The sequence below is a fragment of the Diaphorina citri genome, unplaced genomic scaffold (genome assembly GCF_000475195.1).
Source record: "Diaphorina citri unplaced genomic scaffold, Diaci psyllid genome assembly version 1.1 scaffold104, whole genome shotgun sequence".
NCBI classification, from domain to species: domain Eukaryota; kingdom Metazoa; phylum Arthropoda; class Insecta; order Hemiptera; family Psyllidae; genus Diaphorina; species Diaphorina citri.
The window spans coordinates 204,855-276,943 of NW_007377541.1; the positions used below are offsets into that span (position 1 = coordinate 204,855).

Here is a 72,089-nt window from a genome sequence, read left to right on the forward strand (position 1 = left end):
ATGTTGAGATCAAGATTTTAGAATCGTTTCTTGTTGAAACAGTTGGAGCATCAGCAGCACATGTTTATAGAACCATTTCTCTATTCATTCAATTGCTCTTGTTATAATCAATTTCTAATTCAATAGTATGCGCTTCTATCAAGCTTGCTCTGATTTTATCACTGGATCGTTCAAATAATATGTCTTGTTAAAAAAGATCAAACTGCTTGTGAAATTATCAGTATGGGAAGATAAAATGGTCGTATACAATGATAATTCAGAAAAATTAGCATACCTGTCTGCTTTATAGACTTGTAGAGTATAGGGTTTTGTTTACAGAGCCCACGAGCGATTGGCAACCCTAGAACTATTCAAGATGGTTTAGAATGTTGAGATGGTCTACTTTCAATCATCTTGGGAGATAAATGTCCATGTTTTCAATAATGTTGCAGGAAATTAGGTACAGTTCTCTTTCATTGGATAAAGTCATTGTGAACATCCAGCAAATAAAGATGGTTGCCAGTTCCGTCAGCATTTGTACCAACAAGTTCTGAGATTGCTGAGTAAGTTCAGAGATTGCTGAGTATTTCAACAAAAAGATTTAGACCCCTTTCTACAAAGGGAGACCCCTTTCTACATACTGCCTACCTATTTGTGCTCATATTCATCACTCAATCTTGTAAAAGTAGATGTACTTTTTTTTTCCATTAGGCGCTTTAACTCTGATAGACAGGTCGTTCGCGCCATATGATGTACTTTTTGAAACCTAACCTAACCTAACAATAAGATACTATCAATGATAGCTGATATACTTAACATAATCCGAAACATCTTGTTGTCTGTGTGTGGCTGAATACAAATTATTTTCTAGATTGATCTCCGAGATTTCAAGATATAAATCGAACGTATTTATTTACATAGCCCAACATGTTTGAACATTAAACTTATAGATCTATCGTTGCTAAAGGCAAATGCAATCATATGTGCATACAGTAGTACCCTTACCATTGCCAGAAGTACCAATAACAACTCTAGTTATGACTGTTATTAAGAATCAGGCAAATACTTTTTTTGCCAGAGGAAGACATACGTATGATAGCCATATAGAATGCTGCATAATATAAACATACAAAAAGTTAAGTATAATCTATACCTATTTAATTGAATACCTACCTACAACCTGTATTTGGTCAATGGTAAAAATGCATTCCAAAACCCTTAGCATCTCATGGTTGGCTTTCATTATGTTTTCTCTGGACGATTGTAAACAAAAACTAGTTAGGTGAATGGTAATATTGTTGATATCTTTGAGTGTCTAACTTATAAGTTATCAATAATACTCTCTGGACGATTGTAAACAAAAACTAGTTAGGTGAATGGTAATATTGTTGATATCTTTGAGTGTCTAACTTATAAGTTATCAATCACTGTCAATGTGGTACTTTGTCTGTTGATCCACCTCAATTCAGTCCTGAAAATCCAGGGGCTTGTGATGCTATCTGATTTGGTTGCATTGTAATATTGTGTAGAATATCAATAATGTAGGTAGGTACTTACAACTAATCGTTCAAAGTTAATGCTAGTTGCTAGTATGCATACTAATTTCAATAACACTTGAACTAAGTAAAATAGCAATACTTTACCTGTGGTTACACTTTAAGTACCTGCAATTTTCATGTATGACATTTAGCTATTCTATTAACTAATCGTTCAAAGTTAATGCTAGTTAGTTGCTAGTATGCATACTAATTTCAATAACATTTGAACTAAGTAAAATAGCAATACTTTACCTGTGGTTACACTTTAAGTACCTGCTCGTTCAAAGTTAATGCTAGTTGCTAGTATGCATACTAATTTCAATAACATTTGAACTAAGTAAAATAGCAATACTTTACCTGTGGTTACACTTTAAGTACCTGCAATTTTCATGTATGACATTTAGCTATTCTATTAACATGAATATAAATGTAATATAATTTCGTTTGAACTGGTTGTTTTTCTTTTCCAATGTTGTTTAACATGACTCGAACATGTTTTCGTGGGACATTAGCAACTGGTTTATTTACTCATGAACTTATGATTACCAGGGACGTAAGCCTTCAACGTTGAATGATTTAATGCCTCCTTTTAATTTATTATGCTTGATTCTATTTTATGACTTTTAAGATAGGTGTAAATAGAGCAAGATCCAAGCCAACAGTCTGAGCTGGTTCTGCACACATTGATTAAATTGTTATATTTAATGATTTTTATGAGTACTTAACTGTTTATTTAAATACCGACACAGGTAACGCAGGCTAGAAAGTGGACTTTAATGTAAATAGTTCTAGATATGTTTTACTTGCAATGGCCAAATAGCTATTTGAAATCTATCGTGGTTGGTTAGGTACATTATGTACCTACCTACTGGGGAGAGTCTTTAATTAAGGTTTGTAGGTTTTTACTTATTTTATTTTACGATAACAAGGTGTTTGTATAAAATCACATTTCAGTATTTCTCCAATGAGTGGAGGTCACCTTCTTTTGACAGTAATAGGTCTTCAATAAATACTCGTAGCTAGGTATGATCAAGGTAAGGTAAATATGTAGGTACCTTCCTCTTTTTATTTCTCAAAATCTTGTTTTGCGCTATTCATCTAGAAGGTTTGAACCACATTTCACACAAAACTTTGAGATATCGTAGCTAGGTATGATCAAGGTAAGGTAAATATGTACCTTCCTCTTTTTATTTCTCAAAATCTTGTTTTGCGCTATTCATCTAGAAGGTTTGAACCACATTTCACACAAAACTTTGAGATACTACTCGTAGCTAGGTATGATCAAGGTAAGGTAAATAGGTACCTTCCTCTTTTTATTTCTCAAAATCTTGTTTTGCGCAATTCATCTAGAAGGTTTGAACCACATTTCACACAAAACTTAGAGATAGGAGATTACTGATTTAAATAAAATAATATGCGTACCTGTAACACAATCCAAAAGCTGTTGAAAAATATTTATCCATCGAAAGTGTCGATACAGAACACTCATACCTACAGCATTAGTCAAAAATCTAGACTTTCATCCATCTCAGTGGAGCCTTACGTCCGATATTATGGGCTCTGGGTGATATTAGGGGCTCTGGGTCCCTCTAAATATGGCCCTGGTAAGTACATTATTATGATTTGTAGGTATAGGAAGTATTCAGCTTCATCCAAAAAATAATATTATAAATTGCTCGATGTTGAACGATTTGTAACTTTGAATTCAACCATTTAGGTACCTACCGCACCACCTCTAATGACTTACATTTCCATTCATTCCTACTCAGACATCATGGCAGTTTAGTTCCACATTCAGTTACATTCTTGTGATATGCTTTTGTCATCTCACACTTATTGGACAATAATCTGGTTGGCACAAGTCCCACTTTGGTATTTCCTTTAGTCCTTTGAGATAGGAGATTACTGATTTAAATAAAATAATATGCGTACCTGTAACACAATCCAAAAGCTGTTGAAAAATATTTATCCATCGAAAGAAACTACAAGTTTAGGTGTGACTCGCTGATATTTTGCCCAAGTCCTTACACCAACCTGACACATACACCTTGAACAAATGGCAGGTTCTCTATAATCTGTTACAGGTAGCTAAGTTAGCTAGACATTTAAGGTGTACCTACCTATAATAGATCTAGACACATTATAATAAACAGATATAAAGTTTAAACATTATGATCTAGTTTTTATTAGGTGGCAATCAATTGATTACGAGGTATAAAATAATATATTATGTATACCTACCATGTTTTATAATAATTGAGATTTTATCAGCTTTTTTTACGATATAAATCTCTATCCGTACCAAAGTACTAAGGTGAAATATAAATTAAGATTTCTGATTCTGCTCAGATCAACATTGTTGTAATCGGATTTCTCCCAGATGAGATGTTGAGCTTTGGCGCTTTCGTTTTGGACATTCAAAAATCTAAATTGGTACCTAGATTCCTGTTAATATTTTATGCCAAGGAGGGTGAGGAATTCTTTTTCTCAATGTCTTTATTCATATACAACGCACCTAGATTACAACAAGTTTATTTGATTATTCTTAAAATATAAATTCCATACAATTGAATTTTATTATCAATCTCCAGAATACAATGCTATTCCTCTCCGCTGTTACAGTTAACACAGTGTACAACATAAGTTAGCTTTAGAGGATGTACAGAGATGTTCTGCACTAGCAAAGTGTGAATAGACTTTGAACTTGCCATGCTCTCCGAGTGAACTTTCAGACTTTTGCTATCTTATTTTTAGAATTCAATAATGATTATGTGTGTGTTCTAGTTCGAAATATTTAATTATTTTTTTTTGTACGTTTTGTCTGAAATCTGAATCACAAAGGAGCTTTTGAATAGGTAGGTACTTGTTGCAGTAGTTTAGTTAGTCGAATACAGATGTTAAAGGTAGACGTACCACAGATAAATAATTACGAAACTATTCGAATCCTTGATTTATAAGGATTGATTTCAAAGGTTTCTAAGCTTATTTCGGTTGTTAGGGTAGTGGCGGGAAATAAAAGATAAGATTGCATTGACATTAGCAATACCATAGATTGGATTCGAACCTGGAATTTTTGCTTGATTGGACAACCTTGGTGTTCCAAGTCGCCGAAGGGCTTTCATGGAATCCCGAGAGAGGAGTGGTCGCTCCGGGAAGGGTCAAGATCAGAAGCATCACTGCATGCTGCATCAAGTTGGCTGCTGGCTACTAGCGTGCATGCGATACAAACGATTGATTTTCGGATTCACGGTGTATCCGGTTTGGTTATTTGTAATTTGTAGAGACGAGTTCTTACACCAATATGAAGGTTCCTAGTACAAGTGCACAGTAGATCATAAATCATAACAGGAGTGAAATGCTGCATTGTTTTCTCGATATATTTATCTTTCATAAAAATACAATGCTATTCCTCTCCGCTGTTACAGTTAACAAAGTGTAACATAAGTTAGCTTTAGAGGATGTACAGAGATGTTCTGCACTACCAAAGTGTGAATAGACTTTGAACTTGCCATGCTCTCCGAGTGAACTTTCAGACTTTTGCTATCTTATTTTTAGAATTCAATAATGATTATGTGTGTGTTCTAGTTCGAAATATTTAATTATTTTTTTTTGTACGTTTTGTCTGAAATCTGAATCACAAAGGAGCTTTTGAATAGGTAGGTACTTGTTGCAGTAGTTTAGTTAGTCGAATACAGATGTTAAAGGTAGACGTACCACAGATAAATAATTACGAAACTATTCGAATCCTTGATTTATAAGGATTGATTTCAAAGGTTTCTAAGCTTATTTCGGTTGTTAGGGTAGTGGCAAGAAATAAAAGATAAGAGTGCATTGACATTAGCAATACCACAGATTGGATTCGAACCTGGAATTTCCTTGCTTGATTGGACAACCTTGGTGTTCCAAGTCGCCGAAGGGCTTTCATGGAATCCCGAGAGAGGAGTGGTCGCTCCGGGAAGGGTCAAGATCAGAAGCATCACTGCATGCTGCATCAAGTTGGCTGCTGGCTACTAGCGTGCATGCGATACAAACGATTGATTTTCGGATTCACGGTGTATCCGGTTTGGTTATTTGTAATTTGTAGAGACGAGTGCTCTGTGTGCGAGATGGTTTGTGTTAACTTCGTCAATATTGTTGATACAGAACACTCATACCTACAGCATTAGTCAAAAATATAGACCTTCATCCATCTCAGTGGAGCCTTACCTCCGATATTATGGGCTCTGGGTGATATTAGGGGCTCTGGGTCCCTCTAAATATGACCCTGGTAAGTACATTATTACGATTTGTAGGTATATGAAGTAGGTATTCAGCTTCATCCAAAAAATAATATTATAAATTGCTCGATGTTGAACGATTTGTAACTTTGAATTCAACCATTTAGGTACCCAATATCAATATCAATTAAACTTTGTGTTTCATTAAATATTTCTTCATTTGTTCAACAGTGTTCTGTAGGTAACACCTGAAAAATTAATTATTTTCAATAACACTTGTAGTTTTGTTTTATTTTCTCTAGACTGTGGTCACATCGTCACCATTGGTTGAAGAAACGGGACGTTCGTTTCTATTGTGTTTCGGGTCTTTCTCTTCAGCACTTCAGCTTTGAATGTTAATAGACCTTGGACAGGAGGAAAACTGCCGATTTTCCCCCCTAAAACAATGAAAAAGCAAGAAAAACCGAGAAATTTACTAATCAATGTTTTTGGTTCATCCCTAAAAGTTAATTTGATTTAGGTGTTTATCCATCTTGAATAATTAGTTATTTACTGTTGTGTTCTTAAACTGTTGAAATACGAGCTATTATTTCCTCCTTAGAGGGGATGTTCATTCTTTTGCAAGTTTACTTATTTTTGTTTCTCTTTTTATCTGTTTCAGGTAAGTCAAGTTTCAGTATTTGGTTCATCTCCATATTCCTAGTTCATATTCCAGAATGTAAGTATTTATTATTATGTTAAGGCGGTCTCTTCCTGATCCTTATAAAACGGGACGTTCGTTTCTATTGTGTTTTGGGTCTTTCTCTTTAGCTTTAAATGTTAATTAGACCTTGGACAGGAGGAAAACTTCCGATTTTTCTTCCTAAAACAATGAAAAGGCAAGAAAAACCGAGAAATTTACTGATCAATGTTTTTGGCTCATCCCTAAAAGTAAATTTGATTTAGGTGTTTATCCATCTTGAATAATTAGTTATTTACTATTGTGTTCTTAAACTGCTGAAATACGAGCTATTATTTCCTCCTTAGAGGGGATGTTCATTCTTTTGCAAGTTTAGACTTATTTTTGTTCCTCTTTTTATCTGTTTCAGGTAAGTCAAGTTTCAGTAGGTATTTGGTTCATCTCCATATTCCTAGTTCATATTCCAGAATGTAAGTATTTATTATTATGTTAAGGCGGTCTCTTCCTGATCCTTATGTGCCGCGTCCATTTTAATTTAGGACTATTGCACTGTAAGTAAGTATTCAAAGTAAGTAAGTATTCAAAGAAATAACTATTGAACCCATCACATGTTGCTTCATAATATCCCCTACCTTATTAGCGATCTTCACCATACGTGATTCCAAATACGAATAGGTATCATTGTTTTTACAAAATGTGAGAAACTCTAATCATTACCGTGTGTTCCTTGACCACACAAAACTTGCCAAAATCGTGATCCAAAGTACGAAACTACTTCTGAGCTGATTGTAACATAATTTATTGAGGGGCAGTTGCTTGAGCTGTGGCCGCTCACGCCATCACAAAAGGAATTGATAATAATGATACCTATTATTAATTTATGTTATTAATAGGTATAACCTCTCATAAATATTACATTTTGTAGATGATTGAAATTGATACTCTGCTTTTTTCTAAACAGTTAAACTTAAACAGTGAAAAATTAAATATTTGATAATCACGCGGGTTTTGGAAAAAATTCTAACAAATGAGAGGAGATCCTCTCAGAAGATAATTCAATAACTAATTTATTTCATTTTAATGTTGTTCTTTATACATAACTTTCAAAGTCCCCTTTAGCATAAATATGTGAAATTTATTTACTCACCTTCCTAAGCAATGCTTCATTTCTTAACTGATCTCATTAATAGATCACCAAAAATATGAGTACCTCATAAAATTGTTTATAATTCATAGTGGTTAGTGGTACACCATTTTTATTCCACAATTCTTTACTAATTTATCCAGCGTACATTTCATCCCTTCCTTCATCTGCTACAATCTTAACTGAACTCTTTATTGCTTGACAAATACTTATCTCTCATGTCTCAAGTTTACCTTGTCATTGTCTCCCCTAACCTTTCTACTTACTTCTGAAGCAAAGTCCCTGACCATTGCCCTATAACTGCCCAATGACCAGATTAAGATAATCTACATATGTACTCGAGTATCTGTGCGTTCTATGGTTCTGTTGGAGTCCCGACCATTTCACAATGTAATTTCTCCAAGTGTTGGGTCTGCTTTGGAGAAATGTAATCTATGACTAGGTATGTTATTAAACTATTACTGCCATTATTATTTTACAACTGAAAGTTTAAAAAGTCAGGCCTCATATTTTGGAATTATGAAAGCTGTAACAATTGCATTAATCTACAGTAATTTGTTTGTTTCTCCAAGTACTCAACTATCATTCTAAATAATGGTAGAAGGAACGGACCAATAACAATGGTAGGTATGTAAATAATTCCCTTCTCCTAATCCTTTGCTTATTCAGCTTCTGCACAATTTTCAGACTAGCCGTTTGTCTTTTTATGTTTTCGAACGGACTAATAACAATGGTATGTAAATAATTCCCTTCTCCTAATCCTTTGCTTATTCAGCTTCTGCACAATTTTCAGACTAGCCGTTTGTCTTTTTATGTTTTCGAATCTTAACTGATTCTTTACTGCTTGACAAATACTTATCTCTCATGTCTCAAGTTTACCTTGTCATTGTCTCCCCTAACCTTTCTACTTACTTCTGAACCAAAGTCCCTGACCATTGCCCTATGACTAATTTATCTATTTATGGTAGTAGGTTGTACTAATTATTGAATATTTTTGAACTTATGAGTGCCTATCTACACAGCTAAACCACATTTTGGACTACCCACCAAGTTCTTTATAGACAACAGAGATGCCTATAAGATTTTTTATTGCAAAAAAATGATACATAATATCAAATATCAGAAATCACGAAATAGTGTAGTATACTAATTTATCTATTTATGGTAGTAGGTTGTACTAATTATTGAATATTTTTCAACTTATGGGTGCCTATCTACACGGCTAAACCACATTTTGGACTACCCACCAAGTTGTTTATAGACAACAGAGATGCCTATAAGATTTTTTATTGCAAAAAATGATACATAGTATCAAATATCAGAATCACGAAATAGTGTAGTAACAGAACTAGGTATTAGTGCAGAAATATCATAACTTATTCTTCTGGAAATATTTGGAACTTTTGGGTTGTGCAGAATACCTACCAACCTCAAGCACCTATTATTATGTATTTCGAAATACACGAAAAACACGTTTTGAGGTCCCTAGAGCCTAAATCCAAAGTTTCAGCCAATGGTCCGTGTGTCTGTCCTTCCTTCTGTCTGTCTGTAAACAAAATATCTCGAGAACGGTAAGAGCTAGAGACTTGAAATTTGGTGTGCAGCTGTCAAATGTGACAAGGATGCAAAACGAAACTTTTCGTTAAGATCGGTGCAACGGTTGGCGGAATTTTACCGCTTTTTGGTGGTTTTAGGTGTAATTCAATAATATCCCGGGAACGATATGAGCTAGTGACTTGAAATTTGGTATGTAGTTCATAAATGTGATAAGGATATAATACAAAACTTTTGGTTAAGATAGGTGCTGCGGTAGGCGGTATTTTGACCGCTTTTTGGTGGTTTTCAGCTATACCGACTAAACGGTTAGAGATATTGTAAAAGTTACAATAGATGAACACCCAAATAAGCATCATTCATTAGGATAAAAAGATGCCAGATTACAAGCCAGGATGCCAGGGTTTGTTTTAGTTTTTAAAACAGAACTTCGTATTAGTAATTCACTTGTACTCCTAGTCCTAGAGGGTAGCGCGGCACGGCCACTGCATCTATGTCTATAACATGATCTAAAGATGTACCTAGAGTTTTGCTCTTTTAAAAACTGGATTTAGCACATTTCAGATTCGTAATTTTTCGAAAATAGGCTAAAGGATTGTCTGCCATTTAACCATTGTACACTTTGTGCTGATCTTGTGTCCCAAATACCAAAATACGAAAAAGTGAGCGAAGCCCCCGGGTACAAACCTTGCTCAATAATGTCCAACAGTCAGCACTTCATTCTTATTCTGAAGACTGTCATCTTTGGTTGAACATGGTATACTCTTCTCCATCCTCTGGTATATTTTCGAAACATTATCATTTATTAACCATTGTGCACTTGAGGCTGATCTTGGGTCAAAAAGGAACATGGTTGAGCAAAACAACAGGGGACAACCCTTGCTCAATAATTTCCAAGAGTCAACACTACATTTTTATTTTCATTTTCAAGACTGTCATCTTTTGCTACACATGGTATACTCTTCTCCATCCTCTGGTATATTTTTGAAACATTATCATTATTTAAATTTATCGGTGTATTCAGTTTTAGTATGCTTTTATAAGTTTTGCCCCGAGCTTTTGTGGATGCAACCTCTACGGCCGGGGTTTCCAGTTGGATGAGGGGTTTCATTATTGTTAACTTATAATAACACAAAGAAACTACATTTTACATTACAATACTACTTCATGAAGAGAAGAAATCATCGTATTACTTTATTCAACTATCCAACTGTACCATTCCTGCTCCGTCCTCACACTCAATCGGTCTCAACTTCTTCCTCGAACCTCTCACTCCCATTGAAATCGCCCGCACCACCACAATCTCAATACTACTTCATTGCCCTAAGATTAGTGGAGATGTCGTTTTCACCAACTTCAATATTACCTCTTCATTGCAACAGTTTGAGAAGATGACTTCACTAACAGAGAATTCTTTGAAAGTCGAATACAATACCTACCATCACTAAGTACTCGTACCTACCTTGTGATTGTGAGTTTCCGTTCGATAAATCACCACCAATGAGATAATGTGGATTGTAGCATATACCTAGGTAGGTACATATAAAATCAGAATTTCCTGGAACTCGAATCACAAATTAACATGTCCAAGAGGGAAGACTCAGAAGTTTAGATTTGATGGATGCAGGAGACTCATTAAGAACATCAATGTTGAAGGGAGGATTAGCCAGGAGATAATGTGGATTGTAGCATATACCTAGGTAGGTACATATAAAATCAGAATTTCCTGGAACTCGAATCACAAATTAACATGTCCAAGAATGACAATATTTCATCTTTTTGTCGCATGACAGTGTTTCATCATGACAGTGTTATTATTATTATTATTTTAGGTTGCTGGTAAACAACCACGCTGGTAAACAACCTGATCAACGATCAAAACGGCACAAACAAGTGGATGAAGATAAAATCAAAGCATCTGTTGAAGCGCATAGCAAAGGAATGACCCTTCGGAGAGCACCTTTCAACTGATTGAAATATTGTTCAATGAGATCATTTACTATTTGGATTGCAATCAATTAAATGGTCTTTACCTATAGCATAATTAGAAGGAACGGACTAATAACAATGGTATGTAAATAATTCCCTTCTCCTAATCCTTTGCTTTTTCAGCTTCTGCACAATTTTCAGACTAGCCGTTTGTCTTTTTATGTTTTCAAGGACATGGAGAAAGGTGTTTCAGACTTTTCTCCTAAATCTACAGAGCTTTCAGTCACTAGGACAAATGTACCGTGTACCTAATTATTATAGGCGGGAAACCACAGCATTAGAACAAGAGGATATTCCATATAAAACAGTCAACAACATTGTAACCAGAGAGATATTCGATATAAAAACGATCACAGGTTTTATCGGAGAGGAGCGCGGGGTATCCGATGAGATCGTGGAGGAATGTCTGAAGCTTCCAGACAGAAGCGGGCACCAATTATTATGAAAGACGCATCGGGTCATAGGAAAGGTGGAAGCCTCCACATGACTAAACAAATATTTCAAGGTCAACCGTTTCGAATATAATGAAATGAAGAGGAGAATAAGAACTCCGCCAGTGTCAAGGTAAGAGAAGAACTCGGTAATTATCCAGAGAGACAATGGTAGCCCGAAGTGGTTATTACCAACCTTTAAACCAGATATGGGGTCAAATAGGTCGGTATGGCTACGCGAGGGGAGTGTCTGATGTACCCTAGAGCTACTGCCTACTCTCCGCATGCGGCTCTTCTCTATACTCTTTCCAACATGGGATGCCAGATTACAAGCCAGGATGCCAGGGTTTGTTTTAGTTTTCAAAACAGAACTTGTTGGTAGTAATTCACTTGTACACCTAGAGTGTCCTACCTGATGTACCCTAGAGCTACTGCCTACTCTCCGCATGCGGCTCTTCTCTATACTCTTTCCAACATGGGATTCTAGATTACAAGCCAGGATGCCAGGGTTTGTTTTAGTTTTCAAAACAGAACTTGTTGGTAGTAATTCACTTGTACACCTAGAGTGTCCTAGAGGACGGCTTGGTGACTGCATTTATGTCTGCGTGATCTAAAGATGTAGAGTTTTGCTCTTTTACAACCTGAATTTGGTACATATCAGATTCATATTTTTTCGAAAAAGGCTAAAGAGATTGTCTGCCCATTAACCATTGTGCACTTGAGGCTGATCTTGGGTCAAAAAGGAACATGGTTGAGCAAAACAACAGGGGATAACCCTTGCTCAATAATTTCCAAGAGTCAACACAACATTTTTATTTTCAAGATTGTCATCTTTTGCTACACATGGTATACTCTTCTCCATCCTCTGGTATATTTTTGAAACATTATCATTATTTAAATTTATCGGTGTATTACATGTCCAATTATTTTCTTCCACACAACTTTACATACTGCAGTACAAATTCTTCACTTGGAGGTTTAAACACACTTACCATGTTATTTACCAACTTGTGTAGAATGCAAAGTAACATCTAACATCACGACCTTCCAGTCGGAAACATCTTCATAGAAATATGTGTGATAGATACTGATGTTGCTGGCATCAGGTATGCTACATGATAATAAACCCGAGAAGTACCTGGCTGTGATTATGGTTTTTTTTAGAACCGTCTCTATGACTTGATTGTAAAATATTAGCCACCTCCAGGCTGTCCCGTTCCTTACACGTGCTGAGTGCTGAAAGTGGTACCGAGAAGTACCTGGCTGTGATTATGGTTTTTATTTAGAACCGTCTCTATGACTTGATTGTAAAATATTAGCCACCTCCAGGCTGTCCCGTTCCTTACACGTGCTGAGTGCTGAAAGTGGTTTAAAAAGAAAGATACGAATCTTATTTTTAGAATTCAATAATGATTATATGTGTGTGTGTTCTAGTTCGAAATATTTAATTATTTCTTTTTGTACGTTTTGTCTGAAATCTGAATCACAAAGGAGCTTTTGAATAGGTAGGTACTTGTTGCAGTAGTTTAGATAGTCGAAACAGATGTTAAAGGTAGACGTACCACAGATAAATTACGAAACTATTCGAATCCTTGATTTTTAAGGATTGATTTCAAAGGTTTCTAAGCTTATTTCGGTTGTTAGGGTAGTGGCAAGAAATAAAAGATAAGAGTGCATTGACATTAGCAATACCACAGATTGGATTCGAACCTGGAATTTCCTTGCTTGATTGGACAACCTTGGTGTTCCAAGTCGCCGAAGGGCTTTCATGGAATCCCGAGAGAGGAGTGGTCGCTCCGGGAAGGGTCACCTAACTCAAATTAAATTGACTGTTTCAAAGTTGTCGGTTATGACTACTAAGGTACAGACTAGTACAGAGTAAATTTATTATTTCATTTACCCAGTTTATTTTCACTTAACAAGTTAACAGCAAAGCTTTAGGCAAATCAATTGAAACTTGGAACTGTTCTAACGAGATTTTCATGAGCCATGAAAGTGGTGCTTTCCTTTCTGAAAGATATGTCTGTCTAATAGGTACGGTGATATGGTCAAAGTTATGGCCTTTTAGTATCCCGTCGAAAGGAAGAAAGTTCTTAACGAGGCTGGTTTGGTTTTGATGAAGAGGCTCCGTGGCTGACTTTTTCTCTCGGATGTAGGATGGAGAACTCGTGAAATACACTCGAGAAGTCAGCAAATTGTGTAAACCCGAGAGTAAAGAGCATGATTTATACTTGTTATGAGGTGTCTCCTACTGAAAGTTACTTCCCTGGGGGTCAACAAAAATGGCATAAATATTGGTTCTAATTTAAAGTAAAGTTCCAGACCCCAGACGACTACCTTATTTCAATAAAAATAGTATCCACGACCCACAAATCAAAGTTTAAAACTGCTACTGGCGCTCATTTTCAAATCCATATATTGCTACTGCGTTTGACATGGTCTGGTATACCTGGTTAGTTGGTTATTTAACATAAAGTCAAGAAATCAAGTAAGTGCCTATGTTTTCTTAATAATTTTGTTATTTAGTAGTGAGCAACATGCTTGATTCTAAAATCTAGTTTAATTGTAATCAAAACAAAACATTCAGGGATAAACAAAGTCTTGTTACAGTTTTAGTATCCTAACAAAACATTGACTTTCATACCTGCACCGTTTTATAATGTAAGGAATGTATTTCGAAAACAATTTTGTATGATTCCATTGCAACCACAGACACTTACTGATTTGAATTTTCACTCACGTGGTCCGTTACTTTTTCCATTGGGTCTCTAGGGGTGATATGTATCAAGTTTCGGTCATTAGTCACTTGAGTAGCGAGTTCGTGAGGTTTAGGATTCAGATCCGTACTTTTGTGCAGGTGGATTGATCCAACGATGGTTCATCTAAATGGGTCTGGCCTCATGAAATTTTCATCAAAGTCCTTTACAAGTCTTTTGTATCGAATCAGCAATGCTCCAACATAATAACACCCTACACGTTTACAGAACACCACCTCTATGACTAGTCCCATTCATTCCTACTCAGACATCATGGTAGTTTAGTTCCACATTCAGCTACATTCTTGTGATATGCTTTTGTCATCTCACACTTATTGGACAATAATCTGGTTGGCACAAGTCCCACTTTGGTATTTCCTTTAGTCAACCTTAATGCACTTGTCACTTATCACAATGTTATGGCCAATGATCTAGATCTAGATTTTACTCTCGAGAATCTAGGGCTTCCTGTAGTGACGAGACATACCAGTACATAAATATGTACGTGAGAGGTGTAGTGATGCATCACCATTGAATCTAATAATAGGTAGGTCTGGTAGGTTAAAGTCAATATTCTTGAGTCAAACCTTCAGGGGTAAGTTACTGCTAGTGTCCCCTGTATACATATCTAGATCTGGATTTTACTCTCGAGAATCTAGGGCTTCCTGTAGTGACGAGTACATACGTGAGAGGTGTAGTGATGCATCACTATTGATTCTAATAATAGGTAGGTCTGGTAGGTTAAAGTCAATATTCTTGAGTCAAACCTTCAGGGGTAAGTTACTGCTAGTGTCCCCTGTATACAAGTACTAACTCCTACACTATGTATAGGTGTCATATTTCAATTGAAAGTTCAAAGCTTCGAGTACCTACATACGTGAGAGGTGTAGTGATGCATCACCATTAAATCTAATAATAGGTAGGTCTGGTAGGTTAAAGTCAATATTCTTGAGTCAAACCTTCAGGTGTAAGTTACTGCTAGTGTCCCCTGTATACAAGTACTAACTCCTACACTATGTATAGGTGTCATATTTCAATTGAAAGTTCAAAGCTTCTCTCCCTTTGTATTCAACATAGAACTGGTCAGATTCTCTTGCTACACGATAGCCCCATTTGTCTTCATTATTATTGTATTATGATCCAAAAAAAATGGTCACAAATTTTGCATTACCAGTTTATTTATTATGATAATAACAAACCCACTGCATTGTAAACTTTATTTGCTCATTTCAAAGCTTCTCTCCCTTTGTATTCAACATAGAACTGGTCAGATTCTCTTGCTACACGATAGCCCCATTTGTCTTCATTATTATTGTATTATGATCCAAAAAAAATGGTCACAAATTTTGCATTACCAGTTTATTTATTATGATAATAACAAACCCACTGCATTGTAAACTTTATTTGCTCATTCAAAAAAAAATGGTCACAAATTTTGCATTACCAGTTTATTTATTATGATAATAACAAACCCACTGCATTGTAAACTTTATTTGCTCATTCATTGGACTTGTAATATTTTTATTTAATACTTGCACTCTGACTTCGACCTTGCCATTTATTTATGACAACTTGACCCAAAGCAGGACGTAATGGTCGTAGACCGATTCAATTCTTTACAAAACTGGCTTTGATCTTTTTCGCATGAATTTTATTTTTTATACCCACGACAAATGTAATGACGATGATCTGTAAGGTTCTTTTGATGTTTGGCCACTTCATTTCCCTTCCTGAATTTAATACTTGCACTCTGACTTCGACCTTGCCATTTATTTATGACAACTTGACCCAAAGCAGGACGTAATGGTCGTAGACCGATTCAATTCTTTACAAAACTTGCTTTGATCTTTTTTACACGAATTTTATTTTTTATACCCACGACAAATGTAATGACGATGATCTGTAAGGTTCTTTTGATGTTTGGCCACTTCATTTCCCTTCCTGATAGGGTATACATATATCTTTGTACCTGGTGGGTAATTTAGTTAATCTAAATCACCAATCAATGTCTTCGCGACATGTAGGTGCCTCGTACTCGAGTGAACATTATGAAGAATGAATGAAGATTTTTTCATTTTTCAGTCTCTTCATGTCTGCGAAGACCGCTCCAAAGTCACTTGGACAATGGTTTCTATGAACATTCAAAAGTAACCTATATTCTTAAATGCACCCACCGTCATACTGAGACTTTATGTCTGAAGCCCATTAGGCTGTTAGTAGGAAGGTCTTTGTACCTGGTGGGTAATTTAGTTAATCTAAATCACCAATCAATGTCTTCGCGACATGTAGGTGCCTCGTACTCGAGTGAACATAATGAAGAATTAATGAAGATTTTTTTCGTTTTTATGTCTCTTCATGTCTGCGAAGACCGCTCCAAAGTCACTTGGACAATGGTTTCTATGACCATTCAAAAGTAACCTATATTCTTAAATGCACCCACCGTCATACTGAGACTTTATGTCTGAAGCCCATTAGGCTGTTAGTAGGAAGGTCAGTCTTAAGTGACCCATGGGAAAAAAAAGACCCATAATAATACGTGCAAACTTGTGATTCATAAAAAAAGGTACTCCAATAAAGAGCGGCAAAGAAGAAGGGTCTCGGACCGAAGTTATAAAAGAACAAAAGAATTGGTGCACCAAAGAACAATCTAGTTTAATTGTAATCAAAACAAAACATTCAGGGATAAACAAAGTCTCGTTACAGTTTTAGTATCCTAACAAAACATTGACTTTCATACCTGCACCGTTTTATAATGTAAGGAATGTATTTCGAAAACAATTTTGTGATTAATGAAGATTTTTTCATTTTTATGTCTCTTCATGTCTGCGAAGACCGCTCCAAAGTTACTTGGACAATGGTTTCTATGACCATTCAAAAGTAACCTATATTCTTAAATGCGTCCACCGTCATACTGAGACTTTATGTCTGAAGCCCATTAGGCTGTTAGTAGGAAGGCTTTTTCCATTGTAAGATTGTGGTAATAACAGTACGACCCACACTACTAGTCACATCGGTGTTATCGCTTTCAATAGAGAGCTAATCAATACGTTCTCACACCAGGTTCCAGGCAGAATCAAAGTAGAGTAAGTTGGCTAAAAGGAAAAGTAATCATAAAAAAGTAAAAATATTTACCTTCACGAAAATATGAAGAAGGAAACTATAAAATGACTGATTATTTGGTACCTATTACTTAAGTTGAAACATGGAAGAACTTCACTTGTCTTTCCCTTAAATGTTCATACCTAGAGACAAGCTATATTTTGGTGAGTGCTGGTTTCGTATTATTTTCTGTTCTCCTTACCGTTCTTTCGATATAAAAATGGAAATTCTTCGAGTTATTCCCAATTGCTAGAAAATAATAATAATAAATACATAATTATCTAGGTACATAATTTTATTTATGTATTTTCCATCACGAGGAAATAAATAAACTCTCTACCTCAAATGATTTGAGGAAACAATAAATCTAAGAGCCTTTACCTCCCTACTCGATGATGGGCAATTATCACCTTGACCCTTGAGGGTGAAGCATCAAACGTTCTAAAAGGATATCTACAAGCTATATTTTGGTGAGTGCTGGTTTCGTATTATTTTCTGTTCTCCTTATCGTTCTTTCGATATAAAAATGGAAATTCTTCGAGTTATTCCCAATTGCTAGAAAATAATAATAATAAATACATAATTACCTAGGTACATAATTTTATTTAAGTATTTTCCATCACGAGGAAATAAATAAACTCTCTACCTCAAATGATTTGAGGAAACAATAAAACTAAGAGCCTTTACCTCCCTACTCGATGATGGGCAATTATCACCTTGACCCTTGAGGGTGAAGCATCAAACGTTCTAAAAGGATATCTTCGATTGGAAATGTATAATTTTGATTTTCAACCTTCACAATTTTATCCTTGAAGAACGCCTCAAGTCATGTGCGCTCAATGTATGTCTGAGTTATTTTGGAGCCAGAAATGATTGACCCTTTGGTTTTTGGAAAGGCCGAAGGCTATCACCAGCATCCAATAGTTTTCGAAATTTTTCTTTTGTTTTCCAGGCTGCTATGTAATTAGCAACATCGGATAGTTAAAGACATACTTTGAGAAAATATTATTTTTAATATCAAAAATGTATTAATATCAAAAAATCTAATGATTCTGTATTTTTAAAGGGCTATTTGAGTTTTGTCTATCAAAGTACATATTTGCGAATCTAATAATTATGTGTTGTAAACCATTTTTATGATGATTGTATGATATGTGAAAATTCTTCAAATTTTGTTTGTCCAAGCTGATTGTGTTGGTCTTTTGACTACTTATTGTAGATTTTCATGAGCAAGTTTCTTTGCTCCACTTGTAGGTAATAAAAGAGATTAGCTCTTTTAGATGGATTAAAAGAGATAGCGAGAAATATTTAACTCCTTCAAGACGGTACAAAGTGTTTCAATTCAGCGCCAGTGAGTTCTAAACCTATATTTTCCTACGAGAAGATCAAACCAGCTTCAGGGTACAAGAATATGAAGGGGGGAAAGGTTATTTCCAACACAATGAAAGGTCAAAGCATATAAAAACTTAAAATCCTACCTAATAAAAGAGAAGAGGTTCTGTGTAGATGAAGGAATACAAATGAGGTTTTTGAGTCCAGTAGGCACTTGGTATTTTGGGGCGGCGCGGAACTCATCTTGAATAGGAGGAATCTTGGTACCATGCTATGATGGTACATGCCGAAAGGGATATTGAATCAGTAAAGTCCAAGACACCAGAGAAGAATATGCACGAGACAGGCACGCGAGATCATGATAGTCTGAGCTTATTGCTGCACGATTTTCAAACCGTAGTGCTCATGTAGAAAATAAGGATTTAGTTAAAAAGAGCGAAAAGGATTTTACTAAGGAAACTCATCTTGAATAGGAGGAATCTTGGTACCATGCTATGATGCCACATGCCGAAAGGGATCCTGAATCAGTAAAGTCCAAGACACCAGAGAAGAATATGCACGAGACAGGCACGCGAGATCATGATAGTCTAAGCTTATTGCTGCACGATTTTCAAACCGTAGTGCTCATGTAGAAAATAAGGATTTAGTTAAAAAGAGCGAAAAGGATTTTACTAAGGAAAATAAGGATTTTGCATTGAATGTTTTACCACCTTGAATTATCCATGTCTCACGGCTATCAAAATTTTTCTTCAGAATTTTTCGCTAGATTTTTAATAGTAAAATATCTTACCTGATCAAGGAATATGGCCTAGTTTTGGCCTTATAAATTTTCCAATAATTAATGTATTCGTACATAAGCTTCTATTAAATATCTTACCTGATCAAGGAATATGGCCTAGTTTTGGCCTTATAAATTTTCCAATAATTAATGTATTCGTACATAAGCTTCTATTATCTCAATAAAGACTTTGTACAGAAATTATTGATTCAGTTAATTGATATTTTCACATAATCTTCAGCCATCTACAAAATGTCCGTACATTTTTAAATTATTCGATTCTGGTTTCATCCAAATCAGTCAGCTCGATAAAGATCAGAATTTCTTACTCAATTGATTTACACAGCTGTCCACATCACGTCTCACATTGACATTTTGACCCAAGCTTCAGTCATCTGGATAAAGTTTCCGTAAGCTCTTTTTTTGGTTCATGTTTTGGCCTTGAAATTTTGCTCAATAAGGGTTCTGTATCAGGTTTCATTTTACACCTCAACAGTTTTGTTATAAACGGATTAGACAGATTATGTACTAGACTCTACTCGACTCGTTAAGTTCATTTATATTAGAAGGTTGACCTGTGGTTTATGCTCGTAAATTGAATTTACAGAGAAGTACTATAGGAGAGTATACAAAGGATAATAGTGTTGGAAATGTACTATGTTTGTTGAACATGTACCTACAAAATCGTACCATTATTGATAAAAGAAAATAATAAAACAAGCAATAACGAATTGTAACGAAATTATTGCACTTGGAAACCTTGCACTTGAGAAAATGGTGAAAACATTCTAGATCTTTTGTTCAGGGATTAGGAGAATCAAAAGTAATGTACAAGCTAAAGCTGTATCCACACATAGCCGACAGTCGTCGATCGACGAGGTGAATCTATGTTTTCAAGGCAGTTAGAACGGATCAGTCGACATCTATCAATGTGTGTGGACACGGCTTTAGATCTTGATATGTTGCACCCTTTGACAAAAAGGTAAAAAAAAAAAAAATGGAATTCTAACCAGATTCTATTGAAATTTTTACCTAAAAAATCAAATTCAAAGAAATTATATATGTGCCTTATTATGACATGTAAAATTTGGAATTCTAACCAGATTCTATTGAAATTTTTACCTAAAAAATCAAATTCAAAGAAATTATATATGTGCCTTATTATGACATGTAAAACACGTACGAGACGAGGGTATCTTGGATTCTTTATTCGTTGTAAATAATTTGTTTTGATATCATAATGTTTTAGTACTTCCGTTGGGCGCCCAGCCATCTCGTAAAGCCGTGGTGACCAAGACGGAAAAAAGTAGCATTTATAGTTTGACATGGGAATATGATAAGAATGATGATATTCACATGAGGTTCTCACTTAATACAATACTAATTAAATTATTAATTTATTACGGAATTAACCTCCAGATTTGAATGTTAAATCAATTCCTACCGGAGGATTTCCATAGTATGAAAGAGTTATCAAGTATTCCTAATCTGTTTTTAATTAATGTAGGTACTTAAGTATGAAATTAATTATTAATCACGTATCTACTGATAATAGTAGATTAATACTGGGTGTATTTAATATTAATGGAGAAAAATTCTATTCTGATGTGAAACATACTACGGAAGTCATTTTCTTTTGGAAAATTTCTGTGCCACGTAGGTAATTCATGGGTTGGGTCAAAACTGAGACAGGTTGTCTTTTGAAGATCTGAATTCTTCTGAATTGTCTTGTTCATATCAGTACTAGATTTTTACTTTCCTTATTTTATTGATTCATTTTTATTTTCGATCATCATCCAGGACATAATATGACTTTTGTTATAAATTTTATACCTTCTTCCTTTTAATCCTGTAACTACCTACCTTTGAAATTTAAACATTCTTTTAATGATTTCACTACAATACTACCTAGATAAGATTAGTATGAAATCACATGTCATTTTTTTCTATTTTTGCTAAAAACCTCTTTTCCAGTTTTTTTGTCCTTAAATAGAAGTTTGTAAATTTCTTTTTAAATAGATCAAATTTACAATAAATTTCTTTTGAATTTATAAATAAAACTTGTGTTTTCTTCATTATTTCATTTTCTGGGCAGTCGAACTATGCAGCTACCAAAGCTGGAGTTGAAGCTTTCACTAAAAGTGTCGCGATGGAAATGGCTACGTAAGTGAAGAAAAATTACTACATTTCCCTAGGTAGGTAAAAACAATTTGATAAGACAAAAGCTCATTTATTGGACGATCAGTTTTGATTAGACAAACAACTTTGATTTGATTAGATAAATTGATAAGACAATTTGATTAGACAAAAGCTCATTTATTGGACGATCAGCGTTGATTAGACAAACAACAGAGTTTAATTAGAAAACATTTATTTATTAAATAAGAAGAAAATAGGTCTTCAACTGACTAAAAAACAACTTTATTGATGGAAAAGAGTCAACATGTTTCAGCTATTTTCTTCTCATTTAATTAATTACTTAATTAGTGCTTGACATGGTTTCCCGTTTCCAAAGATTAATTTAGTTAATTATTTGTTTGTTTCCACACATAGCCTTTGTTGCTTCGATTGCAAATAAAGAAATAAAATTTAATTTATTTGTTTAATTCGCCACGAAATTACTTACGCCTGAATAATGAGTGTTAGAAACACAAGTCCTATACGGCACCGCATCTTGTGAGCGCTTGGAACGGAAAGCCAACATGTCTAGCCTCTTACTAAGCAAACTGAATTGCGCGCTCAGCGCTCAAATTAATTACTTAATTAGTACTTGACATGGTATCCCGTTTCCAAAGGTTAATTTAGTTAATTATTTGTTTGTTTTCACACATAGCCTTTGTTGCTTCGATTGCAAATAAAGAAATAAAATTTAATTTATTTGTTTAGTTCGCCACGAAATTACTTACGCCTGAATAATGAGTGTTAGAAACACAAGTCCTATCCGGCACCGCATCTTGTGAGCGCTTGGAACGGAAAGCCAACATGTCTAGCCTCTTACTGAGCAAACTGAATTGCGCGCTCAGCGCTCAAAACGGCCCGTGCGAAAACATTTATTGGAAAGGTTCATCTATTGGCGATGAACGATTTGTGGCCATTAATCTTGCCAAAAAATTTCACATGAAGTTAACCCCTTGGTTGCGTGTGTCTCAGTTTTCCAATTTCCCTAATACGTCTAGATGACAATTGGACTGAGACCAGGACAAACACTAATTGGCTAAAGAGAACGACAAATTTTTTTGAGTGTTTAGCACCATCTACCGGAATTGCGTGTGTCTCAGTTTTCCAATTTCCCTAATACGTCTAAGATGACAATTGGACTGAGACCAGGACAAACACTAATTGACTAAAGAGAACGACAAATTTTTTTGAGTGTTTAGCACCATCTACCGGATGTACCTGACGAGGTAAAGAATAGGTAGGTATACCTACTTACCTAGTGGAAAAAAATGTAATACCTAATAATAATGATAGGTAGGTAGGCGGACGTAGGTAGATCTTGTTCCGTCTTCTTCAAAGTTGGATAACAGAACTAGTGATTTTTTTTATGAATGCCTGAAAACTAATTTAGCTATGCAATGTGCAAGGCAAGTTAGCGAATTTATTCCAGAACCAGAAAGATACCCAGGACCTCTTTCTCTTTTCGTTAGGAATAGGAAGCTTTTGACAATCATTTAACTGTTTCAGGTTTGGCATTAGATGTAATGTCATTCTTCCTGGCTTCATAGAGACACCCATGATAACCTCTGTGCCTGATAAAGTCAAGGAAACATTCACACGGTTGATTCCTTTGAAGCGCTTTGGAAAACCAGAAGGTAGGTTTTTCCTCATCTACCGGAACCTGTCGGTAACAATAGCTCGAAAGGTTTGTGTGTGCTTTATAAACACTTCTTCTAGATTGGGTAACGACATTTCAACTTTTTGAGATATTAAAACTTGAGGAACTTCAAAGGAGTCATGTGTAAACAGGCAAAAATATTTATTGCTCTTTGGAGTATTTTCAGGTGATGAATCAAACTCATGTGCAGAAAGTGAGAATCTTGTACAAAACAATCCACAGATTACACCGAGGTTTGCCTCCCGAACTACAAATACTTGGACATCAATATGTTAGAGACGAGTTCAGACGACATAAAGGTTGCAATCCTAGTGAAGCTCAAGTGTTCATGAATGAATGGGCAGTAAGTACAAAAAAAGATGACATTATAGGGCCCAATTTTGTGGACCCTGACAAAACTTTTCTATTCCCAGGTATGTGATGAATGCAGTATTGGTGTAAAATAATGCATCTAAATGAAATGCAAAAGTATTTCAATGGGGTTTTTTTCTAAATACAAAAATGGATCTCATTTTATTGCTATTTCTAATTCTATGATTTTGTTTTTCTTTCTCTTGAGAGCTTTAACAATGCTTGTTGCTTGTGCTGTACCTACTCTTTTGATTGTAACCAGTTTCATTATTCTTCCCATCTTTCAGAAATATGCAGTCAACTTAGCAGAGCAACTCGGAATTAGAGGGCCCAAATTTGCCAAACCCTTAGGACAAAGTTTAGATGAACAAGCTCTGAATGATCTCCGAGATGATCAGATAGCACAGTTGTATGAGCTTATGCTAGCAGCTACTCAGCCTGAAGTGTTGGAAGCAGAAGAAGCCCAAGCTAAAGCAGCCCAGGTAAGTAAATTAACTATTGCAAAATTAAATTATCTCAAGCTAAATATTATGTTGATTAAAAAAGGTGAACTCTGAAATAGTAAAAAAAACATGATGTCTTGCATGATTACTTGATATGATTACCTGCCTATCCATAGACAACATTGCTCTTTTTACAAGATTCAATACAAGTCCATTGAATCTTTTTACAAGATTCAATGGACTAGTTCCTGGTGGAATAGGTATTCGAGTTGAGCAATGTTGTCTATGGATAGGCAGGTAATCATATCAAGTAATCATGCAAGACATCATGTTTTTTTTACTATTTCAGAGTTCAGTTATGTTGTTTAAAAAAGGTGAACTCTGAAATAGTAAAAAAAACATGATGTCTTGCATGATTACTTGATATGTAATATGATTACCTGCCTATCCATAGACAACATTGCTCATCTCGAGTACCTATTCCACCAGGAACTAGTCCATTGAATCTTGTAAAGCGACTGGCTTAGATAGGAACGTAAGTCCATTAGATAGATAGTGAACGTAAGTCCATTTGTCTATTCTTCATCTAATAATATCACTTTTACATTTTCCCTTCAGGAATCCAAAGATGGTGGAAATAATGAATACCTATTCCACCAGGAACTAGTCCATTGAATCTTGTAAAGTGACTGGCTTAGATAGGTAGTGAACGTAAGTCCATTTGTCTATTCTTCATCTAATAATATCACTTTTACATTTTCCCTTCAGGAATCCAAAGATGGTGGAAATAACAATGATTGACCCTTTGGTTTTTGGAAAGGCCGAAGGCTATCACCAGCATCCAATTAATAGTTTTCGAAATTTTTCTTTTGTTTTCTAGGCTGCTATGTAATTAGCAACATCTGATAGATAGTTAAAGACATACTTTGAGAAAATATTATTAAGGAGCGCGGTAGCGCTCCACCCCGCCAAGTCAAGAAAGTTTGACCGCGCTATTTTGTAATATCAAATGTATTAATATCAAAAAATCTAATGATTCTGTATTTTTTAAGGGCTATATGAGTTTTGTCTATCAAAGTACATATTTGCGAATCTAATAATTATGTGTTGTAAACGATTTTTATGATGATTGTATGATATATGAAAATTCTTCAAATTTTGTTTGTCCAAGCTGATTGTGTTGGTCTTTTGACTACTTATTGTAGATTTTCATGAGCAAGTTTCTTTGCTCCACTTGTAATAAAAGAGATTAGCTCTTTTAGATGGATTAAAAGAGATAGCGAGAAATATTTAACTCCTTCAAGATGGTACAAAGTGTTTCAATTCAGCGCCAGTGAGTTCTAAACCTATATTTTCCTTTAAAAAAATACGAGAAGATCAAACCAGCTTCAGGGTACAAGAATATGAAGGGGGGAAAGGTTATTTCCAACACAATGAAAGGTCAAAGCATATAAATTTTTTCCATTGTAAGATTGTGGTAATAACAGTACGACCCACACTACTATAGTCACATCGGTGTTATCGCTTTCAATAGAGAGCTAATCAATACGTTCTCACACCAGGTTCCAGGCAGAATCAAAGTAGAGTAAGTTGTGGAAATAAGTGAGGTTCTCTGCAACAACACATTGTACTTCAGTGAAGTGATAGAATTCCTGGATCAGTTCAGCTGGATATTTGACTTTGCCAATACGGAAATTTTAGTCCAGGATGTTCTATCTAAGATCCCCAAGGAGTGGGACAAGGTGTTCTCTTGTATGACAGAAGAGGAAATTGCTCAGTATTCTGACAACCTATCAACAGAAGTAGGTACCTACACATTTAGTAAATTCATGAAACCTCAGTATTACCTATGTGATTTGAAATTTTGAATATAACATTCTACTTGCCTACTCACATTAACCTCACCCGGTCTGAGGAGGATGAACCTGAGAAAAGCCAGCATCTCATGATTGCCTTGTTAGCAGCTTTCCGGATACCAACCTCTTACAACGTTGCTTAACTTAAGTGATGTGTATGTGTACATTGTAAACTGCTGCATTCAATGGTGCTGGCTTTGGACTTCTCTCTACATAGTTCAACATACTCCCAACATTTTAACAGCTTAATATTGCACTGCTTTTCAGCAAGGACAAAGGAATTGTTATTCTCCCCTCCCACTCTCCTTCCCTTTCCCCTCCCGCCTTCATAAAACATCAATTTTGAGATTTTTTTCTGCAATTTTCATAGAGTACATGGCCAGCTGATTTGCAGTACTTTACGGATCAGTGCAGAAAATCTAGACTCAACACTAGTAAATATGCAGGTGCTCCCCCTATCAAGCTAACGAAAGCATTGCAGCAAGGGATAGGAGCCAAGAAAATGCACGAGGTTTCGATTTTGTCTTCTCTCATCAATGAAAAATGCAAGGAGGAGAATATCAACTCCTTAGTGGACATAGGCTCGGGAGTGGTAAGCTATTATAAAATAATAATAAAAAAAATAAAAAAAAAAATAAATAAGTTTTGTTTGATAGAGGGAACTGTAACTTCTTAGGTCTTGTCGCCCCGAAATCGAAGAGAAGGATGACTGGCTGATAGGAGAAAGCCAAGCGTCCTGAGAACGAACCTTACGTCTTGTTTGTTTAGGATAACTTTCGCCTCGGGCGGAAATCGAACCCGCGACTTAGGGCTTTGAGTTTTAAAATACAAGCGGGCCCTTTTGATGTTTTGTATTACAATGGAACTCGTATTTTTATTTATTGTGCTGATATTTTTATTTATGTAGGTATTGTAGGTACTTTGATAATATTTTCATTTACCTTTCTGGCATTTTTATATAGCTTAACATATTTATGTTTATGTTAAGGTATATAAAGATATGTTTCTTTGCCTCTTTCAGGGTTATCTGGACGAGATTCTGGTTCACAGTTTCAACTTCAACGTGCTCGGTTTGGAATGTGACCAGGCGAAAATTGACGGCGCTCTCACCAGAATAACCAAACATGCCAAGAGCAATGTAGAGTACAGGGATAAACTGAAGTATATCTGCACATTCATAGCCAACACGAGTATTCGTGAAAGTAAGATACCTGATGATCCGAGTGCCATAGAGGAGGATGAAATAGTCAAGGGAGATGGTAATAAAAAGGAAAAAACAGCAAAGTTTGATCCAAGTGTTAGACAAAATGCTGGTTAGGGTTAGCTAGTCAATTCTGTGGGCTCAATAGTTTCCCATTTAGGTAGGTACCTACATAATTATGTACTATTTTCCTCCGTATGAAAATACCATCAAACGTACCTAGATTATCAGTTAAAGAACAATCAAATCATTTTATTTTAATAAGGTTCAAAACAGATTGCAAATTAGTGGAGATGACGAAATTACAAAGGGAAAAAGATTGATCAAGAATAGGTTAAGTAACTTGATTTAATTTATTTATTTGATAATTTGATCAGGATTCTGGACAAAAAAAAGTCCTCTTTCATTCTTTATCCTAACATTAAAATTTGCAGTGATGAATTAGAAATTCTATAGGTTTAAAAGTTTTAATAGATTACTTTACATACCTCAGAAGCTAAACATGGAAAATATTAGTGGAGACGCCAAAACTCACGAGGCAAAAAAATCTCCCTAGGTGATCTAATAGTCCACATGTGTATGAAACACCCCATATACTCTCTGTCTCGGGGCATTTCTATTTAAACTCCTCTTTAAACAAAGTACAAGCATCCGTGGGTCGCAAAACAAGAGCACCCGACCAACTGGAACGGACGAACGAAACATTCGTAGAAGAAAAAATCTGGTGTGAACATCACAGGACTTTCCTTATCCAATTAAATGGTGCTTGTTTGGGTGTTCTTCTACCATAACTTTTACAATATATGTATGTATCTAACCGTTTAGTGAATACAGCTGAAAACCGCCAAAAGGCGGACGAAAACTGTCAAATTGACGTCAAAATACCTTCAACCGCAGCACCTATGATGAACAAAAGTTTCGTGTTGCATCCTTGTCATATTTGGCAGTTGCATACCAAATTTCAAGTCTCTACCTCTTACCATTTTAGAGATATTTTGTTTACACACACACACACACACACACACACACACACACACACGTGGCTGAAACTTTGGATTTAGGCTCTAGGGCCTTCAAAACGTGTTTTGGCATGAAAAACTGACCATCGAAAATTTTGTCCATTACTTCGCTTCCTATAGGATAAGGAAAGTAAAAACTAGAAGAAAAAAGACTAGAAAAAGACCTACTGGTTCATTTGGCATTTCCACCAATACGGGTAGATTTGACATATCCATATAATATGAAGTAGATACCTACCTGCTGTAGAACATGAAGTGCATATGACATCTCCACTAATTCACTGATTTGTATTGATATTATTTATGATCGCTGGAGTTTTCTCGAGATTCATTATACTTTTCTTGCCTTCTATTGTTCCATATATGCCCATACCTATTTTGGCTTTCTATCTACTGTTTATGCGACTCGTATAAATTCGAAAGTTGATAATTTTTATTTTTTAGGTTTGATATTTGTCCCTCTCACGCATATCTATCGGTACTTCGTAAAGTATGAACTTAAAACAGAGCCATTAATTTCCAAAGAGCGTCATAAACTCGGCCATAAGCTACATGAATGTAAGAACCTACTGGTCTGAACTGCAGGTCTTATTCTGTTGAAGTTATTAAAATAAGCAATAATCAGAGTTATGTTAGTTTTACACCTTACTGACCTGACATTGAAATTTAATTAGTATTAGGTGTGTAGGTGTGTTCTTACACTTCGTGAACAAATGATTAGAAATAAATTGTATGTATAACAAAATTAAATTTACTAGGTATTGGAATATTTTTCTTTGCTACTGAAACAGTGGAAGTATCATTGTTGGAAGTAGGTATAATTGTGGATTGTGGGACATGTAAAAACATTCCACAGAAATTGATCTAAAAGTATGAAATCAAATGCTAGGGTGAACATTTTAAGCTTGAAAATCCTCATGTTTTTTTATTGTGGAAAATATTCTTGTGAAATACTTGAAAAATTAAAATAAAAATTAAAAAGACAATTGAGATTCAATAAGACATTCAACGAAGAAAGTTTGGTGAGCTTTTGGCAATACTCAGATTCCCATCATCAGACCAAAAAGATGCGAGAGAGGTGTTTACTCTACGAGCGCTGGAGTTGAAGTACAATAATTACCTATTTTTAATAATTATTTTCATTTTTTTTTTTTTTTCTTATGAACATAAGAAATGATAAAAATCTACCTAGGTACCTACTTTTAGGAGTTTGCCTAGTAACTGTATAATACCTATTTAGTTAGGTACTCGCCATTTCCATGATCTGACTTACCTAGGATAAGACATAAAAGTATCTATTCATATGAGTAGTAGGAGAACTGCAAATGTTGCACATCTTTTTCTATCGAGATGATGATATGTTTACGGCTCATATATCATAGCACATCACAATAAAGTGCTATCAGATTGCGATTTTACTCCTCTGCCAATCTCTTTTCTTCCAACATCTTCATAACCTCAAACTTCTTGTCAATTGTGTGAAATATTGCATCAAAACACATTGTTAGGAATATAAGTATGTAACCAACACTTTCTCATTGCATTGTAAAGGTTCCCTGTACATAACGTACTAAAAAGTGAAAAAAGTGGGATACTTTTTATTTTTTTATATTTATATCTTGTAGGTCTGTACAACTCTAAAGAATAACAATTAAATTTATTTGTTGGGATTAAAATAATTAAGTAATTGAAGGATTAAAATCTGTTTTGTTCTTCTTCAAGATAAAATTTGCCCCCAAGTGCGTTCTCTAAGTACTATTTAATTTGATTTAATCAAATCAATGGGAATATTGTAGGTAATGATTGTACTAATCATTGATCTAATAACTGGACTTGTGAGTTCGCTACTCGAGTACCTATACATAGCTAATTTTCAGTAGTTTGAAAATTTTAGTTCTATATGTCTGATTAACTGATTATACCTATTGCTTCCTCGACAGTAACATTAAGAAGTTAAATTTAATATTCTAAGGAAAACAACTACAGTGTTGAACACGGTCTGCCCAATTTCAATATTTAACCTATGTATTTATTTTGAGTAGCTAACTGTGTGAAAGCATTACGCAGATTACGTTGTCGTTTTTCACATACCTACGGTTACGGTATCAGAAAATCTCAAAAGCTTCTAGTATGAGAACTAAAGAATTCATTTTAACTTTAGGCAGTTTGATCTCAGCCAGTTTTAAACACCCAAGTTCAAAAGGAGATACCATCAGTATGCCTACTTAGAGCTGTTTTTAATCTTGAGAGGCGATTGTGCAGAGAAATTTGTGAAGAGTGGTTTTAAATCTGCCAACCTATTGCTGTACTAACACGAAACAAAGAGTCTATTTTTTGCAATAGCAAGAGGATGTTCTTCACATGAATTCATACAATCTGTTCCATTCCATGTTGCATCTGTACTACCTCCTTGAAGCAGTGGTAATTACTTACCATCATTATTTGTGCTTGTGTTGTGTACTTCTGATGAAAAATAACATGCATCAATATTAGTTTGCTTTACCTACATGATGGTAACTGTTTTGAAAAATTGTACTCAGGGGAGATATTGAGGATAACCTCTTTACAAAATGTTGTTCATACTCCCTGAAACGAATCTACCTTTTCCTAAGAATAAAGATTGATTGAAGTTAGGAATAGTTTTACAAACATGAAAGCCATTATCTAGGTTTAGAGTAGCAATACCTTTGGGTAATGTGTATTTCTGTGTTTAGACCTAAGGTGATTTACAGAATATACTTAGGTACATATCTACAGTGTATGTGCATCGCTCTTAGAATAGAAAAAGCTAGATTCATCCTACAACCAGTAGACTATGTAGGAAAGTTGAATATTTACATTGACGATCCTATCAATCATACATGTTTATAGTCATAACCTTATACTGTAATGGTAATGAGTTACCCCAGAGCTTAGTGCCGCATAGCTCGTACATAACTAATTTGTTTTATCAGGAAAGTTTATAATGACTGTATGCACCCAATGCACTGCCTCTGATTAACTAGTTGTAACGCGTGTGCATTCGCTCGTTATAAGAATCTGATTATAGAAAAGTGTTAAAACTTATTAGAGCTTATCTTGATGCAACAAACACTTGGCTTGATGAGAAGCGGTCAAACACAACACTTGACTTTCAGCAGATAGAGAGAATGCTTGGTACTTGTACCAGACTTCCTCAATATGTAAGGATCAAGAACGAGGAATAACTTGGAAATCAATACTGATGTCTAATAGAGATGAATTCAACGCAGTAAGATAAAACAGGAATGGTGTAAATACCAGTAAATATTGTATTCAAAAGAGCTACGAAAATACGTATGTATCAGAGTCCAATTTGTCCTCATTTCAATCCAAATTTACATAAGAAGCTCTTGTGAAGAAGAAAACATCTCTTCAATATTATTTAAATTTTTGATTTCCAATATAGATCAGGTCTTTAACCATAAAATAAACTGGATTATTAACATTGAAATTTAAAATGCAGCAATTCAGCTATCTCTGTGCAAATTTGAAGACTCGAATGAATTTGCTGATACATTAGTGCCTTACTGGGCGTATGAATAAATTCTAGTCCAGTCCAACTAATGGAAGATTAATTTTCATTTCAAATCAAACGTTGTTTGTGCTAACTTGTTAAACGATTAAGGGATTATACTGCAGTAGTTTATTGGTTTGGCACAACAAACCACTTTTAGAAGGTGGTATTGAAAAAATAATTCAAACTGATTTGCCCGATCTGCCTACGTATTGTTCTAATTTATTTTGTAATATTTCACGATAAATTCATATCAACCAAAGTGTCTAGGGCGATATATTTATGTAAACTACCAGTGGCGACGTGAGACATGATTGAAAATAATGGTTTTAATATCAAAGGAAATGATTGGAATGTTGGCAAGAAGCTATCTAGAAAACGATATACAGCTTCTACCTAAGGGAGAGATGTAACAGAATAGGTAGATCTTTTTGTTGCTGCTGTTCATACTGAGATTATTACTTGTACTTCCTCTCACATTTGTATGTATGTATTATTTCTTTCTCATCCCATTCTGTACCCAGATACCTATTTACTAGAATTTTCTGGTACTTTTAGCATATCCAACGGAAAAGATAGTAAAATCTTTATCTGCATCCATCTGTTCAACTTGACCCCTAACTCTATCAGTTGCCAGGTTAAGTAGACAAACGGACTCGGTACGTCGAGTACAATAAGCAATAATCAGAGTTATGTTAGTTTTACACCTTACTGACCTGACATTGAAATTTAATTAGTATTAGGTGTGTAGGTGTGTTCTTACACTTCGTGAACAAATGATTAGAAATAAATTGTATATATAACAAAATTAAATTTACTAGGTATTGGAATATTTTTCTTTGCTATTGGAACGGTGGAAGTATCAATGTTGGAAGTACATATTATTGTGGGATACGAATAGACATTCCACAGAAATTGATATAAAATTAGTTAAATCCTAGGACAAATTTTTAAGCTTGAAAATCCTGCCGTTTGTGTCTTGTGAAATACTTAAAAAATGAACACATCAAATGATGAACTACTTACCTACCTACCTTTAGGAGTCTGTATAATATTTAGTAAGAAATAAAAGTACTTACCTATATGTATAAGAGTAGTAGGAGAACTGCAAATGTTGCACATCTTTTTCTATCGAGATGATGATACGTTTACGAGTCATATATCATGGCACGTCACAATAAAGTGCTATCAGATTGCGATTTTACTCCTCTGCCAATCTCATCTCTTTTCTTCCTACATCTTCATAACCTCAAACTTCTTGTCAATTGTGTGAAATATTGCATCAAAACACATTGTTAGGAATGTAAGTATGTAACCAACACTTTCTTATTGCATTGTAAAGGTTCCCTGTACATAACGTACTAAAAAGTGAAAAAAAGTGGGATACTTTTTATTTTTTATATTTATGTATATCTTGTAGGTCTGTGCAACTCTAAAGAATAACAATTAAATTTATTTGTTGGGATTAAAATAATTAAGTAATTGAAGGATTAAAATCTGTTTTGTTCTTCTTCAAATGACGACAAAGAATTAAATACCTGTTGGGTGCAAGTAGAATCTCCACTAATGCTGGTGTATTTGACATCTCCACCAATGCCTACTGGTTCATTTGGCATTTCCACCAACACGGGTAGATTTGACATATCCATATAATATGAAGTAGATACCTACCTGCTGTAGAACATGAAGTGCATATGACATCTCCACTAATTCAGATGCTGTTGTTACTACAGTCATTTGTTGCACCAATTTTCCGATCTAGAATATATCTCGGGAGGATCCATTTCAGATGATTCCGAAACTGAGCAGACTCTCTTCTTCAGTTTTCTTGTAATACCCTCAACTTGTCAAAGGCAAGGGTTTACCTTCGCCATTGGACTCAATGTTGAAGAATTTGTAGTTTTGCCTTGACACATCTTGGTTTTCATCACGTCACACTAATGACTGTAATTTCATCATTTGGATCAGGAATTTAACGTTGCTGAGGGCACCCTGTATGTCTGCTTGTTTATTATTGCTGCTCAAAGTGAGATCAAAGTTATTGTTTTGTTACTTCGGAACACGAGCACTGCAGCCAGGATTTATAAGCTCTGAACTTAACTGCAATCTGCAGAGTGCAGAGTCTGGTTTTTAGCTCGGGTATAGAATTATTATTTCTAGCCAGAAGCCAACAATAATATAGAGTGCTCGCATAGAAGCCAAATATGAAGCTAATTATTTTTGATTTGCAACAAATATGTATTTTATTCCTGTATACGTCGTCGTACGAATAAAGCTTGAAAGAATGAAGAGCTCCGAGAAAAGAAAACAGTGTACAAAACAAGAGTGCCAGTTTACTTCACTGCAGCATTCCTGCAATATCCCATATATCATACCTATTAATTGCTTGAGCTATATGTAGGTAGTAATGGTAGTATCTATGCTATAGCGAAGCTCCGAGTTTAGAATTTCCTGTGTATGATCTGCTATCCAGTAAATATGAATAAATATTATCCCAGTAGCTTGGTTGGCAGAGAGTTGAGTTGCAACTCAAGTATCCAAGTTGAGACCAAAGCACGAGACATTAAATTAGGGTATTTCCTGTGTATGATCTGCTATCCAGTAAATATGAATATAAATATTCTCCCAGTAGCTTGGTTGGCAGAGAGTTGAGTTGCAACTCAAGTATCCAAGTTGAGACCAAAGCACGAGACATTAAATTAGGAGTGTGATACATTTGAGGAGTCTCGAAAATCAAACAAACACGTTTTATCTTTTAACTTGAATGTCTCATTATATTTGGAAAAAGAACACGAGGAACATCATTAGTATAGTTGGTTGTTAAATTGACAACTCTCAGTTTTTTTAAGGTCCCATTTTGTAAAGAAAAATATTGCTAAGAATATGCACGTTGTATTCAAACGACTGGACAGATATTGAATTTATGTTATCGATGCAAAGTTATACATACGGGAGGGAAACTTTCTCTTGTGACCAAAGTGTCATCTTCAGCATGTAAATTTACCTCAGATGTGGATCAACAATACCTCTGGTGGACAAAGCCGGGGATACTTCGAGATAAATCAATTCAAGACAAACATGAAACTTACCACACACATATGCTGAAGACTATTATGTAGCAATGTACGGATTGAATTTTGATCTGGATGCTGAGATTCATTCTCGTCAGGCACATTTTCAGAGGTAGGTACATCAACAATATTCATTGAACTTTAAGGTGAAGTGTTTGAAACGGACCTTCCAGAATTTCATTTCATGGAACTGACTATGGACATCGCCAATGTCATCACGTGTATCACCGACAACGTAATTATTTAGATCAACACTTCGTCAGGCACATTTTCAGAGGTACATCAACAATATTCATTGAACTTTAAGATGAAGTGTTTGAAACGGACTTTCCAGAATTTCATTTCATGGAACTGACTATGGACATCGCCAATGTCATCACGTGTATCACCGACAACGTAATTATTTAGATCAACACTGAATACTGATTTTTTTCCCTAAATCAATTTTAATTATGATTTGTTGCCATAAGTTTGTCTCTCAACTACATTGAACAGAGCCAATCAAGTTTTTACCTCATACAATCCTTTTTCATAGAACACAGTAAATTTACTAGGAGACAATTGTAAATATTCCACTGTCAATGTGGTATTTTGTCTGTTGATCCACCTCAATTCAGTCCTGAAAATCCAGGGGCTTGTGATGCTATCTGATTTGGTTGCATTGTAATATTGTGTAGATGCTCAGGTTCTACTGATTGAATTATACTTCTGGTTATTTTGATTTTGTGTCCAATGTGTGTCACATTATCAACATCGAAGCATATCACAATGTCCAACTGGAACATGGATTATGTTTGCTTTTTGTTCTCCCAGATCTCATTTTTGATCTATACATATAAGGACAACCATGTTTTTATTCCTCAAAATGAAGTATGAGAGAAAACATATTGATTTGGTTTTTGTGAAAGAATGTTCTTATTTCCTGTGTATGATCTGCTATCCAGTAAATATGAATCAATATTATCCCAGTAGCTTGGTTGGCAGAGAGTTGAGTTGCAACTCAAGTATCCAAGTTGAGACCAAAGCACGAGACATTAAATTAGGAGTGTGATACATTTGAGGAGTCTCGAAAATCAAAAGGTTCAACAACACACGTTTTATCTTTTAACTTAAATGTCTCATTATTTTTGGAAAAAGAACACGAGGAACATCATTAGTATAGTTGGTTGTTAAATTGACAACTCTCAGTTTTTTTTAAGGTCCCATTTTGTAAAAGAAAAATATTGCTAAGAATATGCACGTTGTATTCAAACGACTGGACAGATATTGAATTTATGTTATCGATGCAAAGTTATACATAAGAAAAATATTGCTAAGAATATGCACGTTGTATTCAAACGACTGGACAGATATTGAATTTATGTTATCGATGCAAAGTTATACCTATACTTCTGACTCTGATTCGTAACGCGAGTCATATTTATTATTATCTGATCAGGTGCGGATATGTTCATCATCAATCTGGAACATTTACCCCCGGGTTTACAGTCACATATGAGCATTGAGCACATCGAGCAGTGAGCATTAGGTTGACTTTTTCAAGTATCTGTGCTTGTGCAGAAGTCAAAATTAATTTGATATTATGAGCATTGAGCACATCGAGCAGTGAGCATTAGGTTGACTTTTTCAAGTATCTGTGCTTGTGCAGAAGTCAAAATTAATTTGATATTTAATTGAAGTCCCTGAAATCAGAGCTTTGATTGTACCTAAATAACATGTACATATGTATGTAATTTAGAAATTTCGATATCGAATGCGCTAGGCCGTGGGTTCGATTCCCACCCGGGGCGGATTTTATCCTGATGGGATAATGTTCGTTCTCGGAACGGCTGGCTTTCTTCTATCCTGTCTTCCTTCTCTCTTCGATTTCGGGACGATAAGATCATAGGACAGATTTTAGGCTTTCTTTTATTATAAAGCCAGTCCTGAGCCTGTTTCCATAAATTGTGTTCTGTTTCTTTATCAACTTCTAAAGAATGCATCGTATGATAGATGATAAAAAACCATGTTCATTCGGTAGATCAGTGGTTGAACTTCCTATGTCTTACAAATTCCTGGGTAGATAATAACAAAACATAGCTTGCAGCTTTTCAACCGGACAATTAAGCTCGATTTGCTCGCTCTTTAAGAACTCTGGTAGTACTTTAGTGGATAAGCCCATATTTATATGGAGCTAGATTCTTTCTAATACATAAGAATTTACAATAATATCACTGATTTTATCACAATATTTGACAATATGTTTACCATTGACATCACATTTTCCTTTTAAATATGCTACAGTTCCTCTACTTTCATTTCCTTCCATCTCGTTCTCGGCAGACTCCATGGTGAGTTAATGGTTATTTAAATGTGTAACCTTTTCCTCGTAATAACAAAACATAGCTTGCAGCTTTTCAACCGGACAATTAAGCTCGATTTGCTCGCTCTTTAAGAACTCTGGTAGTACTTTAGTGGGTACATAGTAAGGGATTTAATTCTGGTAAAAAGGATTCACTTGCCTTTGGACAACTGCAGTTACTGTTAATTCACATTTCTTCAATAATGACACAAAACTAGTCCCACAAAATGTCAATAATATTGGAATCATAAAATGTTGAGCAAAATTTATCATGTCTATATTTACTGATATCAAGAATACTAATACGTTCTTATTCATATGGTTCATAAATATTTGACTCGTCGTGTCAAGTATGTACGAATCTGCATAATAGTATCATAACGCATGCAACAAAACCTACTTAGTGCATATTCCGCCTTTAATTCACATTTCTTCAATAATGACACAAAACTAGTCCCACAAAATGTCAATAATATTGGAATCATAAAATGTTGAGCAAAATTTATTTCTTATTTTTGAAATGATTAGTATAAATTGCAACGATACACCTACATAGTTAGGTACTAATCCTGCACATTTATCAAGAGGTTATTTTTTATCTCAAATACTTATCCCTCATAATCATAATACAAACCATCCAAATATCTAGGTAATCTTTGATTAATCAAACAATCAAATCCCATGCAAGATCTAACGATGGACCCTTATCAAAATTTCTCCTATTCGTGAACTTTCCTTTTCGTACATCCAACACTGGTTTGATATTCAAGAAATGACTATAGAAAATACGCCCATACAAAACAGAACCAAACAAGAAAGAATTGGTTTCCATGTAATGCTTGGTACCCCTGAAGTTCTGCGTCTGAGGTAGTAACCATTTATAAAGTTTACAGCTATCAGGTTCTGTATAATGTGATGCCCACCTTGCCTTACTCTCCTCTGCTTACAGTTCTATCAAAGGTGATGCCTATTATTTAATTGGGTGATTTCAAGGCTGAAGCCTTTTCGACCACACAGCACACATGGGCATATTATGCTTGTAAAAAAATGATCGTGTAGACATTTTGTTATTACTTCTTCAACTACACACTCAAAATGAAAACACATTTTCTTTTGTTTGTCTGTTAATTCATCGTCGCCCTGTACCCTTATTATTTAAAAGCATTCCTGCAATGTTGAATTTCATTATCTACGCTAGAGTACAATTGAGATCAGTTTGCACTCATACATGACCCATAACTTGATTGGTAATGATACTTAATACGACCCATAAAGTCATACTGTAGAAAATACGCCCATACAAAGCAGAACCAAACAAGAAAGAATTGGTTTCCATGTAATGCTTGGTACCCCTGAAGTTCTGCGTCTGAGGTAGTAACCATTTATAAAGTTTACAGCTATCAGGTTCTGTATAATGTGATGCCCACCTTGCCTTACTCTCCTCTGCTTACAGTTCTATCAAAGGTGATGCCTATTATTTAATTGGGTGACTTCAAGGCTGAAACCTTTTCGACCACACAGCACACATGGGCATATTATGCTTTTAAAAAAATGATTGTGTAGACATTTTTTAAACTACACACTCAAAATGAAAACACATTTTCTTTTGTTTGTCTGTTAATTCATCGTCGCCTTGTACCCGTATTATTTGAAAGCATTCCTGCAATGTTGAATTTCATTATCTACGCTAGAGTACAATTGAGATCAGTTTGCACTCATATATGACCCATAACTTGATTGGTAATGATACTTAATACGACCCATAAAGTATCTACATCATCTACTTAACATGTTCATTGAAACTGCACGTTCTTTTCTTCTTTCCAGATTTACTGAACAACATCTCGCTATTTTTTCACGCTGCCCATAAAGTATGTACATCATCTACTTAACATGTTCATTGAAACTGCACGTTTTTTTCTTCTTTCCAGATTTACTGAACAACATCTCGCTATTTTTTCACGCTGAATTGCTCCATGTTTTACTCTCTTTACTACCTTACACGTACTCTTCATACCTACTTTGTCTAGTTTATGTACTGTGATGTGTGTGATACCTGCAAAATCTTCCACTATCTTTTCTTTTGATTTTCATATGTATATTAATTCCTACATCGTTCTTTCTTCTTGATATACAAATGCATCAGTAAATTGGTCTGATTAGGATCTTTTGATGTTGTGTGTAGGTTCTCCATACCGACCTAACCTTTCTCTGTGGTTAATTTTTAATTGCGCCTTGATGAGTGTGTGGTTTCCCATATTTAAGATGGAATTATTACTGAAGCTCCACATAAAGTAGTGAGGATACATTGGATTTAAAAAGTGCAGTTGTAATAGAAGAAAGTAATGAAGGTATCTACTCGAATGTAGATAGAGATAGACACATCCTGCTTTCCTCAAGAACCAAATGAATTATGGAATCTATGTAACTTTGTATGTTGTCTTGGTCTCCCAAAATGCTTACATATGAAAATAAATTTGATGATGAATCTACATATAACCCTGATTTACGAATGGTATCTCATTTCATTAATTTGTAAAACTCTCTCCAATTTTATCTTTCCTAGTTTTGCATCCTCTTTTTATAACGCGTGTGTGATGCATGTAGGTATTACTCGTATTATCTATGTTGAGATCAAGATTTCAGAATCGTTTCTTGTTGAAACAGTTGGAGCATCAGCAGCACATGTTTATAGAACCATTTCTCTATTCATTCAATTGCTCTTGTTATAATCAATTTCTAATTCAATAGTATGCGCTTCTATCAAGCTTGCTCTGATTTTATCACTGGATCGTTCAAATAATATGTCTTGTTAAAAAGATCAAACTGCTTGTGAAATTATCAGTATAGGAAGATAAAATGGTCGTATACAATGATAATTCAGAAAAATTAGCATACCTGTCTGCTTTATAGACTTGTAGAGTATAGGGTTTTGTTTACAGAGCCCACGAGCGATTGGCAACCCTAGAACTATTCAAGATGGTTTAGAATGTTGAGATGGTCTACTTTCAATCATCTTGGGAGATAAATGTCCATGTTTTCAATAATGTTGCAGGAAATTAGGTACAGTTCTCTTTCATTGGATAAATTCATTGTGAACATCCAGCAAATAAAGATGGTTGCCAGTTCCGTCAGCATTTGTACCAACAAGTTCTGAGATTGCTGAGTATTTCAACAAAAAGATTTAGACCCCTTTCTACATACAGCCTACCTATTTGTGCTCATATTCATCACTCAATCTTGTAAAAGTAGATGTAGGTACTTTTTTTTTCCATTAGTCGCTTTAACTCTGATAGACAGGTCGTTCGCGCCGTATGATGTACTTTTTGAAACCTAACCTAACAATAAGATACTATCAATGATAGCTGATATACTTAACATAATCCGAAACATCTTGTTGTCTGTGTGTGGCTGAATAAAGGGAGACCCTTTTCTACATACAGCCTACCTATTTGTGCTCATATTCATCACTCAATCTTGTAAAAGTAGATGTACTTTTTTTCCATTAGGCGCTTTAACTCTGATAGACAGGTCGTTCGCGCCGTATGATGTACTTTTTGAAACCTAACCTAACAATAAGATACTATGTATCAATGATAGCTGATATACTTAACATAATCCGAAACATCTTGTTGTCTGTGTGTGGCTGAATACAAATTATTTTCTAGATTGATCTCCGAGATTTCAAGATATAAATCGAACGTATTTATTTACATAGCCCAACATGTTTGAACATTAAACTTATAGATCTATCGTTGCTAAAGGCAAATGCAATCATATGTGCATACAGTAGTACCCTTACCATTGCCAGAAGTACCAATAACAACTCTAGTTATGACTGTTATTAAGAATCAGGCAAATACTTTTTTTGCCAGAGGAAGACATACGTATGATAGCCATATAGAATGCGGAATCAGGCAAATACTTTTTTGCCAGAGGAAGACATACGTATGATAGCCACATAGAATGCTGCATAATATAAACATACAAAAAGTTAAGTATAATCTATACCTATTTACTTAAATACCTACCTACAACCTGTATTTGGTCAATGGTAAAAATGCATTCCAAAACCCTTAGCATCTCATGATTGGCTTTGATTATGTTTTCAGATGAGTTATACCTATTGAGTTACTCTCTGGACGATTGTAAACAAAAACTAGTTAGGTGAATGGTAATATTGTTGATATCTTTGAGTGTCTAACTTATAAGTTATCAATAATGTAGGTAGGTACTTACTTACAACTAACTAATCGTTCAAAGTTAATGCTAGTTAGTTGCTAGTATGCATACTAATTTCAATAACATTTGAACTAAGTAAAATAGCAATACTTTACCTGTGGTTACACTTTAAGTACCTGCAATTTTCATGTATGACATTTAGCTATTCTATTAACATGAATATAAATGTAATATAATTTCGTTTGAACTGGTTGTTTTTCTTTTCCAATGTTGTTTAACATGACTCGAACATGTTTTCGTGGGACATTAGCAACTGGTTTATTTACTCATGAACTTATGATTACCAGGGACGTAAGCCTTCAACGTTGAATGATTTAATGCCTCCTTTTAATTTATTATGCTTGATTCTATTTTATGACTTTTAAGATAGGTGTAAATAGAGCAAGATCCAAGCCAACAGTCTGAGCTGGTTCTGCACACATTGATTAAATTGTTATATTTAATGATTTTTATGAGTACTTAACTGTTTATTTAAATACCGACACAGGTAACGCAGGCTAGAAAGTGGACTTTAATGTAAATAGTTCTAGATATGTTTTACTTGCAATGGCCAAATAGCTATTTGAAATCTATCGTGGTTGGTTAGGTACATTATGTACCTACCTACTGGGGAGAGTCTTTAATTAAGGTTTGTAGGTTTTTACTTATTTTATTTTACGATAACAAGGTGTTTGTATAAAATCACATTTCAGTATTTCTCCAATGAGTGGAGGTCACCTTCTTTTGACAGTAATAGGTCTTCAATAAATACTCGTAGCTAGGTATGATCAAGGTAAGGTAAATATGTAGGTACCTTCCTCTTTTTATTTCTCAAAATCTTGTTTTGCGCTATTCATCTAGAAGGTTTGAACCACATTTCACACAAAACTTTGAGATAGGAGATTACTGATTTAAATAAAATAATATGCGTACCTGTAACACAATCCAAAAGCTGTTGGTAAGGCCTTAAAATTATTAGCACTATGACACCCAGTATTCAATGTTTGTCTTCAGCGAACCTAGTCACTTTCCACCAATTTAATAATCCCCACTATCAAGGATGTTTTATAATAATTGAGATTTTATCAGCTAAGGCGATATATAAATTAAGATTTCTGATTCTGCTCAGATCAACATTGTTGTAATCGGATTTCTCCCAGATGAGATGTTGAGCTTTGGCGCTTTCGTACCATGTTTTATAATAATTGAGATTTTATCAGCTAAGGTGATATATAGATTAAGATTTCTGATTCTGCTCAGATCAACATTGTTGTAATCGGATTTCTCCCAGATGAGATGTTGAGCTTTGGCGCTTTCGTTTCGGACATTCAAAAATCTAAATTGGTACCTAGATTCCTTTATTTTATGCCAAGGAGGGTGAGGAATTCTTTTTCTCAATGTCTTTATTCATACAACGCACCTAGATTACAACAAGTTTATTTGATTATTCTTAAAATATAAATTCCATACAATTGAATTTTATTATCAATCTCCAGAAGTTGAAGGTTCGTCCTTGTGTTCTTTAGGTTGTTGTGTCGGGGTTGGAGGAGGTGGAGGTGGAGGTGGTGGTGCCCTAGGTTTAGTCTGGCTTCCCGTTGCACCGTTTTCATTTAGGCTAAAGTCTATATTACCATACAACCAAGTGCAATAAGCGATAAAACCGAAAATTGCCGTCGCCAGCATCCTAGCTAACGTCTGTTCAAGTCTATGCATAACTGCGTTTATGGCGCTAGGAGAACGTTTCACTGGCTTCGGAAGGCATTTCATGGGTAGATTTCTTTCGGAGAAAATCGAATTGTTTACAACAGTTTTGAAAATTTCTTTCCGTGCAGTCTCCCCGCAAATATGACCAACAGGAGCACAGGGATTTGTTTCAGGTGGTTTTTCAATGCAAACTTTTTTCTCCACACAAGGCGGTTTTACAGGCTCAGGCGGTTTTACAGGCTCAGGTTCGACTATGATTTCTTTTGGCTTCTCAGGCTCCGTTTCAGGTGGTTTTTCAATGCAATCTTTTTTCTCCACACAAGGCGGTTTTACAGGCTCAGGCGGTTTTACAGGCTCAGGTTCGACTATGATTTCTTTTGGCTTCTCAGGCTCTTAGCTAACGTCTGTTCAAGTCTATGCATAACTGCGTTTATGACGCTAGGAGAACGTTTCACTGGCTTCGGAGGGCATTTCATGGGTAGATTTCTTTCGGAGAAAATCGAATTGTTTACAACGGTTTTGAAAATTTCTTTCCGTGCAGTCTCCCCGCAAATATGACCAACAGGAGCACAGGGATTAATTTCAGGTGGTTTTTCAATGCAAACTTTTTTCTCCACACAGGGCGGTTTTACAGGCTCAGGCGGTTTTACAGGCTCAGGTTCGACTATGATTTCTTTTGGCTTCTCAGGCTCTGGTGGTTTGGTACTGCATTCGGGTTTGTTTTCCATCTTGGTTTTGATTTTCTCAACCATGCTTTTATTCTTGTTCCGTTCATTTGCTTCTTTTCCTCCGAATATGACGTGAACTTTCTGAGAAATTCCACTTCTCGTTCCACTGGAGCACTTATCCTTTGTAGCATTGGTGGGTGGTGTCGCCTCTATGAAAGCGGGTGTACTTCTGCTCAAGTTCTTGTTCTGTATTGTGTTGAGCGGGTTTGTTTTAGGAAGTTTTGTTATAATTTGCCTCAAGTTGTTCATTTTTAGTTCGTAGGTACAGGTGTTTGATTTTGTGCCTATGTTTATTTGTTGTCCGTGTATTAAAAAAAGGTACTCTTATAAAAGATTCCTATAGCACATTGGTTGAAATATTTTCAAATGTTTTTTTCAGCCTGAATTAATTATGAAATTTAGCCGAAGCACCTTCTGAACCTTCCCATAGTAAAATTATGATAATGCTGATGTTTAACTGACTGTGGGTTTTCAAATTTGATTGCATTCCTATAGGTATTTCTCGATACTAATTCTAATAAACTATACAACCATACTAACCTACTAAATTTGTGTATTTTCATATGCCGAGAGAAAGTTCATCATCGGATAGCGGATCTGTTGTCAAAGCGTTTTCATGGTGTGAAGATTTAGCACTATAATAGTTTGTGTGGTTTTAGTCGATACAGAACACTCATACCTGCAGCATTAGTCAAAAATCTAGACTTTCATCCATCTCAGTGGAGCCTTACGTCCGATATTATGGGCTCTGGGTGATATTAGGGGCTCTGGGTCCCTCTAAATATGGCCCTGGTAAGTACATTATTACGATTTGTAGGTATATGAAGTATTCAGCTTCATCCAAAAAATAATACTATAAATTGCTCGATGTTGAACGATTTGTAACTTTGAATTCAACCATTTAGGTACCTACCCAATATCAATATCAATTAAACTTTGTGTTTCATTAAATATTTCTTCATTTGTTCAACAGTGTTCTGTAGGTAACACCTGAAAAATTAATTACTTTCAATAACACTTGTAGTTTTGTGTTATTGAAAACAACTTCATCTTTTGATATCAAACAGCCCGAAGCTCAGAACAGAAGCCATGATATGTGAGATGTGTGTGAGGTTTTAATTGAACTCAAGTCATTTTTATTTAGAAACCAATTCCAGGGTCATCGATATTATTTTCGTTAGCTGTCAGTTCAAAATCAATTGCATGCCTTCATAAATTACCTTTTTGGCTACTTTTACAATACATCTCCATTGCTTTGAAAACTTCAGATTGCCTGCGTCCGTCTTTGAAAACTTCATCTATATTGCGTCCGTCCAGACTTTGGGCACGTTAAAGTCAAGCTTTGTTAAAACTTATAAGGAATTAGTAGTGTCTAAACAAAACTAACCTTACCTAGAGTATCAAGAAATCAAAGTTTGAATCATAGTAATTGTTTCCAAGTTTTTAACAATAATGGTATAATACCTTTCAACTGATTGAAATATTGTTCAATGAGATCATTTACTATTTGGATTGCAATCAATTAAATGGTCTTTACCTATAGCATAACTGGTCTCTAGGGGTGATATGTATCAAGTTTCGGTCATTAGTCACTTGAGTTCCAAGTTTGTGAGGTTTAGGAATCAGATCCGTACTTTTCTGCAGGTGGATTGATTCAACGATGGTTCATCTAAATGGGTCTGGCCTCATGAAATTTTCATCAAAGTCCTTTACAAGTCTTTTGTATCGAATCCGCAATGCTCCAACATAATAACACCCTACACGTTTACAGAACACCACCTCTATGACTTACATTTCCATTCATTCCTACTCAGACATCATGGCAGTTTAGTTCCACATTCAGTTACATTCTTGTGATATGCTTTTGTCATCAATATCAATATCAATTAAACTTTGTGTTTCATTAAATATTTCTTCATTTGTTCAACAGTGTTCTGTAGGTAACACCTGAAAAATTAATTATTTTCAATAACACTTGTAGTTTTGTTTTATTGAAAACAACTTCATCTTTTGATATCAAACAGCCCGAAGCTCAGAACAGAAGCCATGATATGTGAGGTGTGTGTGTGAGGTTTTAATTGAACTCAAGTCATTTTTATTTAGAAACCAATTCCAGGGTCATCGATATTATTTTCGTTAGCTGTCAGTTCAAAATCAATTGCATACCTTCATAAATTAGCTTTTTGGCTACTTTTACGTCTCTATTGCTTTGAAAACTTCAGATTGCCTGCGTCCGGTTTTGAAAACTTCATCTATACTGCGTCCGTCCAGACTTTGGGCACGTTAAAGTCAAGCTTTGTTAAAACTTATAAGGAATTAGTAGTGTCTAAACAAAACTAACCTTACCTAGAGTATCAAGAAATCAAAGTTTGAATCATAGTAATTGTTTCCAAGTTTTTAACAATAATGGCATAATACCTTTCAACTGATTGAAATATTGTTCAATGAGATCATTTACTATTTGGATTGCAATCAATTAAATGATCTTTACCTATAGCATAAAAAGTTGGAACGAAAGCTGCAATGATTAGAAAGAGCTTTGAGGTTTTGCATATCACCTATGATGCAAAACTTGCAACAATTTTTACTACTACAACAGCTCATAGCTCTTTCAAATCTTGAACAAGGAGTTACATTTCTATAGGGTTTGTAGCTTTTACCATTTGGTCATACGTACATTGATATTTTCGTTGGATTACTCACTCATATTACTCATTTTCGAGCTAACCACTAAACCCTTTGCCCTCGTTTCTGCTGCCATTTTCCTCGTAGAAATTTTTACTGAGACGTTTTTGAGTCCTCAACTTTGAGGTTTTGCATATCACCTATGATTCAAAACTTGCAACAATATCTACTACTACAACAGCTCATGGCTCTTTCAAATCTTGAACAAGGAGTTACATTTCTATAGGGTTTGTAGCTTTTACCATTTGGTCATACGTACATTGATATTTTCGTTGGATTACTCACTCATATTACTCATTTTTCGAGCTAACCACTAAACCCTTTGCCCTCGTTTCTGCTGCCATTTTCCTCGTAGAAATTTTTACTGAGACGTTTTTGAGTCCTCACTATTCAAAATTTCTTTTTTTCCTCGAGAACACAGTCTCCTCCAACAGAACCAGGAGTAAGCAAAAGTAATTTATGCACGAGCACCTAGTATAATAATTTATAAAGATATACTCTGCCAGACCTTTGTCCTCTTTGCTTTTTTCCTCGAGAACACAGTCTCCTCCAACAAAACCAGGAGTAAGCAAAAGTAATTTATGCACGAGCACCTAGTATAATAATTTATAAAGATATACTCTGCCAGACCTTTGTCCTCTTTGTGTACGCTGTGCAGAATGTCTTTAATGATCCCTCTGTGCTCTTGTAATACACATATGACGAGTGTAATAATTGCAGGTTTTATGTATTCGCGATGACCAGTGAATGCATGGCTGGTCGCTAGCACAGGTCCAATACTTGCTGGTGCATGCAATATGTTTTACAATGTCAGACGGTTGTACGGTTTTTTTAACTTAATTATCTTGAAGTATGTTGTACTCTTGATGTACCAGGATGGAGGTCTCGAGATCCTCTTTTAGATTTATGTTCGTCATACTGCTCTTCAGATAAGTTCAGATATTCTAGTTATGACTGTATGCACTATTTTGTTTACATCTTCCACGATCCACGACTACATCACAGAATGTTGTTGTTGAGCACCTTTCTCTTTTCTTTGAGGAAGTTTTCAGAGTTTTCTCTTTTTTCCAGCGTAGGTCATACTGCTCTTCAGATAAGTTCAGATATTCTAGTTATGACTGTATGCACTTTTTTGTTTACACCTTCCACAATCCACGACTACATCACAGAATGTTGTTGTTGAGCACCTTTCTCTTTTCTTTGAGGAAGTTTTCAGAGTTTTCTCTTTTTTCCAGCGTACATTTCATCCCTTCCTTCATCTGCTACAATCTTAACTGAATTCTTTATTGCTTGACAAATACTTACCTATCTCTCATGTCTCAAGTTTACCTTGTCATTGTCTCCCCTAACCTTTCTACTTACTTCTGAACCAAAGTCCCTGACCATTGCCCTATGACTGCCCAATGACCAGATTAAGATAATCTAGGTACATATGTATAACTCGAGTATCTGTGCGTTCTATGGTTCTGTTGGAGTCCCGGCCATTTCACAATGTAATTACTCCAAGTGTTGGGTCTGCTTTGGAGACATATGTACTCGAGTATCTGTGCGTTCTATGGTTCTGTTGGAGTCCCGGCCATTTCACAATGTAATTACTCCAAGTGTTGGGTCTGCTTTGGAGAAATGTAATCTATGACTAGGTATGTTATTAAACTATTACTGCCATTATTATTTTACAACTGATTCTGTCTGTCTGTAAACAAAATATCTCGAGAACGGTAAGAGCTAGAGACTTGAAATTTTGTATGTACCTAGTTCATAAATGTGATAAGGATGTAATACAAAACTTTTGGTTAAGATAGGTGCTGCGGTAGGCGGTATTTTGACCGCTTTTTGGCGGTATTTTGACTGCTTTTTAGCGGCTTTCGACTGCTTTTTGGTGGTTTTCAGCTATACCGACTAAACGGTTAGAGATATTGTAAAAGTTACAATAGATTAACACCCAAATAAGCATCATTCATTAGGATAAGGAAAGTCGTGTGATGTTCACACCAGATTTTTATTCTTTTCTTCTTCATCTGTTAGAAGAATTTTGTCTCTCACTTATTCAAAGCAATAGATTAGTGAAGATGCCATTTTCATCCAAGTCATACTCCCAATCATTACAATAAGCTTAGTGGAGATGTCATTTTTACCAATCTCAATACTACTTCAGTCAGCTCCCATGGCGTAGTGGTCACTGCGCTCGCCTTGCACGCGGGAGATATTGGAAAAATCCTACAATGCTGCAGTGAGCACCAAAGTTGTGACATAATAACACAAACAAACTTCCTTTCCACCAATCTCAATACTACTTCATTGCCCTAAGATTAGTGGAGATGTCGTTTTCACCAACTTCAATATTACCTCTTCATTGCAACAGTTTGAAAAAAGCTATGACATAAAATTCCCATAGCGACCAGCATGGTAGGTAAACATTGGATTTTAGGATGATTGAGATATTGGAAAAATCCTACAATGCTGCAGTGAGCACCAAAGTTGTGACATAATAACACAAACAAACTACATTTACATTACCTACAATTCTACTTCATTGCCCTAAGATTAGTGGAGATGTCGTTTTCACCAACTTCAATATTACCTCTTCATTGCAACAGTTTGAATCTAAATCTACCTATCAGGACTTCAGGAGTTATCAATATTTTCCAATCACGATAAAGTCTCCAATGTTTGCCTGTGCTCTTTGAAAGTGCATAATGTGCATTCCATTGTGATAATCTGATAAGATGCGACATTGTGTGGTACCTACCTATCCAGATATAAAGCTTTGCATCTTACACCAATATGAAGGTTCCTAGTACAAGTGCACAGTAGATCATAAATCATAACAGGAGTGAAATGCTGCATTGTTTTCTCGATATATTTATCTTTCATAAAAATACAATGCTATTCCTCCTCTCCGCTGTTACAGTTAACACAGTGTAACATAAGTTAGCTTTAGAGGATGTACCGAGATGTTCTGCACTACCAAAGTGTGAATAGACTTTGAACTTGCCATGCTCTCCGAGTGAACTTTCAGACTTTTGCTATCTTGAAACTATTGTCGTTTACATTAGAAAAAAACTACTTGTACTTGAGTCATGGTCATCATCATCATCATCATGGTGTCTGTTTAGCTGACTGAAACTAGGCGGGCTATCTGGAACTGTCGGGATATCCTGTAGGAGACTCAATATGTAACGTTGTAAACGCTGCGTAGCTACCTTGCGTGTAAACGCGCCCCGTTATATCAGCTGATAGGTTGTTTTGTTCCGTCCGTTTTGTTTTGAAAAAAGTTAGTTAGGCCTAAACTGAGAAAGGTTACAGAAGCTTCCCAGAATTTAGCACAAAATTTAATAATCTCGAGTAGTTAGAATACCTCTATTTAGCCCTTTTATTTGTAACCTTTAGTGATTGTCTTTTGTGTAGCATTTACTTGTTTTGTGTACCAAATAAAACCCTCTTATTTGATAAATCGTAAGTACTCTGGTCTACGCCGTTTTATTACTCGCCGAGGCAGGCTCTAATGTTATTCACAGCATTACAGTTCAAGCAACCTTATCTCGACACATGTAAAACTTGTGATGAGTACACTGCCCGAAAACGCCATGAAACGAATCAAAGTACACGGCAGAAAATTTCAGATAGTCACAATGAGCACATCGAAGAAGCTCAAGCTGGATACAAAGACAAATCCGTTGACAAACAATTTGCCTCTGATAATTTAAACACAACAGTTTTGGTCTTTGATCTGCAACAAGTGTTGCCACGACAAATATTTAAGAGCTAGAGACTTGAAATTTGGCATGCAGCAGTCAAATGTGACAAGAATGCGACACGAAACTTTCGGTTAAGATCGATGCAACGGCCGTTTAGTTAGGGATGGGCTAGTCTACTCCCTGTTTAACGTCCTCTAGCCAGATGTGATCAACCATCACAAGTATTGCTATTTGAAGCCATTCACCCTTCTGAAATCTGCTAGTTAGCTAGCTAGGCTGCTTAGGGTTAGCTGGTCTACTCACTGTTTAATGTCCTCAAGCCAGACCAAGTTTTTAACAACAATAAGGTATGTTCATTGTTATCGACAAATATTGTTTACTATCGCAGACAACTGTCTGTTTACAACCTTACCATAAGGCAGTGCTCTTCCAAAGATTCTTCTGATTGCTTTATGTGGGACGAAACCATCGGGGGAAGAGGGAGTGATGACATAGCATCCTGTGTCTTCAAAAAAGTTATGTCGCTTCCGTCAACAATTGAACACGGCGGCGATTTGGTAATAATTTATATTGCAATATTGCTCCTCTCCGGAAGCTAACCAGTGCTCTGTAATACATACCACACTAGGTTGTCGGTCCCTGTCAATAAATAGTGATTCTAACATGCTGACTTTATTCCTGAGGGAGCCTATGTTCATATGAAATACAGTTAAACTATTTATATTCCTAGAGTTATTGGTAGGTATCATGGGCATTACGATATTATTCTGAGGTAAATAGGTAATCGTATTATTATAATCTCGGCCTCCATTTTCTAAATCTACAACACATCTAGAAAGATTCCGAGCATCTATTTCGTTAGTGTCAACTACCTGCGAATAGTTAGGGGGAGGTACAGAAATACAGGGGGGAGGTACAATGAAATATTGACTAATACTAAAGTTTCTACTGTAAACATGTGCATGTTGGTTTCTACTACAATTGTCGTTTACATTAGAAAAAAACTACTTGTACTTGAGTCATGGTCATCATCATCATCATCATGGTGTCTGTTTAGCTGACTGAAACTAGGCGGGCTATCTGGAACTGTCGGGATATCCTGTAGGAGACTCAATATTTTCCTGGCCATCTTGTCTTTACCTTGGTCATTGTAATGGAGTCCGTCCGCCTTGAAGAGTTTAGGAGAGATAAGACGCTTGGTAATGATTAGCTTGACGTTACTAGCGTCACGCACAGCATATTTCAGTAGAGTGTTGAAACGATTTATGTGTTTATTTAGATGAGGGAGATCATATCTAGGAGGCACCGTAAACACAACAATACTACAATGGGAGTATCTGGCTATAAATGATTCCAGACTCTGTTTTATTGTTGTCCAGTCGGTTTGGCAGATGTCGTTGGTGCCGGCGTGTAAGATGATCAGGTCGCCAGGTACAGGCTGGGAAATGAAAGCTGCCTGATTTATCTGGCAAAGGCCGCCACCGGGAACACATGATGTTAGGAACCTCAGTTTGTTTGAGCAGCGCTGGGTAACAGTAGCACCCAGTCCACGTACATTGCTGTCACCTAGAATATGAATGGTCTTGGGGTGGGTTACAAAAGACCTTTTCAACAGACTTGTTTTTGGGCCTATCTGTTGGATGTCACTGATAGACTTTTCCTTTAGTTTCTCTTCAAGAACATTGAGACGGGACCTTAAGGTTATGATAGATTCCTTAAGGTTATTATTCTCAATTGTCGTCCTGGCTGTCTCAGAAGATAAGTCACAAATGCGTTTATTCAAAGTTTGAATGTTGGATTTCTCAATACTAATATTCTGCTTGAGAGTTTTGCACTCCTCCTCCATGACTCGTTTTTCCTCCGTCAGTTCCAGTATATGAGTGTCACCCTGTAGAATAGTATCTTGATGAGCATGCCGTTCTATTTTCAGCTCTTCTTTAATTTGTTTGTTCGCGGCACTCTGAGTCTTCACTTTTTCCTGTAAAGCATCTTTCTTTTTTCGACATTCAGTAAGATCATTAATATGGTCATCAAGGGAAGATAACGTCTGAACAATAATAGGTATCAGGTCTGAAATGTCCTGGTGATCACAAGTATCCAGGCATTTCTTGATCTGAGTGTCAAATCTGAGTGCAAAATCATACACGAGGTCGTGGGTAAGGTTAAGTGGAAAACAAGAAGTACTATTAGTTCTGCTTCTTAATGAAAGATGTCCGTGGGGTCTAGGTGTTTCTGCCATAATATCGTTCCTGGTAAGGCCTTAAAATTATTAGCACTATGACACCCAGTATTCAATGTTTGTCTTCAGCGAACCTAGTCACTTTCCACCAATTTAATAATCCCCACTATCAAGGAGATTAGAATGAACTAGTGGGTTGATTAGAATAACTAGTAGGCGTTTACAAGAAATGTCAATATCCTATTGGACAATCGAGAAAATTGTCCGAAAGTAAACAGTGTAACCTGGGATGGTGGGGGATTGTTGTTATTTTACAACTGACTAATCACCAAGGAAAAGGTAGCAAGCTTTTCACCAGTGTCCAGAAAATTTCACGATTTCGAAGTCAAAAAATCAAGATTCCAGCATTAAAACATAATGAAAATCACTACTTGAAAGTTATACTTAGAGAAAAACACTTCGCGAATTTAAGTTTGCGTCAGAAAATAAAGAAATGTCAGAAATAAAATTAAAAAATAGCTGTTGTGTTCACCAACAATGGCACTCCATTCGTCAACAATCTCATGAGTCAGTTACTGCGTGACTTGAATATCCAGCACATGCGCACGCCCCCTTACTTTCCAATTAAACACAGGAGCTCACAAAAAGTTTACTGTCACCCATCAATATACCGGGTGATTATGCCAACCGGGCCAACAACAATTTGTGCCAACAATTCTGTTATCTGTTCGGAGATAATCTTCTGCTTATGTGGAGATACTTTGTAGGGTGGAGTATATATGACCTTATCTGTGGTTAATTCGATTTTGTGCTTTATAGCATTAGTTTGTTGTAAACAGCCATGATAGAATACGGAAGAGAATTCAGAAAGAAGGTTCTGAAATTTTTCTTGGTACTCATCGGGAATCTGATTTTGAACTTGGTCCAACTGAACTGGAGGATAAGTAGGGTTTACATTCTGGTTTGAATTTCCCTTTACTAGAGCGATTGTTTCTCGATTTTCAGTTCAAAGATGAAGGAATTGACATCGAAGCGCTGAGATCTCTGAATAATGAAGACATAGCGGCACTCTTCCCAGATAAAATTGGACTTGGATCAAAGTTTCGGAAGAACTTGTCGAGCTACTTCACTGCCTCTAATATCAGCACTCCCAAAACACCAAGTCCATTTACTAGCACTGCCTCTAATATCAGCACTCCCACAACAAGTCCATTTACCAGCACTTCCACAACCAGCTCTCCCTCATCCAACAGAGATGTATTTGCAGAGGTGACCAACTGCATCCTAGATCTCGACACGAACAACACAGAATACACAACACAGCCTTCACACACAAGTGAGTCATTTTACAACTATCAGCAGTCCCCAGGATTTCCGGGCCCATCTTTTTCTTCACCACAAAATTTTGAAACCAACTATGAGCAGCCTCTAAGTCAGTCTTTATCACAGCCCACCCCATCTACATCTACGAATAAATCCGTAACTGATTGTGTTCAAACAATATTGGATTCATAACGTGAAGGGCGGCGACTTCTGTCGCTACGGGGCAAGCTATTAGACGAACATGACCAAAATATTTTAAGCAATTTGATAAATTCTCATCTACTTGACAAAAATCCAGAGGAAATACTACACCGGGACGAATTCGATAACTTGGCTAGTCAAATAACCAGTACCGTAAACTGGGGCGAATAGGGACATGGGGGCAAAAAGGGACAAAATTGAGGAATAAGCTATTTTGTCTTCGCAGCGACGAACGTGAGAGAGCATCAAAATCAGACTTGCGCAGGCTCGTTCTAGACATGCTTGAGTTTTGAAAACAACGGTGCGCGGCATTTTATCTAGTTTCTACATTTTGCTGTGGGTGATTTATTTTTGTTGTCTTATTTTGCTAATTTTTATCACCTGTAAACTGTTTGTCGGTGTGTGATAACGGTAAGTCCAAATGACTTCTGTTTTTTTATAATTATCTTGAAATTGAAATTTGAGGTAAGTCACACATTTATATTTTTTTAATTTTATTATTATTATTTTTTTTTTTAAGTAAATTCAAAATTTCTACCTTTAGTCCATTTCCAATCGTCAATAGGGGTGAATAGGGACGTCCGTATTCACCCCAAATAAACCGTATAATTCAATGTTACCTACTACCGACTCTTTCTATTGAGCCTAAAAGAGGTTGTTTTTTGTGTTCTTGAGCCGAGGTATGTTTGACACTTGGAGCAGATGTCACCCATCCAAATACCATCCATGAGCAACGTATGTTATATTATTATTATCTTTATTTTCACATTCATACAAGAACGGTACACACTGCCCATCTATCCGGGAACAATCAATGTTCCAAAGGATAGGTGGGTTGGAAATTTTGAACAGTCGTAAGTGACACAACTTGGAGTCAGCCGTCTTGAGGGCCATGTTGTCTTGGACTTTACGGAAACCTCTTGACGGAGAAAACAGATCGTGTGGCGCTGTTAGGGATTCTTAATTGTCATATAAGACTCTACACACCAAACAGGAGCTATCGCCACACATTTGACAGTTGTTTACCCTCTCCTGACAAAAACCCAATAGACTATTGTGTGTGGGGATTCATAAAGGATCTCATTTATGAAACACCCGTAGAAAGCGAAGAAGACCTCATAGGCCGGATAGTCGCTGCCTTCGGATTCTTTGTGGAGACCAGAAACATCTTCAGAAATATCAGGAAGAACATGAGGAGAAGGTGCAATCTCTGCATTGAACACGAGGGGCGACAGTACGAACAATTCCTATGAAATACTGTGATAGTGTTTGTGTAGTGCACATCGCGTTTTTCGCCAAACATTTTGTTGTATCTCGGGTTTCGGTCGTTCGATTTCGACGATCTTGATGTCTAATGAAAGGCAACAAAACAGACAAGATTTTCCTGATGAGAACCAGATTTCTATGGGGGAAAAGTTTCGAGTTATTCAAGCGGAAAGTTGGTCAAAAGATCTCAAAAACTGAAACTTTGGAGAGAATCACTCCTAAAAATAGGTAAGTTTGTATTTTTTGCAAATTATTATGATTGTTCTAGATGTTCGGAGAGCACAGGAAAAGTTTGGTGTATCCAAATCTGCCATCCAGCGATATTCGAAGAAGATGAAAGATGGTCCTGTTCCATTGGCGAAAATTGGAGGACAAACTGCTTTGACAAAAGATTTCGAGCTGAAGTTGGTGGACAGTTTAGTCAAATGTTTAGAGTGGGGATATCCCCTGAGTACTTTTGATTTACGCTGTTTCGTTAAGTATCATTTGGATAGGGAAGGCAAGACTGTAGCAAAGTTTTGTAAGAATTTCCCAGGATACGAATGGGCCTTAAAATTTCTTCAAAGACATAAAGTGACCCTATCTCAAAGAATCTGTCAGAATATAAAAAAGAGCCGTGCACAAGTATCACCCAACATAATAAACAGCTATTTTGATGAGCTAGGAAAATCAATTGCAGACATTCCAGCTCATTTGATTGTAAATTACGATGAAACTGCACTTTCCGATGATCCAGGTCGGAAAAATTGATCTTTAAAAGGGGTTGCAAATACCCAGAACGTGTGCTGAACCAAACCAAATCCAGTGTCTCAGTGATGTTTGCAGCCACAGCTTCCGGCCATATGTTGCCCAGTTATGTAATCTACAGAGCGTTTGATGTATCCTAACTAAAGCTTATACAAATCCGCTCCCTTTCGCCTAATATTCATCGACCTAACAATATCAGATTTTGCATAATCAAACAAATGACCCGAAAACTGTCCCGATTCACCCCAGTTTACGGTATATTTTCACGGGAAAAAGCAGTCATACACTATAGCAAATTTGTTCCGGCAGAAACGCACAGCAACGTGAAATTTTCAAAAAAAAAAAGGGAGCAGGGGGGAAACTTTACCACGCGTATACAAAATACATATAAGGGGAAATTACATTCAGAAGGCCAAAGAGATTCTTTCGGGAAATCTACAGGCTCCAGATCGTCTTCCAATGATTTACTGGAGCTAGCTCTGTTTGATGAGGAGGAGGAGAACATAGGTAACTGAAGAAGCATTTGCAATTCTAGACGAACCACAGTTCATCTCAAAACTACTACCCAGCCTAGGAGAACAGCTCAAATTCATAGCTCATGTGAGGAGCTCAAGGAGAAAACAAAGTCCCAATAGAAGTTGATTAAAGAACAAAGTGTACCAGACTCTGAGGACTTTTCATTCACTGAACTGCTCACCTTTGGCCTGAAAGACGCAACTTGCAGCTCCTACCTGTGTGAAAGTGAAACTCTTTTGTACAATGTAACCAGATTATTTTTATAGTATTACTAGCTGAATTCCGTCGCTTCGCTCCGGAATCCCGCTAGTTCAAAAAACTTGTGGAAAAGGCATGGCCGAACTTATATGTTTTTATAGTATTACTAGCTGAATTCCGTCGCTTCGCTCCGGAATCCCGCTAGTTCAAAAAACTTGTGGAAAAGGCATGTGGAAAAGGCATGGCCGAACTTGTAGTTATCAAACTAAAAACATAAACGAAACTCAAATATTAGGCGAGCGAGGAAAAGTTTTCTATCCCGCAGTCTCTGCACTCTGTGTATTTCTTATGGAGATTTCAGCGATCAAAAATTGATCATATCTCAGGATCGGTGTAGATTTTCGCAAAATCCTTTCTTATTGCACACCTAGACCATAAAAAGAATATTCCTACCAAATTTCAGCTTTCTAGGTGGTGTGGTTCTCGAGATAGAGCGATCAGTGTGTGAAATGTGAAATGTGAACTGTGAATGAGTGAATGGATCTTGTTCTTATAATATAAGACTAGCTGAATTCCGTCGCTTCGCTCCGGAAGCCCGCTAGTTCATCCCGAGGCATGGCCAAACTTCTGGAAAAGGCATGGCCGAACTTGTATTTATCAAACTAAAAACATAAACGAAACTCAAAAAGTTGGTCGAGAGCGGAACATTTCTCTCCCGCAGTCTCTGCACTCTGTGTATTTCTTATGGAGATTTCAGCGATCAAAAATTGATCATATTGATTATTATTAATCTTTAATCTTGATAGGTGTAGGTACCTAATGTTTTTTCTTGTTATATTATTTTGAGCTCGAACACATGTAGGTAACCTTCCACAAGTGATTGTACAGGGTCCGCCAACGGATTAGTATGTTTTTCAAATGGGTAGTACTCGGCGTCTGGGCCCCTCAGAGTGGTGGGGTTGGTCTCATTGTGTTCACAACGAAGGGGAGTTTTTTTCTGATTGTTAGAAGGAGACTACGACCAGCGTAAATTGTTTTGTGATCAAATGCATTCGGTGTTCAATGACAACGACAACATCACTCTTTTCACGAGTGATGAAGCGCATTTCCACCTGAATGGATTCGTCAACAGACAAAATTTCAGATACTGGGGGGCAGAGAATCCAAGAGAACTTCATGAAAAGCCTCTGCACAGCCCTCGTGTTACAGTGTGGTGTGCCGTCGGGAAGAATACAGTCATTGGACCTTATTTCTTTGAAGAAAACGGTCGTCATCTCACCATGTTGAATGAGTTTTTTATCCCTCAACTCCGACGAAAACGTATCCCATTGAGAAATGTTTGGTTTCAGCAGGATGGAGCGACTTGCCATACGTCAAATGCCACAATGACCTTCCTCCGCCAAAAATTTCCTGGTCGCCTCATCTCTCGACGCGGTGATGTCTCCTGGCCCCCCCGGTCCCCAGATCTGTCCCCTTGCGACTTTTTTTTTGTGGGGATACCTAAAAGAGAGAGTCTACAGAGAAAAGCCGAGGACCCTGCACGAGTTGAAGGAGGCCATCACTGAAGAAATCCGACGAATCCCTCGGGCCATGTTGGGCCGTGTGGCTACGAGCTTCATCTCGAGACTCGATTCATGCATTACTGCTGATGGCCGCCATATGCTCGACGTGAACTTCAGAACGTGACTTTATCATAAAAATCCCCCTTCTTGGGAACATTTTAAGACCAGAAATAAAAATATATCTACAAAAATGATCGAGTTATGTTTTTTTGAAATCAATACTAATCCGTTGGCGGACCCTGTATAAGATTTTACGTTTTATGTGTATTTTTCTGTAACGCTGAAGATGCCTTCACCGGCGAAACTAGTCCAAAAAATGAAAATGTTTTTCATTTTACAAAATATTTTACCCAGAATATTTTACAAATAGTGAAGAAGTATATGTTTATCATTTCAACCTACCTAAAGTGAAACTCCACCAGTACCCAAGGAAAGCCTACCACCATGTGCATCCTTCAACGTATGCAACGACCTCCCTCCAAATCACAACATGCAACAACCCCTCTGAAATCACATTACCCCCCGGGGAGGCCCTGACAGTACAAGCCCAAGAAATCTATCCTGTGGATGCTGTCACCTTGCCTAGGGTATCAGACGAATCCAATGACCTATAATCAATCTTGAAAGGAACTGCAAGGGGAGAGGCGGTTCTGAAAAAGAAGAAACTTGATGTTGTGAAATGTATAGCTAGAGAAATATTGGGCCACAACCTGCCAGTGATCCTGTACCTGCAAGTGTGTACAAGAAATGGGCACAGCTCATTGCTTTAAAGTGGGAAAACGAAGAACCCGAGAGCTATTATACAGGGTGGTCCAGAATTATAGGGACAACGGCCTACAGTAGATATATGGGATCATTTCCAACAATAATCATTCCCATATGCAAACCTACTCAGAACTCAGTGTGTGATAAGTAACGTACGGCCAGGGAGTCTCCTCCTCTCCTTTACGCGTTTGCCCACAGTTAGCCTTTCTCTTGTAATATCGTTATCATTAGTGCCTCTTAGATTTAATCGTTACTTCATCCTTTCCATATCAATAAACTGTTTATCTTTTAAATCCCGCGTATATCTTATTATTAATAATTCCTAGTGTAGTGTAAATAAGTTCGTAGACAATGGAGATTCCGGAAGGCGGTGAGATCAACGATCTTCTCAACAAAAGCTCTCCTCACCCCCAGCGACCGGCCTCGCCTACATATACAGGGTGTCCCAGAATTTATGCTTTAATTGATTTTCTCGGAGCCTGTTCAAAATTTCGAAAAACAAAAAACCCGTAACTTTTTCATTTTTGAAGCGGACATTTTGGCAATATCGCGATTCGCGAAAAATTTCGCGAAGTCCGCGAATCGGGTACAAACTTTGGATTTTTAAAGCACCCCAAATAAAACGTATAATTCAATGTTACCTAGTACCGACTCTTTCTATTGAGCCTAAAAGAGGTTGTTTTTTGTGTTCTTGAGCCGAGGTATGTTTGACACTTGGAGCAGATGTCACCCAGTGGATAGTGGTGCTACATCACACATGTGTAGAGATAGAGAATTGTTCACTGAATTCACTCCTTGTAACAACAAGGAAGTTATCATTGGTAATAGGGTTTCTCTTAAAGTCTATCCATAGACTCTATGGAATCGGTAAAGTTCCAGGTGAAATATTTGATGGACATTGTTGGAGTAATGCTACTTTACATAATGTATATTACGTTCCTAATTTAGTACACAATCTATTTTCAATTAACGTACTTTTGGAGAAAGGATTCCCTCTACACGCAAACACGAATGAGTATAATACGTTCCTAATTTAGTACACAATCTATTTTCAATTAACGTACTTTTGGAGAAAGGATTCCCTCTACACGCAAACACGAATGAGTATACATATTGTCACCAAAGATGATACAATTGTTGTTAGAGCACAAAAGGAAGGAAAATTATTTTACCTTCTATTCAGACATAGAGAAGAAAATGATCTGGCTGCAGTATGCAGTGAGAACCGTTCTTTGTACCAGTGGCATTGTGTGCTCGGTCATCAAAATTTAAATTACGTTAAAACTATTCTGAAAAATAGTAAAATTCCTCACAAAGATTCAAACTTTTTCTGTGAAGCATGTAAGTTTGGTAAACAGTCAAGATTGCCCTTCAAAATCAGTCAATCTGAGACACAGAAAGTTGGTGACATAATATACATGCTGACGTCTGTGGCCCAATGGAAGAGTTATCTGTTGGAGGATCAGCATTGTCAAACTTAAACTCATGGTACTTAAAAAGATGTTGTCATTGTGGTGTAAAATATTAAAAATGAGTGACGAGCGTTACACTAAAATCTGTTTTCTTCACCTGGTAAGATTGAGTCCTATGAAGAATCCATCAATTTCCTCAAGAACAGCTCAGCCGATGAAGAATTGGTCCTTGCCAATTGGAAGAATACTTCTAAGAAGCGTGTTCTGAACTACCTCCAGAAATCCAATGGAGCCAAACGGACCAAACATCAGCGGGCCGAGACATACTGGAACGATTTCCCGGCTCTAGCCACCTCACTTTCTCCCTCATTAATCTCCATTGACTTCAAAACCCTGTACCCGGATGCGAAGAATATAGAAGAAGTATTCCCTGGCCTGAGACCAAAGCTTTTTGAACTTCTCCGCGGTAAGAAAAGCCGAGATGAGCTGATACCACAAATCAAACTCCTGGAAGTTGATGATTCAGAGGACCGCCAGAATCTAGGCGCTCTTCTTGCCATTGTTAACCTGTTAAATGTGACAAACTGCAAGTCGGATACTTCCATGTGGAGGCCAAACTTTGGTGAGGTTAGGGCTAATTTTATACTGCTTGTCCCCACTCTGGCTCACATTAAAGACTCTGTCCAGGTATTATTAGAGCGAAAAGAGAAAAATAGCTCGCCACTTCAGCCCATTGTTATTGCAATTGGAGAGGAATATAAGTATTTGTAGAGGAGCAAAGACTAACTCGGTTGAGTCCCCTTCCACTTCATCCCTAGCGACTATTTGGAACAGAGAGGGGATAAGAGAGAGTGTGATCCCTAGACCCCTGAAAGGAGGATTGACTGAACAGAGTTGATTGAGAGCTATCCTCGAGAGTGTCTGTAAAAAGTAACTATAGTCTAGCGGTCGGGAAGTTGTAAGGTCTTTGCGAAGGGATATTACGAAATTTAGTGTTTTGATTATTACCTACCCTCCTGTAGGTACTTACTAACTTGTGTTGTCGAACTTTTCTGTAATCTAAAATAAATATAATATAATATAAGCTTTCTATTTCATTAATGATTATTAGAGGTCTTTGCGAAGGGATATTACGAAATTTAGTGTTTTGATTATTACCTACCCTCCTGTACTTACTAACTTGTGTTGTCGAACTTTTCTGTAATCTAAAATAAATATAATATAATATAAGCTTTCTATTTCATTAATGATTATTATTGTAACTGTATAAATATCTTTGTTCGTTATTTATCTCTGTCAGACTTAAGTTTAGTGTATCTATTAGTGATGTTTGCTTGGAATATTGAGGAAGTTGAAGACGACAGCCGCTCGTCTTCTACATATTCAACCCAATATTGCGTGTTCTTCAATGAACACTGTTCATACACTTCGACAGCATCCTTCTAGCAGTTCTAGCTGTTGATTATTGTTTTAATCTATTTTTTTGTACTTGACCTTCAATACAATCTAGAGTTCATACAACGTATGGACTTTCATACAGTCTATGATCTATATGATAAATACAGGATCAGATATGCCTCCCCCTGTGAGATCATTATGAAAATATGTACCCACAAAATCACTTTTGAGAGAGGAATATCACACAAAATCACTTTTGAGAGAGGAATATCCGGGTTCAATTTCCAAGAGAGTCAAAACTTTTTCAATACATACCTACCTATTATGCATGAGTTAACTATTCATTAATTAGGTATATTATTTATTGCCATAGACGAACGAGGCAACAAAATACATTTTTTACTAAAAAGTGTAAATCTAATAATATTTTCTATTTTTCTTTGAACCAATCAATAGGATGATGAGAGTCATGAACCAAGAAAATTATTGATTGATGAATTTTATTTCTTTGTTATTTATTAGTTATTATTTACTATGTATATTTTATTTTTTCCTGTGTGGAACTATTATCTGTGATATTTTTTATTATTATTATTATTTGTTATTGTATTATCTATTACTTATTCTGTTTTGTATTATGTACTCTTTTTTGTAAATGATTGTATTACTTACAAAAGGCATCTTGCCGTAAATACATATCTAGGCGCACGGCAGTGCGCCAGGCCAAGTTCCGGTACCATATACCATTTATTATTTAAGACTCTTAATTGGTACATACTTACCTAAATACTGAATATACCTACTTACTTTTGAAGCAACTACGTAGGTACCTATTTAAAAATTTGTTAATTTATTGTCCTAAATGTTTATGTACTTGTACAACAAAAAATAGTGATATCCCCCCAAAAAACACTTCGTGTTAAAAAATTAACGTCAAGAGTTGGCCTTCACCAAAAAAGTACTGATATAAAAAAAAAACGTCAATGTGGGACCTCTCTTCTAAAGAAAATATCTAAATAATTTTACATCACTCCTACATCAATTAACTTGCTGTTGAACCAACGTCAATGTGGGACCTCTCTTCTAAAGAAAATATCTAAATAATTTTACATCACTCCTACATCAATTAACTTGCTGTTGAACCAATGATCCTGGATTACGAAACCTAGATCTTGACCGCAGTACACTAATAAAGATAACAATATTATTTATTTTGTAATTTTCATCAGTGCACTGCGGTCAAGATCTAGCTTTCGTAATCCAGGATCATTGGTTCAACAGCAAGTTAATTGATGTAGGAGTGATGTAAAATTATTTAGATATTTTCTTTAGAAGAGCTAAGGTAGAAGAGAGGTCTCACATTGACGTTTTTTATACAGGTATATATATATGTGGGCAACGGGAAGGAGAGATATCCACACCATGGATCGCCTAGGATGCACCCATAGCCCATAGTCGTTATCACGAGTGCTATATAGGTATATATATTTCGGATCATGGGAACGCATTGAGACCAGGGATCTTCGACGCACCCCTCACACTTCGCCGGCTCCAGGATTTCTCCCACCCTTTTCGAGGATAGACGTTAGGGGAGAAAAGGATCTGTTTGTACAAATGGATAGTAAACTGCTCTAGTTAGTTCGAATCTAACGAAGGTTGTGTGAAGAGTAATTATTGTTGATATAATCATTGTTTCTTGTAAAGGCTATTGAACGAGATTATTACGCGGCGAAATCAAGCTGTGAGTCAGTGACTGTAATCAAGTGAGTAGAATAGAATAGAATATACCTTGTTTATCCTGCTCGAATGAGACTAAAAAGTCCCTTTACCCCAGCAGTCTAAAAAAGGTCTCGTGTATTTTATGGGTTTAACATTGTACAATACATGATTAATAAAGTAGACCTTGCTTAATTATAAAAAAAAAAAAAAATAATAATAATGAGAAGGAGAGATGAGAAATAAATTAGTGATGGAGGTGAGATGGATGCTATAGTGAGGTTTGAAGGGATGTACGGGGAGGACAGGTGGCCATGTCAGTCAAGTGTACACACACACATACACACACACACACCACACAGAGTAGGATCTTTGTTAGGAGCCGAAGTCCTGAAAACTAATGACAGGTCGTAACATTAGGCAGGCTCTTACTCACAAAGGTCTTTATCCTTTATTCTGTTATTGAGACAGCAGGACAATGCCTTAGAAACTTAAGGATATTTCACAAAAACGATGTTTCCTAGCACGTCTTTATTTTCCTTAATAGGTAATGAATTACAACTGCATTTTAAAAAAAAAGGACCTTTTGGTTTTCAGTGTTTGATAGCAACCCCAAATTTCATTACTTCAAACGTTTATAACCTTTTTGGTGAAGAAATGTCTTGCCATATTATGTTATAATTTATTATTATTATTTGTTATATTATACAACTCAGTTGAACTTAACGTTATACATGTTAAGCCTTTCTTGATCTTTGTATTCTATCTACTTATCTTCCTGAGTTCCTACAATATTATTCAATTTTATTTTGTCAGTATGGCCGAGTGGTTTATGTCAGAAATCTAGTGCCTGTGGGCATATTCTGCTTGTGCTTTTCAGAGTAGTCAGTCGGGACGACTGACATGTCAGGATGGCCGTTTCGGATCATGGGAACGCATCTGTATATATCAGTACTTTTTTTGTGAAGGCCCACTCTTGACGTTAATTTTTTAACACGAAGTGGTTTTTGGGGTAAATAACAACAACGAATATCCTTGTCAAAAAATCTTAGACCCTTTATAAATTCATCATCTTTGTTTCTTAAACTAATTACACAGAAAGAAGTCGAGGATATTATAGCAAATCTTAGAGGAAATTCGGCTCCAGGACATGATAGTTTCAAAGTCAATACTCTGAAAAGAATTAAACATTTCTTAAGTAAACCTCTTACACACATTTACAATCTCTGTTTAAACAAGCTGGGTCCGTCCCTCCGGAAATTTTTTTAGCCCGTAGTTTATTCGATCGTGGGTAAAGAATACCTATGTACCTACCTAATTTGTTTAATATTCAGTTTATTATCATTCTTGATTTGATTTTACTTTCATGTTTTCATGTAAAGAATACCTATGTACCTACCTAATTTGTTTAATATTCAGTTTATTATCATTCTTGATTTGATTTTACTTTCATGTAATGATTTAATGATTAGACTGGAGCCCGTTCTCCCTTTATTTCCAATATAATGTTTAAGTCACCCATCTATTTAAGGGCCTTGCTCGGCGTAGCTTAACATAGGTGACGCTAAAACCGGTCTTAAATGATCGACTGAAGTGTTATCTAAAACTTTCTCGCTTTGAGTTCATAGGTCGTCGCGACAAATTTCAAGATCAGAGCTCATTTGTGTGAGAAAATGTGAAAAATGGTGGGGCTTCATGGTCTGAAAAGCAAACCTGATGGTTTACTCTTCAGGGCCCTGGCAAACCTCCGCACCCAGTGCATAAAAGACCTTTATGGTTTTCTGAACAAAATTTGCACCACCATTTTCGTGATCCTGGTAAAAAGACAGATCTGGCCCAGGGGCCTAATGTGAGGGCGAGATTTTTACTAAAAATCCCACAAAAAAACTGGAGGAAGGGGATTTTTTTTTCTCCCATATTTTTCTCCTAACCTTCTAATCTCGACATACTTTGTTAACTTTGTTTTTTGTCTGGACTCTGGATATAGTGGTGGGGCTTCATGGTCTGAAAAGCAAACCTGATGGTTTACTCTTCAGGGCCCTGGCAAACCTCCGCACCCAGTGCATAAAAGACAACTTGTATAAACCAAGAAGAAAATCATCATCAGGGTCTGCAACAAGTTCAAGTTCCAAGTCGGCGGAATACAACAGGGCTGTACCAGAGGTTTTGAGAGTGGGGAACAATACAGATGAGCGGATTGAGCGGTCCTACGAAGAATCCATCAATTTCCTCAAGAACAGCTTAGCCGATGAAGAATTGGTCCTTGCCAATTGGAAGAATACTTCTAAGAAGCGTGTTCTGAACTACCTCCAGAAATCCAATGGAGCCAAACTCCCATATTTTTCTCCTAACCTTCTAATCTCGACATACTTTGTTAACTTTGTTTTTTGTCTGGACTCTGGATATAGTGGATAGTGATTTTTTATTTCTTTCACATTTTTTCAAAGCAAAGTACAGAATTACAAACTTTTATTGACATTTTTCCATTCAAGCAACCGATTATGGACAAAGAAATTCATTCTCCAGGTTCTGATGAGGGTGAGGAACAGAACATTTCAAGGAAGAAGAAGCCATGCCCATTCTGTGGCAAAGCCATAGAAAACTCAGGTATGAGTCGGCATAGCAAGCACTGCAAGAAGAAGCCCTCTGATGAAAGTGCAAGTAGTGTTACTACATTGCCCTCATCAGTTACGTAGCCCGATGGCTCTGAAGTAGACAACCCAAGTGTATAGCATAATATCTACACGCCAATCATTCTGAGCTTGACTACCATGTGGAATGGAATGACCTTTACCACTTTTGGTGGTTATGTTAACCTACCACACTCTCAAGTAAGGATTGTAAGGAATGTCATAATAAAGTGACCTCTCTTTTAAAATATGAACAACCCCCCCCCTCCCAGTGAATGAACATGAATAATTACAATACATGTTAATTTGTGTATTTTGGAGTTACCCAATAGGATGTTAACACTTTTTTTTTCTACTTAGCACAAATATTTTTAAAGTTTATATTTATGTTTTCTTTCTTTCTCAGGTCAAACTGGGGAAATGCTGTATCTCTTCAATGAAAGTTTGGAATTGTCCATCTACTGGCAAGACTAAGGTGTGGTATTTTCCCACACACAGTCATGATCTTCAAGTGTCTGACATACAACATCATCCTATGTCCAGTGAAACCTCACACTTCATTGAAGAGCAGATTGCTATCAAGGCTGCACTTATGGATATTCTTCGCACTATTCAACAAAAGGCAAAATCGGCAGAAGAAGAAAGTGATGTTGTATCTAAAGATGTGAATGTCACTGTGAAACTAATAAGAGAGCGGATGAGGAAGAAGAACATGGCATCCCTCTTACATAGTGATGATGCTCAATCAGTTCGTTTGTTGGCAAACAAACTAATGACACAGGACCCTGACATTGTGCTGATATACAAACCACTTGGGGAACCTTGTGTTGTAGCTCCTGCTGATGTTGGTTCGTTAAATGAACAAAGTGATGTGTTCATGTTTGGATTTCAAACAAAAGAACAACAAAAGTTGATGATAGAAGGCTGTGAGCACATCCTGGTTGTTGACGAAACACATTGTACCAACCAGTATGATTATCTGTTATTAAACATGCTTGTTGTTGATGCCAATAGGAATGGTTGGCCAGTTGCCCATCTGATTGCCAGCAAGAGTGATGAAAACACTGTCAAACATTTCTTCAGTGCTCTGAATGAAAAATGTCCAAATTTAGAGATAAACTGTGTTATAACAGATGACGATCTAAAACTCATAAATTCAATGAATGCTGGGTTTCAAACTGACTTACGCCATTTACTCTGCAAAAGGCATCTATTTAAAACGTTCAGAAAACAGTTGGGTGAAAAAGCACCAAAGCATTTGGTCGATGAAATGTTTGTTGTGTAGCGTGGTGATTGGACATCCAGTCTAATCAACACGCTATGCTCCCAAAATTTTAAACCCGCGCGGTCTACAACGGCTGAACCTAGATGTAGGGGAAGTTTGAATCTCTTTGGTATCGGTCATATCAGCTGATTTGACCGGTGCCGGGGGGATCCAAGCGTAAACAAGGGAATGGAATAAATCTTGGCTTGTTTTTTTTTTTTTTTTTTTTTTTAGGAGGAAAGGAAGCGACATTTTTCTTTTTGAGGCTAAAATATTGTGAGTAGGTACATTTTTCCTGTGTATTTATACTATTTATTGAAACAATTTGTTGTTTAAAAACGCACTTTGCATAATTTGTAAACCACAGCACTGTTTATTCTCCCACACCACTGCGTGTGTTTCACATTTGTACCACTATAGCTGATAGCGCTAGTGTTCTTGTTTTTTGTTTGTGAGTGGGAAAAATGTAAAAATCATCTTTTGTCTTTTTCAGTTTCAAGTCCCAAAAATGTCTTGTAAGAAAAGGTTGTAAGCTTTTAATGTGTTCTTGAAAAGTTAAAATAAAGTTTCTAGTTCCTATGAATAATCCGATGTCTGTGTAGTTCTTTCAAACCTTAAGAAAACAACAGGTTATGGGCCCAGATCCGCTCAGATCTCGGAACTCTTTGTAAGTTTGTTTGATTTCAATCTGTGTACAAGTCAGGACTCTGGAAGCAATGGAAACTCCGGGTGTTGAAGTCAAAAGACTTGAAAAGGAGGAAGACTGGAAGACATGGAAATTCCAGGTGTCCATAGTGCTCAGGGCTAGAAATGTATATCAGAAAATTGAAGGTGAGATAGACTTAACAAAGATAGCAGATGAAAAGGAAAGAACAGTGGAATGTCGCAGGGACTACCAAGCCCAGGAGATAATCATCTCAAACTTGAGTGATAAAGTGCTGGAATTTGTAGTGAATTGTACATCAGCATTCCAAATTTGGGAAAAACTGTGTTCTGTCTTTGAACAAAACAATGTTGTGAAAACTCATGAGATGCAAAAAAAAAAATTCTTTGTATATGAGTATGAAAACAAAGGTATGGCACATCATATCTCGGTATTAGAAAGCTTGAAGGCCTTTCTTTGTGAAAGAGGTGAAACCATATCAGAAGACTTTCTAATGACAAAGATACTAATGACCCTCCCTGAGTGTTACAGAAATTTTCAAACTGCCTGGGACTCGGTTAGCAAGGTTGATAAAAATTTGAAAACGCTAACCGAGAGGCTATGCTTAGAAGAAAGCAGGAGAGCCATCCATCTGTACAGTTTATGGTTTAAATTAGTTTACCTTATTTTATTAGTGTTAATATTCTTACAAATAAACTTTTTTCTCATTTTATTGCATTTAATTGTGTACCGTAGTACTGCATTATTATTTACAATGTCTGTGTCCGAGAGAAGTGAAGAAGAATGGGTGACGGTCGAGGACACGGACGCCGACATCAGAAGTGGGATAGAAAGCCCTGTACCGGAAAGCCTTCAACCGGAAAACCCTCAATATTCATCCACCACCATGGACCTATTTCGAATCATGGAAAACATGATGAGGGCGCAAAGTGAGTCATTTAGAAAAGTTATTGCTGAATTTGCCGGTAAGCAAAAACCCATAGTTCAACTGATCGAGTTCGATCCGGATAAAAAGCAGGATGCTCAAGCATGGGTCCTGACCACCGAGTTGAGTGTGGAACGGGAGCAGCTGGAGGGCAGTGACCTACTGTTAGCGCTAAGTCGTGCACTTAAAGGCCGAGCGGCACAATGGTTCACAACTAATTTCAACCACCATTTAACATGGACCAACTTTAAGTTCATGTTCCTCAAGGAATTTGATGCTATTAACACCACAGCATCCACTATGATAGAGTTTATGAGTTCGAGCATTGGTAAGCCAGAGGAATATGTCTCGTACATCACCAAAATGTACAGCCTTTAGTTTCAAGGTTTAGATTCAAGGCTCCGAGATATGACCTGGGAAGAAATGCTAGTGACCCTATTGCTAGCTCGCTTATCAACAGCAGACCGCAGAATTCTGAAAATTGCTGTAACGAAGGAGATCGCCACCAGGGAGCAATTAATAAAGGAGGTGCTACCTATGACATACGGAAAGCGGCCTGGGCGAGATTCGCAAGATGAGCCACCAGCAAAACGTTCTAAGGGCGATTGCTATTACTGTAAGAAACCCGGACACCATATGGCCGACTGTAGGAAGAGACAGCCCGCAAGCAACAACATAACACCAAGGAACCAGGCGGGACCATCAAAGTTCCCACCATCCAAGGCTGTATCTACATCTAGTAAATCGCGGCGAGGAGTTTGCTATATTTGCCAGTCGACGGAGCATTATGCAAACGAGTGTCCCAAGAGGAGCGGCAACGGCAGCAAACGCAAGGTGGAGATGTGCACTGTCAATCCTGTCGGAACACTAACACATAACGGTGAGCAATTTTGTTTTACTTTTGATTCAGGGGCTGAATGTTCACTTTTAAGAGATTCCATTCGAAATAAGTTCTCGGGTCCTATTTTTGAAACACCTGTTTTCTTAAGCGGTATAGGACAGGGTAAAGTAACCAGTCATACGCAAGTAGTTTCAGAGGTTATTATTGACGGCAATATTCTCAATATTTGTTTTCATGTCGTACCTGATCAAAACCTTAGTTCAGATATTATGATAGGACGAGAAGTTTTAAGCATGGGAATACAGGTCACTTTGACACCAAAGTCTTGTTTGTTTGTACCTACCGACCTAAAATTAAGCAGTTCCATGAGCAGGAAAATTTTTGGAATGCAGGACAAGGTAGATAACCAAATTATGAGTGAGTCTCAAATTGAGGAAAGTTAAAATCCAAAGAGCCTAATCCCGAAGAAACAGAACTTGAAGATATACTTCTCTAGGAGAGTCAATCTGTCAAGTAGCAACATATTAGTATAGGTAAAAGAACAACGTCTTCACTTGACTAGTAAGTGAAGACGTTGTTCTTTTACCTATACTAATAGAACTTGAAGAGTTGGAACGCGAAAATAATGCACCCATTGAACAAAGCAGTATTATATCGCACGATCAAACCCTTTCAAATATCCCTACTAAACCTCCCGAATTAAGTACCGCTGATAAATCTGTAGAGTCGGTTACTCACGAAAATAATTTAGATACACAAACGGCACCCTTTGGCATGACCAAAATTCATACGGAAATAGATGATCAGTATAGGTACCTCTCAGATAGACCTACAGAAGAAATTGGACCTCTTGAAATTATACTGTGATCTCTATGGTTTAACTGTAAATGTTAACAAATCAAAAGTTGTAATTTTTAGAAAATCAGGCAACATTTCTAAGAAACACATTTTATTGTACAATAAGGGTTGAAGGTGAGATAAACTTAACAAAGATAGCAGATGAAAAGGAAAGAACAGTGGAATGTCGCAGGGACTATCAAGCCCAGGAGATAATCGTCTCAAACTTGAGTGATAAAGTGCTGGAATTTGTAGTGAATTGTACATCAGCATTCCAAATTTGGGAAAAACTGTGTTCTGTCTTTGAACAAAACAATGTTGTGAAAACTCATGAGATGCAAAAAAAATTCTTTGCATATGAGTATGAGAACAAAGGTATGGCGCATCATATCTCGGTATTAGAAAGCCTGAAGGCCTTTCTTTGTGAAAAAGGTGAAACCATATCAGAAGACTTTCTAATGACAAAGATACTAATGACCCTCCCTGAGTGTTACAGGAATTTTCAAACTGCCTGGGACTCGGTTAGCAAGGTTGATAAAAATTTGAAAACGCTAACCGAGAGGCTATGCTTAGAAGAAAGCAGGATGCAGTTATCTCGGAACAAGGCTCCTGATGGCCCTAGTGAATCGATGGCTCTAATGTCTAAGCAAAATAAGATGAAATGTTTCAAATGTGGGATTCGTGGTCACATCAAGCAAAATTGTACATTACGTGAGTCTAAATCCAAAGCAGAACATGTGGGTAAGTTCTGTTCAAAGTGTAACAAGAAAGGTCACACCCTTTCAAATTGTTGGTTTGCCAAAAGGAAAGGTGGTGGTGACACAGCACTCATGGTATCTGAAACCTATAAAAATCAATGGATTATGGATAGTGGTGCTACATCACACATGTGTAGAGAAAGAGAATTGTTCACCGAATTCACTCCTTGTAACAACAAGGAAGTTATCATTGGTAATGGGGTTTCTCTTAAAGTCTATCCATAGACTCTATGGAATCGGTAAAGTTCCAGGTGAAATATTTGATGGAGATTGTTGGAGTAATGCTACTTTACATAATGTATATTACGTTCCTGATTTAGTACACAATCTTTTTTCAATTAATGTAATTTTGGAGAAAGGATTCTCTCTACATGCAAACACGAATGAGTATATTGTCACTAAAGATGATACAATTGTTGTTAGAGCACAAAAGGAAGGAAAATTATTTTACCTTCTATTCAGACATAGAGAAGAAAATGATCTGGCTGCAGTATGCAGTGAGAACCGTTCTTTGTATCAGTGGCATTGTGTGCTCGGTCATCAAAATTTAAATTACGTTAAAACTATTCTGAAAAATAGTAAAATTCCTTACAAAGATTCAAACTTTTTCTGTGAAGCATGTAAGTTTGGTAAACAGTCAAGATTGCCCTTCAAAGTCAGTCAATCTGAGACACAGAAAGTTGGTGACATAATACATGCTGAC

At 36.4% G+C, this 72,089-nt stretch overlaps 4 protein-coding genes and 2 long non-coding RNA genes across 7 annotated transcripts; 4 read left to right on the plus strand and 2 right to left on the minus strand.

Annotated features, from left to right (window-relative positions):
• The first annotated feature begins 21,581 nt into the window (after positions 1-21,581).
• LOC113465425 lies at positions 21,582-23,304 on the plus strand. Its single transcript, XR_003390147.1, has 2 exons — positions 21,582-21,659; positions 23,181-23,304. It is a non-coding gene; the product is annotated as an uncharacterized LOC113465425 (long non-coding RNA).
• A 194-nt stretch (positions 23,305-23,498) lies between these two features.
• LOC108251816 (succinate dehydrogenase assembly factor 3, mitochondrial-like) lies at positions 23,499-25,864 on the plus strand. Of its 2 annotated transcripts, none has more exons than XM_008489580.3 (4): positions 23,499-23,674; positions 23,970-24,164; positions 24,744-24,762; positions 25,724-25,864. In XM_008489580.3, the coding sequence occupies exons 1-4, from the start codon at positions 23,501-23,503 to the stop codon at positions 25,729-25,731; spliced, it is 396 nt and encodes a 131-aa protein (XP_008487802.1). In that variant the 5' UTR covers positions 23,499-23,500; the 3' UTR covers positions 25,732-25,864. The 2 variants fall into 2 exon arrangements, with proteins under 2 accessions (XP_008487802.1, XP_008487801.1); XM_008489579.3 differs by lacking the exon at positions 24,744-24,762 and adding an exon at positions 24,894-24,912.
• A 16,903-nt stretch (positions 25,865-42,767) lies between these two features.
• LOC113465424 lies at positions 42,768-44,297 on the minus strand. Its single transcript, XM_026819936.1, has 2 exons — positions 43,467-44,297; positions 42,768-43,053 (listed from the first exon to the last, which is right to left on the minus strand). Exons 1-2 carry the CDS (start codon positions 44,048-44,050, stop codon positions 42,855-42,857), a joined length of 783 nt encoding a protein of 260 aa, XP_026675737.1. The 5' UTR covers positions 44,051-44,297; the 3' UTR covers positions 42,768-42,854.
• On the plus strand, positions 43,051-43,879 carry LOC113465426. Its single transcript, XR_003390148.1, has 3 exons — positions 43,051-43,246; positions 43,361-43,432; positions 43,732-43,879. It is a non-coding gene; the product is annotated as an uncharacterized LOC113465426 (long non-coding RNA).
• A 5,236-nt stretch (positions 44,298-49,533) lies between the features above and the next one.
• LOC113465423 lies at positions 49,534-52,875 on the minus strand. The gene is made up of 2 exons (XM_026819935.1): positions 51,302-52,875; positions 49,534-49,662 (listed from the first exon to the last, which is right to left on the minus strand). The coding sequence occupies exons 1-2, from the start codon at positions 52,421-52,423 to the stop codon at positions 49,534-49,536; spliced, it is 1,251 nt and encodes a 416-aa protein (XP_026675736.1). The 5' UTR covers positions 52,424-52,875.
• A 12,939-nt stretch (positions 52,876-65,814) lies between these two features.
• LOC113465427 lies at positions 65,815-68,147 on the plus strand. The gene has a single exon (XM_026819937.1). The coding sequence runs from the start codon at positions 66,534-66,536 to the stop codon at positions 67,380-67,382; it is 849 nt and encodes a 282-aa protein (XP_026675738.1). The 5' UTR covers positions 65,815-66,533; the 3' UTR covers positions 67,383-68,147.
• The last annotated feature ends 3,942 nt before the right edge of the window (positions 68,148-72,089 follow it).

What these genes read in the sequence shown, in the direction of transcription:
- LOC108251816 (XM_008489580.3), top strand. Translation starts at nt 23,501, where the DNA reads ATGAATCAAACTCATGTGCAGAAAGTGAGAATCTTGTACAAAACAATC. An exon ending in TGTTCATGAATGAATGGGCA is followed by an intron (nt 23,675 to 23,969) that starts GTAAGTACAAAA and finishes CCCATCTTTCAG; the next exon opens with AAATATGCAGTCAACTTAGC.
- LOC113465424 (XM_026819936.1), bottom strand. Translation starts at nt 44,050, where the DNA reads ATGAACAACTTGAGGCAAATTATAACAAAACTTCCTAAAACAAACCCG. An exon ending in CTTGAACAGACGTTAGCTAA is followed by an intron (nt 43,054 to 43,466) that starts GAGCCTGAGAAG and finishes GACGTTAGCTAG; the next exon opens with GATGCTGGCGACGGCAATTT.
- LOC113465423 (XM_026819935.1), bottom strand. Translation starts at nt 52,423, where the DNA reads ATGGCAGAAACACCTAGACCCCACGGACATCTTTCATTAAGAAGCAGA. An exon ending in AAGACAAGATGGCCAGGAAA is followed by an intron (nt 49,663 to 51,301) that starts ATATTGAGTCTC and finishes TTACAACGTTAC; the next exon opens with ATATTGAGTCTCCTACAGGA.
- LOC113465427 (XM_026819937.1), top strand. Translation starts at nt 66,534, where the DNA reads ATGAAAGTTTGGAATTGTCCATCTACTGGCAAGACTAAGGTGTGGTAT.